The 52,956-nt window shown below is 34.2% G+C and overlaps 3 protein-coding genes across 4 annotated transcripts; 1 reads left to right on the top strand and 2 right to left on the bottom strand.

Moving 5' to 3' along the window:
• Nucleotides 1-5,967: 5,967 nt before the first annotated feature.
• Nucleotides 5,968-7,176, bottom strand: LOC136809793 (uncharacterized). The gene is made up of 2 exons (XM_067066350.1): nt 6,469-7,176; nt 5,968-6,106 (listed from the first exon to the last, which is right to left on the bottom strand). The coding sequence occupies exons 1-2, from the start codon at nt 7,128-7,130 to the stop codon at nt 5,968-5,970; spliced, it is 801 nt and encodes a 266-aa protein (XP_066922451.1). The 5' UTR covers nt 7,131-7,176.
• A 1,008-nt stretch (nt 7,177-8,184) lies between these two features.
• Nucleotides 8,185-51,032, bottom strand: LOC136809756 (cytosolic purine 5'-nucleotidase-like). 2 transcript variants are annotated; one of them, XM_067066308.1, is made up of 21 exons: nt 44,790-45,037; nt 44,232-44,305; nt 43,830-43,906; nt 43,233-43,273; nt 39,611-39,650; nt 38,916-39,124; nt 37,988-38,084; nt 37,507-37,560; nt 37,335-37,360; nt 13,227-13,287; nt 12,939-12,980; nt 12,470-12,577; nt 12,210-12,276; nt 12,002-12,045; nt 11,686-11,753; nt 11,454-11,512; nt 11,007-11,058; nt 10,761-10,821; nt 10,346-10,403; nt 9,917-10,035; nt 8,185-8,970 (listed from the first exon to the last, which is right to left on the bottom strand). In XM_067066308.1, exons 1-21 carry the CDS (start codon nt 44,975-44,977, stop codon nt 8,797-8,799), a joined length of 1,719 nt encoding a protein of 572 aa, XP_066922409.1. In that variant the 5' UTR covers nt 44,978-45,037; the 3' UTR covers nt 8,185-8,796. The 2 variants fall into 2 exon arrangements, with proteins under 2 accessions (XP_066922409.1, XP_066922410.1); XM_067066309.1 differs by lacking the exon at nt 44,790-45,037 and adding an exon at nt 50,902-51,032 and having other exon boundaries at nt 8,785-8,970.
• Nucleotides 18,916-24,155, top strand: LOC136809777 (uncharacterized). Its single transcript, XM_067066332.1, has 8 exons — nt 18,916-19,640; nt 20,593-20,671; nt 21,796-21,938; nt 22,799-22,954; nt 23,133-23,226; nt 23,410-23,532; nt 23,715-23,779; nt 23,959-24,155. The coding sequence occupies exons 1-8, from the start codon at nt 18,918-18,920 to the stop codon at nt 24,115-24,117; spliced, it is 1,542 nt and encodes a 513-aa protein (XP_066922433.1). The 5' UTR covers nt 18,916-18,917; the 3' UTR covers nt 24,118-24,155.
• Nucleotides 51,033-52,956: the final 1,924 nt, after the last annotated feature.

Genomic DNA, 52,956 nt, shown 5'->3' with positions numbered 1-52,956 from the left:
GCCACTTACTTGACTTACAAATTGTAAAGTTCTACTTGATGTAGCCAACAAAACTGTGGCATGTTATACATTTTCTGTTAGGCCAATTATCCTTAAGTCTGAAAATTTAAAAATCGCAATGAAAAAAATTGACAAAGAAGAAAATTAAGACTTTTGCGAAGAAGAGTATTTCAACTTTGAAGAGCTTAGTTTCGGCGGAGAAAAAACATTTTGAAAATTTTTTTGCGGTAGATGGTGTATCTTTTAGCGAAAAAATAGTGGCTTTTTGACCAATTTTCCATCCCAATTTTTCATAGAAAAACGGCCATAACTTTTGATGCATTAATTTAGAAAATTTTTCCGAAAAATTTAAAACAGTTCAATTCTTTGCGGACAGTTTGAAAAAACTTCGAAACAAAAAGGTTCATTACCCATTAAAACGGGACAAGCTGGAGTTTTTACAAGCTTTTATTTGATTTGGTTGGTCGTTAACCTGTAATAAAACAATTTTGTTACTTTTTCTAAAGAACGCGTCATCTCGTTACTTTTAATGACCAATTAATGAAGTATCTTATAAAAACTCCAGAACATCCCATTAAAACTTAGCAATTTTTATAAAAGAAGGTGGTACAACATATTATTAACGTCTTTTTAAAGTTCATAACGTCATTTTGTAATTAAATTCTTAATTACTCTTAAGGGGTTTGATTAAAAAGCAATTCTTTGTTAAAATAAAAGTGTTAAAGAACCTTAAAACATAACTTTTATGAATACTAAAATCAATTTTCCGACCATGGTCAGAGCCCTTAAATCGAAAGCAGCCGACAAGGTGATCTTTTTTTCCGATGTGTTCTGAGTATGTTTTTTTGAGGGGGGGTGTACTTTTTGGCAAACGGAGGGTACGGTATGTGCTGCTAAGGGTCGGAAAATCAAAAAAATCAAATTTTTGTCTCCCTAAGGTTCGGAAAAATTGAGAAATTTCAACTTTTTACCCCCTGGTAATTGGTCAAATTTGTCCCGCTAAGGGTCGTAAAATTCTCAAAATTTTCCTTTGTTTTCTCCTTTTTAGTTCCGGTAAGGGTACAAAGTTATCAATAATAAATTTTCGATTCTCTAAGCCTAATTTTATTGCGATTCCTAATTATAAAAACCCTGTACGTTATGTTTTGAGATAAGTATCTCAAAAACTCTACATAATGTCGGGGAAATAGTAAGTCTAAAGTAAAATTTTACGTGCATGTGAAAAAAGCTTAATCGGGATTTGATTGGTACACGCCCTTTACCTAAAGATCCTGGATGATTGCCATGGCTAGTCTTCTTCTCGTTGATTGCGCGTTGAAAAGAATCGGGATTTATCGTCACAGTGTATACTCACGGTAACTTACTGTCGCGCGTTGACTGTCAGCAATAAAAAACAAATAAGGACGTAACTATAAGAAAATTATCATAATTCCCTAAAGTAAAAGCTGTTTTTTGAACTAAAATCTAATTTAGCTTAGGTCAAAAGAACGAAAGAACTTATTTTCAAAGTAACTTATTTAAAAAAAAGATGAAATATAATTATCACAGTTAAAATCAGCTAGTCATCAGCTTAAGGCATTTAGTAATCCCTGATTTACTTAAAACACCATAGTAATACCATTTTAATTTTAATTTTTTTGGAAAAAATACTCCCACATTTAAAACCCGCAAAAAAACAGGACCGTCGTTAGCTTTAATAACCGTAATAAGTTAGGACCTTAGTTAGATTTCTAGGAAAAAGACGCGCTATATCTGTTAGTTTTTTGAGACTTGCTCAGGATGTAACAAAGAAAATGTGATAAAGCTAGTAGCATTTTGAATCGGAAAAAGAATGAATAGGGAAATGGAAAGAGAGAAATATATTCAATATAAGTTAGCAGCACACATTTTAATTGCTGTGTAAACAATTATAATAAAAATATTTTCTCAATTTAATAAATTATCTTTTTTTTAAACGAAGATATAGAATAGCATTGATTAAAGTAATCTCGCCACACGACACCATCATAATTTGACAAGCAGGATTCCCCAAACAACAAAACAAGCCACTTCAGATAAGTTTATCCTCTGTTTAGTCTACGTAACATAATCTCAATAAGTAGGACATACGGCTAAACGGCTAAGTAAAATTTTACGTACATGTGAAAAAAGCTTTAAAGTAAAATTTTATGTCAATCAATCCAATATTAAAATATTTATTTTTCTTCAAAAATTAAAACATAGATACTTCAGTCTGTTTCACGCTTACGCGATCGTTAACGTATTGAGCACTTTCCATGATAATGTTCATTCAATTGATTGAATTTCCTTAAATATGAATAATTTGTTCCTCTTTTTTGGGAAATGTTTTATGGTCTTCTACACTGGCCCATTTTAAATTTGCACTCCTTTTTCTAAAAATTCTGGTTTACAATTTGCCACTCTTCTTTAAATCATTGGCAACCTTTATTGCTGCACGCAACAAAATATCTCCATCCAAGTCAAAATACTTGCGCATCAAAGGCATAACTAAGTCATCAAATAAGTCTTGATAAATCTTTGCATCTGGACCGTACTTTCCTTCTGCAAGAGAGCATGTATGTTTCTCAATCATTGTTGAAATGCAGCCAATGAAATCTGTTACATCTGGCGTTTTGTAAATGTCAACGAAAAATTCAGATAAGATTCCATTGTGGCTCAACATTGGAGAATTAGAATAAAGTTCTTGTTGCAAATGCTTCATTTTTTCTTTTTTGTTGGTAAACCTTTCCTGGTCTTTTCAGTCGAGCACACTGTCATATTTTAAACGACAAAAAAATGAGTAATCACATCATTTAGCGCCACGCTAAACAAAAGAAAAAAAAGAAAGATCAAAGGCTTAAAACAAAAAGTACTTAAAACGTTCAATAACACGTCGTGGTGAAAACAAAAATACGATATTCGTTTAGCGGCTCTTATAAGGAACACATTGATATATATTTCTGTTACCCCACAACTTGCAGTCGAAAAATTGAGCAAAATATTGAAAATATTTCTGTGGTGGAGTTTTTCAAATTTCCTTATAGAAATCTCATGTTTGGCACTCCTACACGGTAGAAAAAGTGAAGAGATGAGAAATATGGCGTAAACACGATGCAAGTAGTAATTATATTCCCAAGTGATTACGAAAAGTTATTCTTTCAACAATGGTAAGTTTTTTATTACGTCTATTAGGATGACGTCTTCGCAGATTCCTGTGAGAGTTACTTTAAGAAGGTCATTGACATGCGAATGAGTTCAAGGATATTATCTAAGGCCCTCTTTATATCACGATCAATAGGGGATAAAAGCTTGCTTTTTTATGCTTTCTTGCAAGCATTAATGTATATTAAGGCAACGTAAAAAGCTCGGTAAAATAGTGGGAAGAAATATTATTTTATCAGATACGTATTATCCCTGTATCACGCGAGTGGTATTTTAGCTCTCCCGCCTCTCGCACCTCCCTGTGTCACAACAAAGGAAATATACCATATTACATCCCTGTCTCATGCAAGTGTGTGAGTGATGTTTTGCTTTCCTATCTCCCTGTCTCACAACGAAGGAAATACACATCATATCCTTGTTGGAATACACATTACATCTCTGTCTTGTGCGAGTGGGAGTTTTTAATTTCTCGTCACTTTTGTCTTAATGGCGCGACTTAGAATACCGCTATTATTACCCTAAGTCGATTAATTTTCGCATGTACTTTTTTTTAGAGAATTGAGAATTTTAAAAAATTCGCTGCGATGCAGCCTCTTTTTCACTAGATTTCACCAAATTTCTTTAGTTTTAACGGATTTTCAATTTATAGGAAAAACTAAGTTTTGCGAAAAGGGCCAAAACTCATGAAAATTACGAATTTACCATTTTCATCGACCTCTAACGTTAGAGGTCGATGCCATTTTCAATTACTCCACGCGAAGTTAGAGGTCGATGCCATTTTCAATTACTCCACGCGAAGTTTAATCCACCTAAAGCGGCAGATACGTAAGGTATTTGAGTACAGAATTTCACCGATTTGGGGACTGTAAAGATCTTCTAACGCCACATGATGGACATTTAAAAATGTTAGAAAGGTTTTGAAACGCTGTTGTGTGTCAACTGTTTCATATTTGATCGGTATTAAGATGTGGTTTTGCCAGTTGAAGATTAAAATAATTTGAATATATTGCTTTTCTTTCTAGATATTCCAAATGGACTTGCCGAATAATGGTAGAGCTATCAAGTATCCCGGATCGAGAAGTCAACGCATCGTCATAGCACATACAACATTAATTAGGAAAAGGTATTTCGTTCTCGAATGTTTCACCTGGTTTTATCGTCATCCTTTATACCATTTTAATATATATCTTTTCTTCTAGTAAAATAATTTTTTCATACACGCCCCTATTTAAGGTCGTTGACTTCTATCTAAAGATAAGCTCAATAATCTAATGAAGCCCTGAATATACCGCAAAATTAGTTTCATGACAACTCTTTTTAATTCATTCGTTGCCTTTTATAGGGACCACTGGGTGAACCGATAATCGAGATCGTTCTCAGGTAGACATGACTCTTGATTGTCAACTTGACTAAGACACGACAGAAAAATCGTTTGTTCACCATCGAAGCGCGAAGAACTATGCACCCGATTGTATCAAGGAGATTATGTATACAAATTCTTTTATTACACCCCTATATCAGTGACCCGGTCAGCTCCACTCAATGATGAATTACCCGGTGAAAGAAATTGCATAGACCCAAATCAAAGATCTTATTTATGGTCTTACCGTCTTACCCCGGTCAATCTCAGTTTTTTTAAGAATTCTTGAATATTAGTTGAAAGTCAATTTTTCCCTACCAGAGGAAGTTAAAGGTTATCACTTAGTGAGCTTTGGAGATCCTATATTAAGACACGGCGGGTTTCAAAACTTCACTGGGTCACTGAGAAAGGGGTGTTCTATTATATATGAAATATAGAAAATGTACGTCTATGGTGTTAGTAAATGTCCCGGGACAATGTATATCATCCGTTTATGTCCACATATATCGGGGGCTATTAAAAAAGCCAAACAGAATATAATTAATCCTTACTCTTGATCGTTTGATTCACAGTTTAGTGACATCGGAGAGGTATATATGTCGCAGTTATTGATGAATTTTTTACTCAATGGGGAGAGGATAAAAGTTCCAATTGGGGAGACAAAAACTTCATATTGAGTAATTAAGTCATTCTGAGGGGTTCAGATAGCCGATAGAACTTTCCAAAGGGGATAAACTTGAAAAATTTTGGGGGAAATGATGAAAATTTCGAAGAGTTAACAAAAGTACACCCGTCGCAATTTTTCCCCGACCATTTAAAACCTCAAATTTTCTTCCCCGTTAAGATATTTTGCAATAGAAATTTTCTGCTGTAGGTCCCCCACCGCGTTCTGTGATACGAGTGTGTTGTGCAGACTATTATGTTCTTCTATTGCTCGCTTATCTAGTCTACACAATAGACAGCTCCAGGCTTTTAGGCCTTACTTAGTAAGAGTTTTACGCTCGAAACGAAGGAAGATATGACGTAGCCTATCGCTTATCCTTCTGACATGTGATCTTCGCAGCTTTGGTAAAAAAAACAAACGCAAAGCAAATGCTTGATGAGTCTTTTTATTCTTATAAAAAGTCTTCGCTTCTTGCTCCATCTTGATTCCAAAGAAGACAGGCCCTAAAAATGAAATCGGAAAAACGATCAAATTATATCTAATCTCACCAATTAACTAAGTGTTAATAATATTTTCAAGTTTCAATTTATACCGTTGCAAAATCAATTTGCTTGCGTGTTCTCGAGTTTTTGGATGTCGTGGGATTTGAAGATTTCTAGTGTTTTAATTGCTTTGATTAGATTCAAAACACAAGTTACTCTGCGGTGGAACATTATGATGTTCTCATTCGATAGGTCTTTTTGCTTTTCTTTTTTGTATAGAGATGACTTGAAAAGATCGCTCAGTACTCGACTGCTTTTCGAGAATTCTCTTGGTTTCTTTGTGTGATTAACATGGCTTCATCTTGTTCAACGGGCATATTGTTGATTAATTTGGCAGAAGGTTCCTCTGTGATAACCTCTAAATCTTCGTAATCATTTCTGAAAATCAAATTAAACTGAATTTTTACCTAATTGTACTACAACCTTTTGATTGTATTTCAAACAAAAGTTAAAACAACTTTCTCTCCCTTCTGTACCACATGACCGCAAATAGTTTTATTTATTAATTTTGCTTTGTCAGCATAAGAAACGCACTTTCCTACTATATTACAAAAGGGAATATATTTGAAGTACCACTTTGAATAATGTATAAAATTTTTAAAGAAAGTAGAAAAACTGTTCGACATCCGGGTACTACGTTTCTGAATTTTGCCTGTATATAAGGAGGCTTCCTAAGGAAGTGCTTTGTGAAGTGTACTGACAGTAGGAATAAATATATTTTCGTGCGGATAAAATATTACCTCAACAACTCATTAGCTATGTCAGCAAGATTGCGTTTCTCAAGTTCTTTGTCGATTTCATCTAATAAGGGAAGATTGTTGTCTGCCCAGATATATAATTCGTGCTCACTATCACTATCTGCAAATTCCACGCATCCCTCTGATGCGTGTTGTGTGAAAACACTTTCGTGATCTGCATTTCCGTAATAGTGCTGTGGGAGAGTATCGATTAAAGACTGATCTTGGTTATTTTCATCTATGTTGATATCAAGATTTGGCGGTGCAAATAAAGGTTTTTTCTCTTTGTCATGGTGCTCCTCACTCTCATGAAAAACACAGTTTTCATAACTCTCGGCAATGTCTGGCGAGTCCTTTGCTTTCTCACCATGCGATTTATCAATGTAAAATGTATTGAACTGGTTGACAAGCAGTTGTACATTGACTTCATTGGTACTGGCGTCCAATAGATTTTCAAAAGAACAGCTAATGGTGGTATCTTGACAAATCTTTGCACTGCTACCAGCAACATCATTCAGGTGATCTTCACAAGATCTGCAGACGAATCTTAATCGAACATTATCTTCATCTCTCGAAGCTCTTCTGGAGCCGCAAAGAAGAGTCGAAAAGTTATTACGTATGCTATTCAAGCGATTTCCTACGTTATGAAGGACTCTAGAGACCATCTTATATGGAAGCTTCTCTAGAGTTGATGAATCATGGTTTCATCCATCTTTCATACCCGAGTTTAATGAATCATCGTCTCATTCATCCTTTACCCGTGTTTATACCTTATATTAAAGAGCATTCTAGAACATTGTTTGCCATCATGGTTACCATAGCTCGTAGCCTTATAGGTTGTCAAGTCATACTTTCTTGACAACCTATTAACCTATTAAAGCTATCTTTATTTAATCCATTCCAAAATTTAATCCATTTCAACTGAAATATTTAAAGCAGCACGACACCATCATAGTATAGCTATAGAATCATTCTCTGCACGAAGCCATCATAACACTTTGTGGACTGTCCCTATCGACAAATGAAGAGATATGCTTTATATGGTGAGATTTAATACGAACTTAAGTAGAATTGTGCTCTGATCACTCTTTGTAGATAAAAAGATCTTTGATCAACACTGAAAAAGTTGTACAAAACACAGCTTCAAATTTTTGTCTGATTATTCAGTATATAGCCCTCAATATGTTGGTTAAATTTGAAAATCCTCCAAAATCCACAAATAAGATAAATAATTTTCAGTCCCTTGATTGAAAACAGGTAATAACTTAATTTAAATGTTTAAGGAGCTACAGAGAGTTCCGTACAACACTCTCTTCCCACACATCCGATAGGATTCTTTCGACCAGTGGGGGTAAAAATAAATAGGGATTGATATTACCATGTTTTTTTGTGGCTTGGGATTTGAATTTCATTGTTTTCAAGTCAGAAAAATCAGTGGGAATGGGGAAAATAGCCCAATATTTTGCAATGTTGAAAAATATAATTAAAAATGAGAAACAAGCACCAGTAACAGATTTGGAATCCCTTATCTTCGAATAAAAACATAGCTTCATTCAATTTTTACCTTCCAAAAACAAATAAGTTCTTAAGCAAAAGCATATTACTACATACTACCGGGCCACTTAATCGCGCCATCCAGTCTATCAAAAAGCTTTAAGTTTTTTGACCCCAGGCTAACGAGAGTTGGATAGATATTCTTCAAGGTAAAATACATAAAACTCGATTTGATAAAATCTATATTTCTAAATTTGAAAATTGAAATTCTATACAACATTGTGAACTATTTCAATGTTAATTATTGATGAATAATGAATGATTTTCTTCGGTATAAATCTAAATAACGAGCTTATATACTTATTTCATAAAATTAAAATCAATTCTTAATTATCAATAATGCGAAATAAAATTTTTGTAAATGAACATATGCAACAATAAACTTAATTTGGACAAATAAATAATAGCAAAACCTTTGAAATGTGGTTCGCACTGGTTATCACATGGAGCAAGATCTCCAATATTTATCAATCCATAGAAATAGAGAACCTAATCCTTTTAGTAAGCAGGCCCTTCTTCTCGGTATTTTCTATAAAAGTGCAGGTAAAACAAACCTTTCAAAAATATTAAAAACAAGTAAAATAACAATATAATAAAAAAATTCAAATACATTTTAAAATTTCTTACAAGGGAATAATAATTTAAAAACTATGGATCCTTTTCATGTTTACATTAAAAAATATTTCTAAAATCTCTTGAACTCTCTGATACGTAAAATCAGCATTTTGTAACCTCAACACGCTGTACAGTCTATCTTTTCATGTGGGGCGTTACGCCCTAGTTTGTGAGAGCTTCATCTTCTTCCTCACTTTCATCACATTCATGGTTTTCCACACAGGGCGTTTGCGAGGGCGGTTCATTCCCATCATATGTGACACCTCTACGGGCGTTTTCGATAGGACCATATCTTTTGGTAGTTTTCTCGTGCTCAACTGTTGATTCGTGTGGCATCTAAGCAAGAGAAATAAGAGCGATTAATTTGAATTGAACACATATTTTCACTACTCGCTTACTCTAGTCCATGAAAATTTTGGACATGGTTAACTAATTTTAATACTTTTGGAGAGTGCAGACGAAATTTAACAAAGTTATTTCTCTCAAAAATAAACTTCCTAATATGGTTTCTTAAATTGCTGCACTATTGGAGGTCCTTTTTACTTTCTAAAAACCCCCCAAATTCTAAAAAGGTATGCTTGATGTGCAATTTGTCAAATTACAGTTATTCACCATTGTTTGACCGCAGCTGAGAACATAGCATTGGCTATAATTGTAGCTCAATAAAAAGCATTTCGCTGCACTCAACGAGACTCACAAAGATTGAGTTCGGGACTCAAGTAAAATATATATAAAGTCATGAGAAATGCTTCGTAATTGTAAAATAGCATGCTTAATGTGCAATTTGCTTGATTACATACGATAAAACATAGGAGCATTGTATTGATAATATTTGTGGCTCAATAAAAATGAATACATGTTTTTTTTATAAGCATAACGCTTATAAGCATAGGAAGGCTCAGATTTGCAGAATTCCTAAGCATAACATGAGCATATATGTCAGCCTAAAATATTTTTCAAGTAGTCATTTTTATCTGTTTAAAAAGATTTGGTAGCGGTCAAGTAAAAAATAAGACATTCCACGGCTAGCTAACATTCCACTGCTCCCAAAATCTGAACAAATTTTGACAAAATTTCTGAAATTTCATTAAAAACTTGGCTCGGGGTGAATCATAAACATGATTCTTAAGCATATAATAAGCATAAACTATGGCATGATGCTTTGAGAACTTAAGCATACACCAGCCTGACCAAGGGGCATACACTTGCTTATAAAAAAAAAACATGTATAGCAAGACTCACAAATATTGACTTCAGGCTTATAAAAAGACGTAAGACTTACAAGTTGTGACGGAGCACGAAATAAATAACTGAACGGGTAATAAAGCAAGTTGACGCATGACGTGGCGTAAAGATCTGCAAAACGTAAACTTTGACTTGCGAAAAACGTTTGACGTGAACCTGGGAAGAAAAACAAGAATATATGAATTTGCATTATCATGGGTCTTGAAAATATTCTGTGTATTTTGAGCAGATTTTCAATTAATTTCTTTTCTTCTTCTTATTCATCGCATGTGCTCAACCCTTTAAAACCTGCAGTGGAAAATCTATTTTTTTTTGCTAAAATTAAATATCAATAGGAAACTGATTCGACAATACATTTGTCCATTCGTTAGACAATACAACGCGAAAGGGACAAAGTTAGAATATCCAAATGACACAAGTGTCAAAATGTGGATGACATTACATCAAGTGAAGAGCCTTTCCTTACCACTTCGAAATAAACTTCCAAGTTGTCCATAACACATTTCCATCTCGTGCACGACTTTCTATAAAATTGTACAAAGAATATTAGAGGTGGTAAAAATTCACAAATTCTATAGCTCTTTCCCAACATTCCAAATATCGTCAACATTTTGTAAGCATGGGTAAAATAAATAGAAATTTTTAAATTGGTCAAGCAAAAAGTATCATTAAGCAGAAGGAAAATCATGAGTTTTTAACTTTGCATATCACGCTCAAGTGAATTAAAGTCGCTCTGATGTTTTCTTTCGACAAGAAGAAATCAAAACAGTTGGAAAACAGAATCATTTACCAAGGTACATTGCAAGAATCGAGATAATGGCCATTATACCGATCCCCTGGTCTATTGACCAATTGTTCAGAGGGTTGAAAACAAAACTTACTTTTATATTCTTTCGAACGTGCGTAATATCAATTTTATCTGTGGTATTTGAATCTAAATCTCTAAAATGAAATTGAAAGCAATAAACCATCAGGAAAAGAAAATAACTATTTTTCGGCTTTACATTTTATTTACGTCTATAGCAATCTTAGGTCAATATTCACAAAATAGACTTAGTAATCTTATTGTGAAAGGCAGACGGAAAAGCTGGATGAAAACCAAGATGATCATTAAAACGAAAACGTACTTGTATTTTTCTGATAATTCAGTCTGTAGGTCTTTGATTCTATCAAACATATCTAAAAGGAAAAATTGAAGAACAATCAAGATTAAACTCAAATCAAACCAAAAGAGCTGATGGATGATAAGGACGTAACTATAAAATGTAAACGAAAACCTATTGTTAGGTTACCGTTCTTATGACTAACAATTCGAAAGTTCGCACGACAATCAAACACGCCAAAATCGCAAAAATTCGGATAGTGCTATGGTAAAGCCACTTTGAAATAAGATAAAATAAAGCTGACGCAATAATCCACAAAATAATTTTTGGAGAGTTTTTTTTTAGGTGGCCAGCTTGGTTTGTCTCTCAAATTATTCAGAATTTTCAGCGGAAAAGTTTTCATTTGAATTTTGAGCGAACTTTTGGATTGTAAGCGGTAAGTGCGGTAGTAATTATGTAAAAAAAACCAACCTCGTTTTTCAGTCCAAACGTCAAGCTCTTGGACTAATTCAGGTACAACTAAGTACGTCCTGAAAAATGAAGTATGGAAGAAAATGAAAAATAGTATTTTCAAAACAAGAAAATCAGAGTGAATGGAGCGTCGGCATTTTTAGACAAATAGAATCCGTCCTCATAGAAGAATTTCGATTATGAAAACAGTCTTAGCCAGTCAAAATGTTTTGACGTCATATTGAAGTCTCACCTCCAGCCTTGCTGTTTTTTCGATTTCAATATATCACCAAAAATATGATCACCGACGTATAAAATATCCTACGAAAGAAGATTACAAAAAAATGCCTGGTGTTATATGATTATATACTTGAGTTAGACAACGCCATATTTGTTTTTAAGGTAAAAACTAATTATCAGCAATTAATCATTACTTATTGATGGTGAAAGTAGCAGTCTACTCTCGCTTACCCGAGCCGCAGTGGTGGGTCCTGGGAAGAAAAAAAGGATGAATTTCACTAAAAACTCATACTGTCTCGGAACTTGAAAATTAGAAAATGTCATTTTACCTTTCCTTCTGCACCGAGAATTTCTGAAAATACTTCAGAGTTTCCTGAAGTAGAAAGTAAAAAATATTATACAATATTGCAAATTGTCAAGTATAATACAACGAATATACAGAAAGAATCTTTTGTGGCAATTTGATCTGAGGGATGGAAAGAAAAAAAAATCTTTATAGTAAGAATGTATGGAGAGTAATAAGGTGAAAGATGGTACCTCCAGAATAAACGTGTCCTTTTTCATGTTTACCAGTGTAATGTCCGATTCGTAGTGAACCTGTTTTCTAAAAGTAAATTGGAAATTTTGATTTATTAGCAAATGGTAAGTGAAGGATAATATCCTAGTTCTTTTTAAGTGCCGTTGGATATTCAGAATTTCAGAATTGAAGGGTTTTGGATTTCTTTTACGTACGTATCCATCCACGTACGATAGCAACTTTTCATTACTAGGAAGAAAAAATCTTTAAGCACACAAACCTCGTCGACTTGTCGTAGGGCGGTGCCTTCTTCAAAGAATAGTGGTTTCTTCGCATCTACTACAATGAGGTCGAACAGATCTTTCCATTGAACTTTTGGTACGCCAGGCTGAAAAGCAGAAACGGCGTAATTGAGATAATTCACAAAAGTCATTAACACGTAAAATAATTTTTTTTCTCGAGATATCTAAACTTATGAAAATACGAGAATAGAAAACTGTGCTATGTCTCTCCTGCTGAAGCCATCGTGAAAATCGGATTCAGCAAACGGGTTTTTTCGTCGCCAGGTTTCCGGGCTACAACAACAAAACAAAAATGATGGTTTCACGGAACAACATTTCAGTTTTAAAATACCAAAAAGATATAAATAACAAGAGGGAGAACCTTGCATATGTGCCCCAAATTTAACGGTAAAAGCCACATCTAATCGATGAAAAAAAGATTTAAAACTGTTAGAGAAAGTAACCCACCTCTGGTCCTTCTGGTATGTCACATAGGTATGTCATGACTTGCTAGAAAGTTGAAATTTTAGAAAAATTAATGAATATAGTGTATTTGATACTACAAACATGACGTAATCATTACTGTGGATCGGTCGAAAAAGGGTTTGAAGATCATTTAAACCTGGGACTGTAGGGAGAGATGACGATAGATTTGAAAATATGCATTTTCATAAATATTGTCAGCTTATCATGCATGGTAAACAATTGGAGATTTTTGAAATGCTGGTTTGTAATGATGTTATTTTTTATACATACCTTTGTATATTTGTAGCCACTGTTTGTTACCAAGAATGTCTTTCGACCAGCTTTTTTGATTCTGTAGAAAAACGAGGGGTGCATAATGAGTGTTTTTAAAAAATCAAAGGTCTTAACTTGCTCTGAAAAGAGTTTTATGAAAATGGAGAAGATGCCCTTCAGAAGCATTATAAAAGAAGATATCCGGGGTGTGGGGTGATGTTTGATTAACTATACTGTCTTCGAATCGCTTTGTAGCTGCAGAGAATTAACCCCTCCCACTGTCGAGGAGTTTTGTTTAGAAACTTTATCTCTTATCGATTTTTAGGAAACTCCCACTGACCTTTATATACCCTGGACCAAGTTTCTCAATCCTGGCCAAGCAAAATCTTTAATCGGAGTTTTTTTTTACTCAATAACGGTGTAAATGCATCGAGAGCGCTAGATCTACTTTCCCTTGAAAACTTTTGATGATGTAGCGCCGTTAGACGTTAATTTTTAACACTGCAATGGCTTCTTTACGGGTACCAATAAAAAAAAACTTCGATCAAAGATGGGGGATATAGCTTGGTCTAGCTATATATAAAGGTCAGTGGAAACTTCCAGGATTTTTAGGCCCATCTGCATCTGTGGATTAGATTTTTGCCAAATTTACAGAGAAGGCTGGATTTTTATGACGTGCCGTATGTTGCAAAATTCATAATGTCGCGAAGTCGGATTTTTCATCGAAATGCGATGTAAAGAGATACAAAAGTGCGATCTAAAAAGTGGGAAAAGTGCGGTGTTAAAAAAGTGAAAAAAGTGCGAAGTTAAAAGTGAAAAAGCGCGATGTTAAAAGTACAAAAGGCGCGATGTTAAAAATTCAAAAAGTGCAATGTTAAAAGAGTGAAAAAAGTGCGAAGTTAAAAGTGAAAAAGCGCGATGTTAAAAGTTCAAAAAGCGCGATGTTAAAAAAAGTGAAGAAAGTGCGATGTTAAAAGTGAAAAAGCGCGATGTTAAAAGTTCAAAAAAGCGCGATGTTGAAAAAGTAAAAAAGTGCGATGTTAGAAGTGAAAAAGCGCGATGTTAAAAGCTCAAAAAAGCGCGATGTTGAAAAAGTAGAAAAGTGCAAAAAGTTGAAAAAGTGCAATGTTGGAAGAGGTATTGAAAAATAGTGCAATGTTGGAGAGTTTGCGATGATGCTGGGAAGCATGTGGTGAGAATCCCGCATGGTGGTGGTTAAGGTAAACAACAAAAAATTAACTTGGAATGAACTCTTTTTCCTGAAGTAAAAGGTATACTCAGCTATTCACTGCTTTATTTAGATGTTAGATGTACTGTAGCAGCTAGACCTTTATCTTCCTGGCAGTTGTTCCAACTTTTTGTTCCAATTCAATAAATAATGTCACCTAATAAAATGGGGCGTTTGATATTAGGGGGGGGGTTAACGGGTTAAGTAAAAATAGGGGGATAACAGCTTATGGTTCGAAATTTATCTATCATTTTTTTATTATACCAGACGTCTGCGCTCGATAGGATCGATCATCGGAACGGCTCGATGACGGATCGATATGTGATCGATGGATTACTGTAACGATCTGGATGGGAGATCGATGGAAGATTCAGCCATTAAAAAGTCTTGAGTATCGATACTTCGTTGATCCATTATCGAGCTAGTATTTCAATCGTGTAAACCGATTCGTCATCGATCGTCAATCGATTCGTCATCGATCGTTAATCGATTTGTTATCGATCGTAAATCGAGTATGAGTCGATGGATAGGGTCATAAGATCGATAAAAGATCGATGATAGATTGATAAATAATCGATAACTAATCATAAGCTTAAAAAAATCTTGAGTATCGATCCTCTATCGATCTCCCATCTGGATCGTTAAGTAATCCATCGATCACATATCGTTCCGATGATCGATCCTATCGAGCGCGGACGTCTGGATTCTGGGATTATATTGATTTGGATACAATCGATACGATCGATAACTTTTTCCAATCGATGACCACAATCAATAAACAATGGATATCGATCGGTTCCAATAATCGATAGGTTATCGAGCCTTCTTTGGAATGAAATCCTTCGCAGTCTCCACTTGCTGCGCGTAAAAAGTTAACGGTAGGTAATAGATAGTAGGTAATCAATCATCAAAGGGTTAATCTATAATCAATCAATTCAATTGATGACTAATTGATCAATCGATAAGTAATCAAGCACCCCCTCGAAATCCTGATTATCGATTACCTATTGATTATCAGATTAATCACACGATGAGTTATTTTTTCTTCTTTGGCAGTTTGGCGCGCCTTCAAAGAGAGCAATTAATCGTTAATTGCATCCTGTATAGAGCAATTAATCGTTAATCACACTCTTCAATGAGGCGCCAATATTTACAAAATTGATTTTAATGTTTTTTCTTACATTTTTTTTGCATCGAACGTTTTAATTGCATTCGAAATTTATTTTGTGAGAAAGAAAATCAATAAACAACAATAAAAGAAAGACATAAAGAGAAGAGAAAAATATAAAACTCTCAGTGTAATTTCTGTAATTTACTTTCCTAACTGGGAAAAAGTAGTGAAAGCCATTGTGCGATTAGCTCGTAATCACATAATAATTAATAACTCGTACAATTCAAAAATTGCACTCGTGATTTGTTTGTTTCGAATTTTTCCTCGTCCTTTCGGACTCGAAAATTAATAACAAAAAAATCACTCGTGCAATTATATTCAAATTGCACTCGTTATCATGTGATTACATATACATATCCAATCCGATAAAATCGATTAATTAGATGATATCGATCAATAATCAGTAGCTACGGTAATTGATATTCACAATTTTTTCGTCCTCAATTAACTATCAATTGCTATCGATGTAATGGATATGATCGTTCATCAATAGATAATTGATATTAATCGATGGCTGATCGATACTAATCGATATTCACAATTTTTTCACCTCGATTAGCTACCGATGATTATGGATTTTAGAATTTCGCTGTTCAATTGAGGTTTGATTGCGTTTGACAATCCAATTTCAATTGGTTGATTTTTGTCGATCTGGTTTGATTGGTTCAATCATAAATCCTGTTTTGATTGAGATTGTCTGGATATGAGGTGCTCACTTATCATTGTTCATAGTTCGAACCCCCCCCTTTCTTAAGGGGGGATGACACCTTCCAAAAAAGTGAAGAAGGGGGGGATCAGAAATTTTCATTAAAAAGGGGGGGATAGCTAGGAGGGGGGGATCGTTTAAGAAGGGGGGCTTACATATATTGTAGATTATTTTCCAGCAGTGTTATGAAATTTGGTCTGCATGAAAGGAGGTTCTTTATTTTCACTAAAAAGTGGTATTCTATTTGCCAGACTTAATTTTTCTTTACTGTTTCCCCTCCCTTTTTACCATAAAAAATTTAGCCCAAAACCCTTGGGGGATAGGCATTTTTAAAGGTTGGGGGGGATGTCAAGAAGGGGGGATCATTTAAGAAGGGGGGGGTCAGACCCCTTTCCGCACTATGTTGTTTTTGGGGAGAATTTTTCAATTTTGGGTGGTTGATTAAATTTGGTAGCTAAAAAAACCTGTTCTGCATTTTGTCTTTTTTTGGACAATTTTAATGGGTTATTGTAACTTTCTTGCCACTCCTGGCGGGTGAGAGCAAATTATTTAATTTTGGCAAGAACTAATTTTGGCAAAATAAGCTTTCTTTATTATAATTCAAAACTGAAATTTTGGCAGTTTTTGGGGATATTAAAATAACTATTGGATATGTGTCTAACCAAGACCATCTTTACCATTTTAACTGAATTTCATTTCTTTTTACACTTTGTGATATACTAGATAAAGATATGATCCAAATTTAAGAATGAATTTTTCAATGAATAACCAAGGTATAGATCAACTTTTTAATCAGCTAAAAAAGCTTGTTAATGAAAGTGGAAGAAGATTTGATGATGCTAACCACAAAGTGTCTAAGTATATGTTAAAAAGAGTGAAGTCTTTTAAAGGTTCGATATGTCTACTTAATGCTATTGATCAAAATTTGAAAAAGGATATTGATCAGGAAAAATTGAGTCAATTGGCTGAAATAGAAGTACTATTACAAGACTTATTATCAGCATGGGAAGATAAATTAAAGTCGTGTACAAATGGAAGGCACAACTTTACCAGGTACCATGCAATTGTTTCTGCTCCTAATAATTCAAGAGGTAGACCAGCATTACAAATAGACTTTGAACAAGTAAAACTGTTACGTGAATATCATTTCAAATGGGAAAAAATTGCATCGATCCTTGGTATTCATAGATCAACATTGTACCGCAGGCTGCAAAAAGAAAACTTGGATTTTGAATGTACATATTCTGATATTGCTGATGAGGAATTGGATAAAGAAATTGCTGATATTAAAAAAATTCACCCTCTTGCTGGAGAAAGGATGATAATTGGTTTTTTAAGAGGTAAAAGCTATCACCTACAAAGACAAAGGATTCGAGATTCAATTCATAGAGTTGACCCAGTAAATGCAATCAACAGATGGTTACAGAAAAATCCTCGATGTATCTACAGTGTGCCAGGGCCAAATAGTCTCTGGCACAATGATGGATTACACAAAATGATTCACTGGGGAATAGTCATTCATGCGTGCATTGATGGATTTTCACGAATGATAACTTCCTTACTCTGTGCTACAAATAATCATTCAAGCACCACATTACTAGGATTCTTACAAGGAGTGAAGGAGTTTGGATTGCCTGCACGAGTTCGAGGAGACAAAGGTGGTGAGAACACTGGCATACTAAATTTCATGAGGGAGAAGCAGGGATACGATGGTGCCTACATTCAAGGCCCATCTGTACATAACCAGCGAATCGAGCGCTTACATTATGACACAACACATTGTGTACTTAGCCACTTTATAGATTTGTTTAAATATATGGAAGAGCATTCCCTTTTAGTGAGAGATAATTTAATGGATATCTTTGCTTTGCAATTTATTTATGTGCCAAGGATTCAACAATCTTTAGACAATTTCAAGGAGGGCTGGAACCATCACCAGCTCTCAACAGAAAAAAATCAATCACCGTATCAGCTTTGGTTAATGGGAATGATGGACGAAAACAGATCCTCTCAAAGAGGTGTTCGTATGGTTCTGGAGAGTACTACAGATGAAAGTCTTTTTGGCATCGATCCATCACCATCTTTAAATGCTATGCCAAGCGACTCTAGCATTGTTGAGGTTCACGATATCTCCTTCGACCGCATTGAATATGTCACAAATCACATTAAAGAAACATTTGATCCGTTTTTTGATGATGGTAATTTTGGTATTGATTTGTTCATAAGCATTAAGGAGTGTATAGAAAACATTCTTTAAAGTCATGTCAAAAACAAGCTTTTACTCACTTTTTGAATGGTCCTTTTTTGCTCAGCCCCTTTTTACTCTACCGGGTGCTTCAAAAAAAAGTGAACAAGTTTAGATTGAGATTGTGAGAAAACTAAAATTGTTATAAAGCTAGACTTTTCACTTTGCTTCTGATTTACAAATAAAGCATAAAGTGTATCATAAATGCATCATCCTATTTTTTACTCTACGTTGAGTCTAAAATTTTTTCATTGATTCCATGTCTATCTATATTCCTTTGATTAGACTTGAATTATATTTTCAAGAAAAGCTTGTACACACGCAAAAATTTATTACTTACTCTTCTTTTTTAGGAAAAAATGTCTAAACACGATAAAACAACAAATAAAATCTTGAATGTATTGAACAAAAATTCTCAAAATTATGATCCAGCAAGAGTTTATAAGAAGGGTGGTAAACCAGTTAAACAGCCAAAAGACTTGAGCTTTGAAACAACGTTTTTTGATTACCCTGGTAACGTAAGCTCTGATACAATTCTAAAAGAAAAATTGCAACAAATTGGGATACCTGTCACTTTGCATATAAAAGAACAATCAAAAGAAGAAAAAGTTACAACTGAACTACAAAATTTAATAAAAAAGTTGAAACCAGACACTCCCAATGTAGAGAAAATTAATTTCACCTTTCTGAAAAAGGATGGGCGAAAAAACCAATTTAATAGACATGTTGCATCTAACGAGTTTAAGTACGACTCAGCTGGTTTGAAGCATTTAACAGGCAGAGACTCTAAAAAACTCTTCATCGTATTGTCAAGGAAGATTCTTCCATCGCCATCCTCTCATATGCGAACCAAAGGAAACAGTTCTTCTTTTACTTTGGATTACGGTTCTAACAGTGACAGTGATAGTGACAACTCCATCCAAAATCTCATGCCTCCAAAGAAACAAAGAAGGAATCCACCAACCTTTAAGGAGAAACTTAATGCCATGCCTTCTCCTCCACCATCACCAAATTTTCAACCTTCAACCCCATTTTCTTGGAGCAAACCTTCTAAAAGAAAAAGTGTTTCAACAAAACCTCAGGTAAAATATTGATTTTTTGAGTCTGTCTCAAAATACAGTCTTTTTTATAACATTCTTAAAACCAAGAGAAAATTCAGAGAAATAGTGAAATTTCAAATACTTTATGGGGAGCTTTTGCTCCAGTGGATATAAAACATAAATTGAATTTAAGGCGAAGTTCTAGTTAACACACAATACAAAAGGTACATTTTCCTGATCTTTCGTGATCGTGATCAAAGTCAGATATCAAAATAATTTTACCTTGAAGATCTTTGACTCAGCTTTGGTACTTCAAATATTATCAAGCTCGACCAAATAATGTTCAATTATCTGACTTTACCTCATCCAGTATCTGTTATTACTTTAAGTGTACAAACTTTCGCGAGCATAAAATTTTGCAAATTGGCTTCTAAAGCATAAAAATGCTATAAATACTAGTTGTTATTTTGATTTTGAAGCTTTAAAGATTTTCAACTTTTTTAATAATTTTTTGCGAGCATAAACTTTAGCAAGTTACCCTTTCAAGAATTTTCAAAGATACTTACTTTTTCAAAAAGGGCCAAAATTCGTGAAAGTTCTGCTCGCGAAAGTTTGTACACTTAAAGTAGATATTTTTATTATATAATATTCTCCAAAAGCAAAGAATTTTTTTAGCTTTGAAAATGGTAATTATAGGAATTAAAAATTAATTGTAATAACCTTTAATAATAACCTGTAAAGTGCTTTAATCAATTCCTTGTGGAAAACTCTTTAATCACAGGGAAAAAAACAAAACAATTCACCGAATGTGACTTCTTAGTGAATTCACGGTGAAAAGCTGCAATCTTTTAATAACTCATGGTGACATTTCAGCTTTTCATCATGAATTATTGAAACATTGTAGCTTCTCGCTGTGAATTCACTTAAAATTCACAGTGAATGTTTTGTATTTTCTCCTGTGAATGCTATTTTCTATTGTTTTGTTTTCAATCAGGATGATGACATGTCAACTTCTGAAACTGATTTTAATGATTTGGATGACTTTGGTGATTTGGATGAAATCTCTAAAAATGGTAATGATGTTTTTCTAAACTACTTTATATACTCCTTTTCCCCTGTTTTTAATCATTTGAGCAGATTATGACTGAACAAAATTTTTCCTTTTGAACCCTATTAGTCCTGGGCGGGGGCTTTTTCTATTCCCTCCGGAAACTTTTGTTTATAGCTCCTGAAAAATCCATGAAATTTTCTGTAAATTCCTAACTTTTATTAATCCTCAAAATGAAATTGATTTTGACACCTAAAAATTTTCACGCCTTGAGCATAATGACATTCCTGACAATGAGGTGTCATAGAAATTGACACATTTTCAGTATAATTTAATTTTCTGTGTCAAATATATTGTTCAAATTGTAATTTATTGAATATTTAGGATAAAAAAATTATTTTTGACTCAGCAAATTTGTTTCTGAAATTTTCTATTGTTATTCTAGAAAACAATAAAATTTCAGGTTTTTGCTCGTTTAAGTAGGATGACCGTCCTTAAAAAGCCTAGTATTAAAAGGATTAATACCTTTCACCACAGGAGAGGTGTGCAAAAATAAAAGGGGGACAAAAAAGGCCTATTATTTTCACGTCTCTTATTTTTGCGCATCTCGTAATTTAAGGGATACTTTTACAAATAAAGCATAAGGTACAAAATAGATAAAGAAAGTAAAAAAGAAATAAAATTAGCGCAGCCGAGTGCATGAAAATTAAAGGGTTGAAATAGTAATTAAGTCTGTTTTATTTCTAAGCCATCATTGTCAAAGTAAAAATTGGCCAAACAGTTATTCACTACTTATTAAATAATCATTCTCAGGGTATAATTCCATTGCAAACTATTTTGTGAATAAGATTATTCAAATCAGAATTTTCAGTTTTTAAATAACTGCACCCCCTAAAATGAATATTTTTAGTGAACGTTTATCCTGTACATATATAATTTCTTTCTAGACAAAATCTTGTTGATCTTTTATGGTACACATTTTTTATAACTAACTCTGATTTGAGTATTTTCAAACTTCGTCAGGAGAGTTGAAATATTACCAGAAAAAGTGTAATGAACAGTGATCGCCCATTGATGGGCAATCTTCAACTTTCTGAATGACCCTTCAAACAATTTCTACTGTGTTCTTTCATGTTGATTTTATTTTAGCATACTGTATGGCTGCTGAAAATAGTTCTCTGCTTGCTGTCTTGACTCTCATGCGGCATGTATCTTCATTTATGCGTTGCCTAAACCTTTCAATTGAGAAAAAAGGAGATAATGCATCCAAGCTCGAGCTTTCTTTAGCCCAGGTGAGTTAATTCATTGGTGCAAGGTTTCTCATCCAAACAGCTGAAGAGACAGAATTTTTTTTTTTTTCAATTTTCCTAATCATTGCAGGGGAGATATTAATTTTTTCACATTAAATGAAAATTGTGATGAGAGTCTGCTCTAACCAGCCGTACCTATCCCAGGGCATTAGCTGATACGTCTTCAAAATGCAATACTTAATGCTGACGACAACATTTTTGAGAAAATCCTTAGTGAAAAATACCAACTTAATCAGAAACGTTTCTGAGAAGTTCATCGATTAAAGGTATGTTTTGTAGGGTTTCCATGGCTAGATCAGCCATTTTTGACGATTTTTGCCCATTTCTGCTTAGTCAGCAAAATTCAAAATTGAAATATCTCAAAATCTAGGTGTGGAAAACGTATAAATAACCCCTTCTCATCGATAGTGGTCTTTGAGACATGTCTAAGAAGTTAGTTTTTTCATTAATTTTTCTAAGAATTTTGAAGATGTATCAGTTAATTCTTGTGGAAGACCAAATGAGACAAATGAATTCATTTAGGAGATCTACTCTCATGGTGTCCTCTCCCCTGGATTCAGTGGGGAATTGATTTTGGAGTAAAGATCAAGAATGGGGGAGCGGGGAAGAAATTTTTTTTGGAGCCAGGGTGGGGACCCTGAAGGAAACTATGACTCTTCAATCCCTATCTGATGGTACAATAAGTTCTAAAAGGCTTTCTAAAGACCCTCAGGCTTAAATAACTTAAAGGTGGTGACTTCAATGCCCCATCAAAAATTTTCTCCACCTTGGCAGACAGGTTTTAAGGTCCTAAGTCTAAGGGACCATACCAGACTATATCTACAAGTTTTTCTTTTTTATAGGTGATGGTTCTTTTTGAAAATAAGAACCTCAGGAGCTGCTGGGGAATAGCTTTAAGCGAATTAGAAACTGTCCTTCATATTCACCGAAAGCCAAATCATTCTTTTGGTGATACATTTAAAGCTTTAATAAAAGCCCTACAAAATCTTAATTGTGAGGTTAGTAACTTACTAAATGTAGATGTATGGGGTGTTGAAATTACTGTCAGTTATACTCTACACTTCAGTTATTTGTTGTGATTTTTGTGAGCCACAAGGTACACTTTTTAAAACAAATCAATTTGCAATAATTCAACTGCAATGATTAAGAATGATTTATCTAATTTTCTATTCATAGATATGGCTGGATTTTTTCTTCTATCCCAAACTGTCTTCTCAACTTATAACTGAATACCGCGGGGAAAATGGTTTTGAAGAAATCCTCGAAAAAGGTATTAGATCAAATTCTTTTGTCACAAAGGCTCAAATTTTTTTTTTCTTAAATCTTATAGGTTCAAGTTTTCGGGGCGTTAATAGATTTTCGAGGATAAGCTTCAAGCAAGACGCTTTGCTTATTTTGATTTATTCTGTACCCAAAATGATATATTATCCTGTGTTATATTACTTTTCTTTAGATATTAAAACGATTAAGTTTGATAGTGCCAAGGAAGTCAACATTAAAGATCTACTCAACACTTTTATGGAAAGAACTGAATGCAACTTTCCATATGAAGATGAAAAGTATTGTATTCACAAAGGTACAACAAATTTTTTTCAGGCAAACACTTTACAAATCACCACACAACATTTGATCCCAAACCTTGAAAATCATATCAAAAAAGGCCATCCACAGGAAAAGGGAATAATATACTTAACATAGTTATTGCATTGAATCACAGTATTAATTAAAGCTTTCATTACTTTTACGTTACCGTTCCAGATGAAAGTGTCTATGCAAGAAAATTCTTTCAAAGCCTGCCGGAGCTGCTCTTTCTAGAATTTCAGGTAAGAATGTTTATGTTTGATGTTTTTTCTTTTCACTTTAGATCAATTACTCTTTAATCCATTCACAAGTGCAATTGTTTTGAGATGATATATGAAAATCATGGTCAAATTGTTAAATCTTAAGAATTTCCACATACAGCGGTTGATATTTATCATATCATGTCCTTCACTTTTTAAAGGAATCTACAAATCTAGCTCTGGTTGAAGAAATTAAGAAGATCAGCTTGCACGATACAAAAGCTTATAACAAAGGATTTTTCACTCTTGCTGCTATTGTTGCATTCAATGAAGAGAAATATATTATTGCTCTGCGTCACCAGAAAACCAAATTTGTGTAAGTGAACAGGAGTGAAATAAAAAAAATAGTTTTTAAATAGTCGAACGTGCGCGACGCACTGGGCTCAACTTCAGTGGCTTCAAATTATTCATAGGCCCAATTGTAGACCCCCAGATATTTACCCAATGAACAAGTGTGCCAAATTTCAACCAAATCCGACCATTTTTGAGGGCTGTAGGCTGCTTCAAAGCTTTAGCCTCGTTTTGGCAAAAAAATCGTCCCCAGGCCCCAAAAATCTAAATTTTTGAAAAATGCAAAAAGTACCCCCAGATATTCACCCAAGGAACAAGTGTGCAAAATTTCAGCCAGATCGAACAATTTTTGAAGTCTCCAGGCTGCCCCAAAATTTTAGCCTCGTTTTGGCGAAAAACTCGTCCCCAGGCCCCAAAAATCAAAATTTTTGAAAGGAAAAAAAACACCCCCAGATATTCACCCAAGGAACAAGTGTGCGAAATTTCAGTCAAATCGAACAATTTTTGAAGTCTCCAGGCTGCCCCAAAGTTTTAGCCTTGTTTTGGCGAAAACTCGTCCCCAGGCCCTAAAAATCAAAAATTTTGAAAAATGAAAAAGACACCCCCAGATATTCACCCAAGGAACAAGTGTGCCAAATTTCAGCCAAATCGAACAATTTTTGAAGTCTCCAGGCTGCCCCAAAGTTTTAGCCTCGTTTTGGCGAAAACTCGCCCCCAGGCCCCAAAAATCAAAAATTTTGAAAAATGAAAAAAACACCCCCAGATATTCACCCAAGGAACAAGTGTGCCAAATTTCAGCCCAATCGGACCATTTTTGAAGTCTCCAGCCTGCCCCGAAGTTTTAGCCTCGTTTTGGCGAAAAACTCGTCCCCAGGCCCCTAAAATCAAAATTTTCAAAAAATGAAAAAAACACCCCCAGATATTCACCCAAGGAACAAGTGTGCCAAATTTCAGCCAAATCCAAGCATTTTTGAAGTCTCCAGGCTGCCCTAAAGTTTTTGTGACAGACAGACACACACACAGACACACAGACACACAGACATTGTCAGATTGTAGCTCAACTGAAGTTGAGAATAAAAATTATTTCGTTTTAGATGGATAACTATTGTAGAACTTCATAATTCTGCAATACCGATGTTCAAATTATTTAAGAGTACAGTTTTCAAAGAGTTTTATTCATTATTTTGAGATATAGTAAGGGGCATTCCTTAGGACCAACAATTTCTGGAGTGGAATGTTATGACATTGTAAGCCTTCCGATCACTTTATATACTCGCTCCGCCTCGTTTTCATGTCAACATGATTTTTCAGACCTTTATTCTGAAGCAATGAGAAATGCTTTCAATTTGAAATTTTGAGAAGATGCTCACTTCAATACAAACTTCCTGTTTAAGAAAAAATATTTTAGAAATTCAAAGTTTGAGTTTATGTTATGTTTCAGGAAATGTCTATTAAACATTTTTTAGAAAAAAATGTAAAGTTTTGGAATTTTTTTTATTTTCAAATTTGAAAATAATTTTTTTAAGATTGAAAAACTTTTTTTGAAAGGGAATCGATTTTTTTGCAAAAAAAGCTTGATTTTTGACAATTAGTACACAAAATTTGCACAGTTTTTGCACTTATTACATTTGGGTGTCGGTGTACTAACTGCATTTTGAATTTTGAAAATGGACCACCACCTTACTAAGTGTCATTGGTGTCATGTACTAACTGCTTGACTTTAGGCGTACAAACTTTCACAAGCAGAAACTTTTGTCACGGGTTCTGAGGAATAGCGCCCTTCTAGGGTACTGATGTCCTGATTATATTCATCACTTTTACTAATGTTTTTAAACTCATTTTTATGTGAACGTTAATGGTCGTTTATCAAATTAGTTTTATTGAGTGATATTTCGACCTCATTTAGCGAAGGTCACCCGACTAATGGAAAAAATAAAAAGTTACAAATTGTAACGTCGAAAATTGACGTCAGTTTCAAAGCAATGAATTCTCCCTAAGATAAGAGAGCATTTGGGTTTGTAATTAAGTCGACGATCGTCGTTATTAAGACCATGTTCATTACGTGGCGTCGTTTCCCGGAACTGAATGCTTTTCTTTACTCTCACTTTTCGGTCAAATCTCTTATCCTCGATTTTTAAAGTTGAAACATTATCCCAGTCAAATCCTTCCTTACCAAGTTTTTACGTGGAAAGAAACACCAGAACAATTTGTAACTTTTTATTTTTTCCATTAGTCTGGTGATGACCTTCGCTATATGAGGTCAAAATATCACTCAATAAAAATAATATGATGAACGACCATTAAAATGTTTTCAATAATTGTCACTCTTACTAAAATTTATATTTAGCAAAGTTTATGCAAATGGAAATGTCTTCACCACAGAAATGTCGTTGAAGGATTTTGTTACAAAGAAGCTTCAATCATGTCAGAAAGGTATGCACTTGCTCTGAAACGTGACACTGGATTTTTAGCAGGAGGATCAAGCAATTACCATGCTCTACTGTGACTATAAGGCGTGGCTGAAGTTTCAAGTAAATTGAAGAAGAGACCAATTATTGAACGTAGTTAAACCTAGTCTAATTCGATCGTCAAGGGACCGAAATTAGATGAGTTGATGATTCATGCAACGAATTCTACATACTCTCGGGTACCTAATAGCCGGGGGGTTTGGAATAAGCAGGGGGGTTGGAAAAAATCTCAAAATTTAATAAGCGGGGGGGGGGGGGTTGGAATAAAAATGTCCTGGGTGGAAAATGTGAAAAGGAGGCTGATACAGCAGAATTAGGGCAAAAGAGGGAACTTTCAAAAAAAAATTTCCCAAAATCAATAAGCGGGGGGGGGGGTTGGAATAAGAATGTCCTGGGTGGAAAATTTTCGAAAAATTAATTAGCGGGCCCCCCGGCTATTAGGTACCCGAGAGTAGAGTAACATCAACAAGAACAACAACATCAATTCTTTAATTGACATCCATTTCATCTTTCCATTATTTCTGAATCAAAAGTTTACCTGAAAATAGATGGCAAAGTGATGCAAAACAGACACGCTACCCAGGGGAGGGGGCACTTTGGCAAAATTGGGTACGGTTGGTCTTGCTGGTCAGGATCCTTTTTTTAGGGTCTGAAGATATCTGGCAGGGTCTTTAATTTACTAATTTGGTGAACGTCTAAATTTTGATGATTAGTTGTACATGCTGAAATTCCTGAATAATTGTTCCCAAATGCTACTTATACAAGACTAACTTCCCCAATTTCATTTCCACTTGATATAACAAAATTGTGGTATAAGTTCATTAAAAACATGCAACTGGTTTTATTTTAGTATTTGCAATGTATGCAGATGCCAAAGTTGATGATGCCGGTGTTGAAATCGTGCAGGATTTGGAAGATGAACCTGACATCGATTCGATCGAACTGTTTGGTGAATTTTTGTTCCAAAGGTAAATAACCCGGTTAATCTGAAGCCAATCATGAGTTTTCGATGACTTTCATACATATTTTAACATGTCAACTTTTATTAATGATACTTTATTGTCATTCTTTTTCTTTTTAAGGTTATCGACAAAACAAGCAATTGAAAACAGTGAGACTTCTGTAAGTACATTTCAAGATTTATAAGTCAAAAAAAACAACACCACAGTAGGCTACAGCTAGGAAATAGGGAAAAACCTAAAGTCCCCAAAATCCCCAACTTACTTTTTTCATATGATTCTTGCATCACTGATATTCATGTGACCTTATTAATTAGGCTCTCTCAATATTTTGTCCTCAATATGTTATTCTTGTTCCAAGCCTCTCTTATTCTAGATCAATAATTTATAAGCGAATTTATAATAACGAATTAAAAACTGATCTTGATCTTGCTTTTAGCTCGTACGCTCCAACAATGACAATAACAACAACAACAACAACAGCAACATTAACAGTATGCAAGGAGGTATTTAGATTATATTTTTTCAAAATGCTATGAACTCAGGGGGGTACCGAGGCAGGGTACTAACCCAGAGGGTACTAACTTGATTTTTTACTCAAAAAAGTACTTTTTTAGTACTTAGTACTTTTTAGTACTACCTACCCATATTTAGTACCAGGGGGGGGGGTCGGTACTAAAATTTCAGACATCATGACTTTTGGTAGCGTGGTCGTATTACAAAAAAGGCCTTAAAGCATTTTAGTACTATGTGTACTAAAATCCCAAATTAGGTGGGGTCTTCAAGAAATTTAAGAAAAATATTAGTACATGAGTAAAAATCACCAAATTTTTAGGAAATTCAACTATTCACCAAGCATTTTAGGCAAAATGAAAAAAATAAAAACTTTTTATATAAGATTTAAACACCCCTGTGTCACAAATTAAGCTACAATTTTGTCACCGGTGGAAAAATACCCTTAAATTTCAGCCCCACTGGGAAATAAATTGACTTTGATTTCATCCCCACTCGAAATCCATGTTAAAAAATTGCACTCCAAAACCACCCCCATTGGGTTTTTTAACCTTCGAACAATAGAATTTCTATCCCATAGCATTTCAATAGGAATTTTTATCCCCACTGAGAAAAAAGGTTCCACCGGGGCTGTGAAACAGGGGGTATTTAATGTTCTGCTTTTATATACTAAGGAGAAAAAAATGTTTTCGTATTTGATACTTTGTTTTTGTAAAGAACTATAGATATAACTGGATAGAAAAGAAATAGCAAGCTGTAAATTAGAGGTGAAAAATAACCAATCAATTTTTGCAATAACTAAAGTAGAGCAGAGCAAAAGTGTCTTGACTGTTTCTGAGTCTTTATCTAGAATAGAGAGAGTTAGTACCCATATTTTGCTGTAACAAACAGGACACCACCCCTAAAATCTTAAATTTTACAGTTTAGACCAGACTGAAAATTGACAGATAATCCAAGTAAACTTCTTGACCATTTTGGAAGTTTTGTCTTCAAAAAAATCAAAAAACCTCTGCACTATTTTCGCAGTAAAATCAATTTGGAAAGAGCTTTTTCTGTTATACCGGAAAAGACTTGTGATGACGTCATCAAAAAACTTAACTTAACCCTCATAACTTGATTGGAAAATGTTCAAGGCATGTTTTGCACCTCAATTTTTTCAGACTTTTATGCTCTCTCCGATGGAACCATCAGAGTTTCTAAAAAAATAATTTTTTGCCTAGCCATCTGATGACGTCAGAACAGAAGGCCAGATGACGTAATCAAGTGAGTCTGCTTAAAATTAAGTTTCCCACTCCCGAATGGTCATCTGTGCCAAATGTCAGCCTTTTATTATCATTTGTTGAGTTTATAAAGTGTTTTTATTGATGTCATTAGCATTATTTTGTGCTAACAGCCCTCACTATACGTTCTGATTTATCTACGAATTCCTCATTTCCAAATTTCAATTCATATAATAGAATTTGATGACATTATTGGACGACTGGAAGCACGATTGTCCTTGATCGAAGGCCAAGCGGAATTAAAAGCAGATATTTTTAAATGGGCGCATCATACCATGATGCAGGATATCAAAAGAAGAAATGGAATCGGTGGATTGACACGGGGTGAAATGGTGTCGAATCTGCATATGATTCTGAGCGGGAATCCTGGCACCGGAAAAACAATGATTGCCAGATGTTTAGCAGGTATTCTTCTTTCAACTTCTGTATTTGCCTATATATAGTGCTTGTATATAGTGCTTCTTGTTCTAATTTTCAGCAATTTTCAGTTGAAATTTCATCCAAATTCAGGATATTCCAAATTCTTTGCTAAATACTGCTTGAAATGGCAATTTGCCCAACAATGATATAGGCAACGTTGATTTTCTGACGGCCGATTGAATTTAAAAGTTTTTTCAATGGTATTTCATGCTACAATAATACCAACAGTTAAGAAATTTTACTTGAAATTCTTGAATTTCACAGGGTCTGTACCAACAATTTTGACCTATTCTATTCGCGTCCTTTGTGAGCCAAGGGCTAAAATTTTCCAACAAATTCGACTTGCACTTTTTCTATAAGCGTTAAGTTTATCGGCCTTTATTCGTAAACGTCAACCAGAATTAGAGATGAAATGAAAAGTAATTCTCAAGTTGATTGTTGGCCCAGCGCTAAGCGAGTGGGCCTTTCATTTGCAACGTTCTGTTCGTACGTGTGTGTGTGTGTCTGTCCGGGTCCGTTTTGGTAGAAACGGCGCTTAAAACCAGTACCACACTTCTTAATTTTGGCGTCTTAAAAGCAAAGAGCTCGCCAAAGTCGGATACTGGCTATGAAAGATATATTCTCTGATTTCGCGCTCCGTAAACAAACAACGTTTGCACAAAAACAAAAAAAGATGGCGGTCGAAGCGAGAGTAGGCTTTAGACTTTCTAGACCATTTTCTTTAAATATATTTGGTCAAGAGACTTTCAAATCGAACAAAATTTGTAGTGAATTTGCTTTGTAAACCTTTTTTCAAACATTTTGCCAAATCTTCTAGTCTTTGCTCAAGTTTTCATGAAGTTTTATGAGTGATAATTTAATTTCATAAACATAAAATTCTACCTCAAGAGTATTGCTGTCTTTTTTCTTTCTTGTTTTTTAAAAGACTTTATTTTTAGTAAATGGCTTCGATATCAAAAACAAATAAAGATGGAGTTACAGTAGATTACAAATACAAATCATGAAATAGTTTATCAAATTTGGTTGTAAAGTGTGTGGTGTGATTGGATAGAGTTAGAGATTGGTGGTGATGGGTTTTTAGTGTTGCAGGACGCAGGATTTATTTAAAATTAACACATTTTGTTGTCGCTTCAATTTGAATGATGGAAGCCATTACTGGATTTTGACAATTTGACAACCTTGGACAACTGAACTGTGCTGGACAATTTTTTATGTTGGGGCGATTCCATTTTTCAAGATACCAACTATGGTTTTTATTGAGATAACTTTTTTTGGATGAATATTCAAATTGATTTATGGCAAACCAGTGGATTTCTACAAAACATTACTGAAAGATGATACAATTTCCAATAGTCGTTTTTAGGCAATCACAATGGTCTAGGCCGTTCGTAAAAAATAGCTTGGTTCCCATCACCGAACCGACCCTATTTTTTTTTTAAAGTAAAAGGAGTCGAAGGGACAGGAAGCGGTTTTGGCGCTGCTCAAATGTCATCATCAACCTCCCCCATTACAAACTCTGAGCGATGTAGCAAGCGGCGTTTGAGCGGATTTCCATCCAAATTTACTCCGAAATCCAGCTTTGTATGGATTTTTTCCCGATTTTCATTTTTTGGACCAAATGGAACCACTCTGGCTATAAGAACCTGGGGCTTAATTTTTAGAGAATGGTTTTTAAAACAACCTGGTGGATGAAGATACTGTCGCATGATATTTTTGAGCATAAATTTTTAACCCCGACCGACCCACTTTTTCAAAGTTGGGGTGACGGGAACAAACTATTTTTTACTAACGGCCCTATTGAATATAACTAATTACTACAGACTGTCACGTTCGCCTAAAGCTCCCCATAATTAGTGACAAAAATATTACGTAATAGATTAACGACATGATAACCTGGTGCCTTACAACAACAGAACTTTCCTGGCACTTATTCGGGATCCTTCCGCTGCTTTTATCTGATAAACTGGCAAAGATAGTTGTTCAGCTGTGTATTAATGCCTAGACAATGGTGTGTTGCCTTGGAAATGACCGCCTAACTAATTATTTTGATTGAGTACGTACTTCAACTTTTTACCTAAACTTGGAAAAAACTGTTTTTTTTACCTCATCAAGTCGCACAAATCAAGTTGCATATAAATGAAAGGCTTTTATAATATGATAATCACAGTTAGGAGCTATCTTCCCAAGTTTGGGCAAATGAAATTTGGATTTAAACCTGCAAGCCATCAGAAGGAAAGTTTTGAAGAGGTTTTTCTTTCGAATTAACTGACGTCAGCATTGTGCAGGGTGATTGTTTTTGCTGAATTGTGCTGACGTCAGCAAAGTTTGAAAAAAGATTTTTGTCGAGTTTTTTTCTTTTGATATTTTGCAACTTTGCTTCAAAGCTATGGCTAGTGGTAATTAAGTAAAAGTAACAAAAGATTGGAACATGCTGTTTGACCGAATTTGCCTAAATTTCATAAAAATGACTCAAAACGATGTAATTTGAACGATGTAATTTGTGCCTGACAGAGAAATATCACATTATGACGTCAGAACTTGACCTGATTAATAAACGTTCGGAATTAGTATCAAAATGCCGTCATTTAAATAAATTTCTACTGAAAAACTTCAAAGCAGTCCCACCGGACTAATGATAGAATTTTTATGCATTCCTTTTATCTACCTTTTATTACCCTTTTATACGAACATCAATTTTTTATCGCACCAATTATTTCAACTTTTTAACATTTTTTAGCTTTTTAAATGAGAATTTCAAAACAGATTCATTTTATTTGTACATTTGACAAGTGCAGTAAGCATGAAACTCGGAGTAGTGTACTATTTACTTTGTTTATGATGAAAGATAACTTTTAAAATTTAAAATTTAAAAATGACTTTCTTAAATTCGGAATTTAATCGTATTTAGTAAACCAGTGAACAAAAGACCACCAACATTTTTATATGTTTTACTAGGTTATATTCTTTTCATTACGTTTTAATAGTCATTCTTCATAATATAAATTTAAGAAACAATATTTCGACCTCCTTCGTGGAGGTCTTCATCAGGTTTAACAAACGTTCGGTTGAGATCATTGATTTGACGTCAGATGACATCAATGCAATCATGCAATGAACTCAACCTGATGTGCGAAAGCATTGGTTTCCAGAACCTTGACGTCACATACTGACCATCGTCTAGATTTAGACCATGTTCACTATGTGGCGCCGTCTTACGGAACTGGATCTCCAATATATTATAATAGGTTATATTGTGCTCTAGAATTGATTTGAAGTTTTACCACTGGCACCCTATCTTTATCTTTCGACCTCTCATCTCTCTCTACTTTTGATACCTTTAATCAGTTTCAAGTTTTTAATTTTTTTCATCGGGCTGGGCCTTCACGCCGCTAGGCTTCTTGTTTCTAATTAAAATACATGCTGCAATACAAAAATAATTTTTGTAAACAATGAAAGCTTCTAAAGTTCTCTTTTGTTCAAGAAATCCTGTTTCTGGGTTTCTAGTGGACAAGAAAATCGCCTCGACGTTACAAATCGCCCCGCTGTGGGGGTTTGGTATGGGCTAAGTTAAAGCATCGCAGGCTGAAATGCCAAAATTCTTAAATCCCTAACATAGTACAAAGACTGAGTTGGAATAAGCAGGGGGTTGGAAAAATCTTTGATAAGGACGATGTTAGCTTTTTCAGCCATCACCACTTATTTAAATTCAAGTAATGCATGAAGCTTTTTCCATTTTTACTTCAGACATTTTGTATGAGGTTGGAATCCTCGAATCAGCCGACATCGTCGAAGTCCAGAAAGACAATATCGTCTCAAGCTATGTCTCTGATACACCAAAGAGATGCAAAGAAGTGATTGAGTCCGCCTTTGGGCGAATCATGTTTATAGATGAAGCATATCAGCTATGTTCGAAAAAGGAAGGTGAGAAAAACCATTCCTATGAAGCATTGGATACTATCATGAGATATATGAATCCACCTGTACAGCCAGATGTCAGATACCCCATATTCATTTTTGCTGGATATCCGAAGGATATGGACAGATTCCTCGATAGTGTAAATCGCGGAATTCGACGGCGCATCAAAGAGAGGTTTGAATTTAAAGATTATTCCCCCGAGGAGTTATCAAAAATAACTTTAAACAAAATGCTTCGTCAAAAGCTCAACATTCCTTATGGAGTTGAGAAAGATTTGATTCACGGTTTTAGACTGATACCACAAACTGTAAGGTCCGAACATAACGCTTCGCTTTGCGAAGATCTGTACAAATTGGTCGTAGTTCAGCAAGAAAAGCGCTTGCCTTTCAATTCAACAGTTGATGAACTTAAAAGTTATTCAAAAGAAGATTTCACAGAGGGAGTGAACTCCCTTGTTAAGAAATTTGTGAAGCAAATCCAGCATCAAGACGTTTGGTTGCACATTCCAGGAGTGGGGATTGTTCCTGGTTCGCCCATTACACCGGCAAAATTTTGATTTACATTGACTTTTCTTATGTTTGTTTTTAAAAAAGATGTTTTTGAGAAAAAAATTTAATTTTGTTTTTAAAAAGATGTTTTTATTTGTTTTTTAAATTTGTTTTTCAAAGAAGTTTTTAATTTGTTTTTAAAATGGTTTTTAAAGGATGTTGTATTTACTAGTTATGCTTTAATCGGATTAGATTTCACGAATGAACTTGAAAATTGCAAAAACCTAATTATAGGATTACTATAGAGTAGTTTTTGCCCTAAATATACGATTATTGAAAAAATGTGGGTCTGCTATTTCGCGTGTTTTCACGGGTATTGGCGAGATTTTTGGGTATAACTGTTTTTTAATTTTCATCAATCCTTTAGTTTTAGCTCGGCATTCGGAGTAACTGCCGTCGTTAATTACTTTTTATCATTGCTGGGGGCATCGCTCAAGGAAATTCGGAGTGTCAAGTGGACATTTTTAGTCGCCCATTAATCTAAAGAATGAAAGTCCGAAGTCTCAGTTTTGTTGATAATTTTTTTTGATATATGATATAGATGTCACCTTGCTGACTACTGATTAATTTTATTGAATCAGTTTATTATTAACTTTTGTTACCTATTTTTTTATGTACATATGTACAAATTTACATTTTTATGCTTATCAAAAAAGACAAGAGATTTAGATACTAGATACTAAATTGATTTTACGATGTAATATTTATCAAAAAGGATACGATATTTAGTTATGATATTATACTTAAGGCGTACAAACTTTCGTGAATTCGAGGGACTTTCAGAATGGCCTTCAACAGGCTAAAAATATGCTGAAAATTAGATTTTTATTACAATTTCGAAGCATAGATTTTTCCAATTTTTAAACAGTTTTGCGTGAGCATAAACTATCGCGAATTGCCCTGATATTTTTTGAAAAATTTCAAAAACAAAAAATTAACTTTTGGCGTACAAACTTTCGTGAATTCGAGGGACTTTCAGAATGGCCTTCAACAGGCTAAAAATATGCTGAAAATTAGATTTTTATTACAATTTCGAAGCATAGATTTTTCCAATTTTTAAACAGTTTTGCGTGAGCATAAACTATCGCGAATTGCCCTGATAATTTTTGAAAAATTTCAAAAACAAAAAATTAACTTATGCGGAAACTGCCATAATTCGCGAAAATTTCTGCTCGCGAAAGTTTGTACGCCTGAAGTATGAGATTTTATTTGTTTACCAAAAAGGACATGTTATTATTTAGTTAAAATATTTTGAGGATTGATTTTATTAGATCAGCTTTGTTTTATATCTTATGTTTCTTACTGCATTGATGATTAATTTACTTTATCATATTGAGAAAAGATGTAAACCAATGTATATGAATGGTACCATATTCTTTTTTTTAATTTACTGGTCCCTTAAATTGGGGCACTTCTTGTCATTTCTCCTTTTAACTCTTTGCTTCTACATTTAGAGAATCTTATTTGATCTTTTTGGGCCTAAATTGAGCCTTTTGGTTGCTTATTTTTTGGGTCATTTTGAAGCCTGAGCCCTTAGCAGCTCGGTTGCTTATATAAAATGTGTGCCTTAAGAGAACTACTTTTCGCGGATTTAGGTGTCTACCGCGAAAATTAGTTCCCCGAAATGCAAAAACGACTTGAAATCCATAAAAGAACTTAGGCAAAAAGTGGGCGTATACCGCTAGCGCACCCTTGCACCGCGAAAAATAGTATAAAGCCCCAAGTAAATCCTTAATCCCATAAGTGAAACCTCAAGAACTGCCGATTTTACCGACAAATTTAATGATAGAGGTTTCTTTGTTTTCGAATGGAACACTTTTAGAGATCTGGCGGTTAATTTTACTTACAATCCGGTCTTTTGTGAAAAAAGTGTGACGGGAACGCGTTCCAACTTTCTCGAGTCGAATGCTACGTGAATTTATGACTGAATGGTCTGCTATCCCACTTTTCCCAATCACGTACCCACCAAGACCAAGCGCTTTTTATTATATTATTCCAAATAGCGCTCACGTCCATCAGGAAAATTAACTCTTGTAATTTTGCGCATTTTTTCAGTATCTTAGTTCCGTTTTAATTGGGTTCCGGGGCAGGGTGGCATTCTCATGTAACGATTCCTCGTTATTATCATTAAAAAGACTAGGGAAGGAAGAGAAGTTCCCTCTTTTGCGATAAATTTCAACATCGCAACTCTTTCATTATTTCATAATTTTAACTTCGCAGTTTTTTCAAAATTCTAACTTCGCAACTTTTTTGTCAATTTCTACTTCGCAACTTTTTCAAAATTTTAACTTCGCAACTTTTTTGTCAATTTCTACTTCGCAATTTTTTCAAAATTTTAACTTCGCAACTTTTTTGTCAATTTCTACTTCGCAACTTTTTCAAAATTTTGAATTTGCAACTTTTTCAAAATTTTAACTTCGCATTTTTTTTGTCAATTTCTACTTCGCAACTTTTTCAAAATTTTAACTTCGCATCTTTTTTGTCAATTTCTACTTCGCAACTTTTTCAAAATTTAAGTTCGCAACTTTTTCAAAATTTTAACTTCGCAACTTTTTTGTCAATTTCTACTTCGCAACTTTTTCAAAATTTAAGTTCGCAACTTTTTTGTCAATTTTAACTTCGCAACTTTTTTGTCAATTTCTACTTCGCAACTTTCTCAAAATTTTAACTTTGCATTTTTTTGTCAATTTCTACTTCGCAACTTTTTCAAAATTTTAACTTCGCATCTTTTTTGTCAATTTTAAGTTCGCAACTTTTTCAAAATTTTAACTTCGCATCTTTTTTGTCAATCCTAGTTCGCAACTTTTTTGTCAATTTCTACTTCGCAACTTTCTCGAAATTTTAACTTCGCATCTTTTTTGTCAATTTTAAGTTCGCAACTTTTTTGTAAATTTTAAGTTCGCAACTTTTTTGTCAATTTTAAGTTCGCTCATTTTTACCACAGATTCTAGCACATTTTGATGAAAAATCCGACTTCGCAACAATATGAATTTTGCAACACACGGCACCTCATAGATTTTGACCTATTCTTACGAGACCAAACTAAACTATTCAATAATTCTTTCTGAATAAGCTCAATCATACATTTATTTACGACAAACATACAATGAGGAAACCAATCAAATCTACTGGTATTTCATACCTGTACAATAGTTTTGGAATACGTGGCTAAAAAAAAAGAAGAAGAAAGAACGACGATGAAAAATGACGAATTATTTCAACCGAATAGACGATGATAAAAAAATAGATCGAGCTTCAAAACGCCTATTTCTAAACGATATCAGTTTTTTTATAAAAAGATCTGATGAACTCACATCTTTAGCAATATATTTGTCAGGGTCTTCCATCGTTTTTGGTTTCAACGAACCCTAAAAGAAAGCAAGATTTCAGTAATTAATAAAAATGGTGGAGAGCCTAATCGAATGTATAAAACAAACTACGAATGTTAAGCCATCAGCTGAATTTAGAATAGTAAATACATTTAAAAAGATGGAAGAAATGAGAATCATGTGAATCGTATGGAAATAAAAAAACATCGAAAAACTAATCGAATCCGATGTCACAAAAGTAAGAGTTACCAAGAATCAATAACAGAAAGATATTTCCATAAATTTCAAATATAGACGTAGAGCGCTTTAATCGTGATATCGACTTACACAAAGCATTCCTTAAAATTTCAGAAATGTAAAAGAAAAACTAATTTTGTAGTAAACAGTATTATGGGAGGCCAGCAAATGATAAGTAGGGTAGGGTAGGGAAGAAAGTGGTGATAGAATGCTAAATAATAAATCTTACATCAGATTTATGCAAACTGTCCATAGCCATTCGCACGTCTTGTCCGATCGATTTGTATGAGATGAAAACATCACCTTTCCGGATACCGTCCTTTTGTCTAACAAAACAAACAAACAAATTATAAGCATTCTTACAGTTATCATCATCATTAACTTCCAAATAAACGCCCCCCCCCCCGCTTGTTAATTTTTCGAAAATTTACCAACCCCTCCGGACCTTATTAGGACCCCCCCCGTTTATTAATTTTTAAGAATTTGTTCAGCTTTCTAAGAGAAGGTCCCTTATTCTGCTCTAAATATCCTGATTTTAGCCTATATTTACCTTATTTTGGGGTTTTAATAATTACAATTTCCAACTCCCCCGGCAATTAGGTCCCTCACTTTATTAAAATTTTGAAAATTTTCCATCCCCTCTTTGGAACCCAAGAGTATTACGTTGTTTGAATCTTGGAATGACGTTACTCGATCGTGATGGTTTTACTGGAGCGAGATTTACATATCATTGGAAAGCTTCTACGGCCTTAGGGAATGTTACAGCCCCTTCTCACAGACCCACTGGGACCCCTTTCACTGAAAAAAGTTCGAAATATCGTCCCCCGGTGTTATACACGATTAGCATCCCTTTTACTTATCAAAACACATCAGAGGGGATGCGTACATCCTACTACGACCTTTCCCTTAATTGAACGACCAAGCGTGGCATCCTCGCCTCACGGGTTAATAGTCAACGAAGAAGCTTTTGTGCAACCTCCAATTGGAGCCACAAAAATTAAACAAAGTCACTAATAAATTTAACGATGTACAGCTTTTTTGCATCGAGAGGCACTTTAAAAACGAAAATTTGATGTGGCGAAACATGCATCTCGTCGTTATCATTCTAAAAGCATCAGCTTACTTTTTGGAAAGATTATTGGAAAAAGACAACTCACTTTACGAAATCTGTCAATTTGTTATCGAAGAGGTCAACCACTGTCGCCAAAATGTAAATCTCCGGTAGTGAAAACAACGTGTTCAAAATACCAAAACGAGGCTGTTTTTCGAACTGCACGAATTTGTTAGGGTAGTATTGCCTTAGCTCTTCACCGTAAACAAACTCGTAACCATGGATACAGGATAAAATGTTACCGTAAGCATCGACCTGTGTAAGATTGTATAGGTAAATATTTATTAAAAATCATGATTCGATTTTGAGCACACGAAAAAGTCAACGTAAATGACGTGTTACGATGATCGACAAAGCTGTCTTTTAATGGGTAGGGTCGAAGGAATAGACGTTGGCGGGTCACTCCATTAAAATTTCCATAAGTGTTTACAAACTTTCCATGATGGCCAGGGGTAAGAATAAAATGGATCAATCACCCTGTGTCATATCCCCAGTGGAATAAAATAAACCGCAAATAGACTTATCAACACCCGTTTATGACGTACTTAATGACTGGAGTTCGTGTAACTTATTTCTTTAGGATATAGATTTAAAGACGGAACTACAAAGCAGCGAAACCTTAAGGATCCCTGATATATTTTCAAATTTTCAATTACAAAGGATTTATTTCATAGACTAACGTCAAAATAGCCATATATTTATTTGCGTTTTATTTCTAAAGCTTGAAAATAATATAATTACCTTAAGCAGGTTGCCATAAAGTTTATCGAAGAGTAAACCCCTAAAAACAAAAAAAATGACAGGCCTCAGTATATTCATTGTTTTATCAACGGTAACCAATACTTGGTGGTTTTATCGTAGAAAAGTAGCTCGAACAAGTTGAACTAAATTCATAGACGATGTTATTGCCTGCTACAGGGATAGTAAACGCAGAAAAATATAAACTGGCGTAAACTGGCCTCTACTGCACATGATCATACCACACGTGTCCATTGTACGAAATTACAAGTTTTTTAAAAGACAAAATGTGTAGAACAAGCTAAGAGCATTTTTAAAAATACTCACAAAATGGTTAAAAAATGAGATAAGACAAAATGTGTAGAACAAGCTAAGAGCATTTTAAAGAATACTCACAAAATGGTTAAAAAATAAGAATATTTTAACAACATTTAGGCTTACAATTCAGAAAGGCAGAAAGTCAAGAGCATCTCAATGTGTCAAAAGGTTTTCCATGTTCTTATAAAAGAAATATGTTCTCTGAAAATTAATAGACCGTCATAACAAGATAAGCTAAGCATAAGCAAGATAGGAATTTCCCTAAATCATACTATAAAAAGTATGATGTTATTATTATTAAGCTATTATCTCTTGTCAAAAAAAAAACCTCATCAACTTTTACAATCTAAAATAGATTGTTCTGCTTAGAATCAGAGCATTAGAAAGATTCCGTATAAAAGAAAGTAAGCAGCAAGATTCCGTATAAAAGAAAGTAAGCAGAAAGATAAATGGCATAATTGTCAACTGAAATCTACAATCATAACGAAACTATATGAGTACTTGAAGATTCTGTGGCGTGTTGTTTTCTGAGATAACTGATGATGAATCGTGCCAAAGATTCTTCCATCACAATTTCGAAAGATCAGATCGATGTCGTAGCCGCTTGTAACTTAGCACAACCAATGGAACCTTTCTACTTTGACATTTCTAACAGCTATCGAATAGATTCTGCATCCACCACCACAGATGTCCCAAATGAATCTGAGCCAATCTACACGGTTATAAAGGAAACCAGCAGAACGAATGAATGTGAAATTAAGTATGAGTATGGATGCACCAAAACCTCCTACTATACAGACGCTAATTAAGCTGGTCGAAAAGCGCAAGGCTTTATACTCCACGCACCACCGGCCAACATTGGATCCACCTAGAGAACGTGATTTTGACAATCCTGGGGAACCATCGTTAAAAGAGAATCGGAAAGAGCAAACGAAGGAGCTGAATCCTACCGTTCTCAAAACAGATAAGCAGGATGATGCAATCCCTTGCACAAAGACACCAACAGACGAACCTTGTCATATTGACGTTATATATGATATTGTATATGATGAACCAAAAGGTACTCCGAGGAAATCTTTCACGAGACGATTGGGAAATTTATTTTTAAGTTTAGTCACATGCCAACATTTTAAAAACAATAAAGCGAACAAACTTTCTTTCTCGAAAAAGCAAAAAGGAGCGATTGACGCTATTGTACCGACGCCCAAATTCAAGGACGCGCAGGTCCAGACAAATGATATTGAATTAGGGTTGGACTTGTTATCCGGGCCAAATCAAATAAATACATGTCTCGTATACGAGCAACAAGATACTCTGGAGAAAACCTATTCTCATCACGAAGCTTATGAAAAGACCATCATACACAAAGTACAATGTCTTGCACCTCCAACTAGAGATTTGGCGGAAAATCGTGAGTATGATAACTTGCAAACGCAAAACGATGATGGACATGACGGAAGTAGTCAATGTTCTGATGATGCTCCAGTTGATTTTCAAATTAGTAGTGATAGCAGTAATATTGACGAACTTTATGTAAGCAATGAAACAAGCGTTGTCCATGACCCAGAGTCAGAAAGCATTGAAGAAGTTGGAGAGCTTTCTGATGCGACCAACATTGTAAACGAACCATCAGTAGAGGAAGGACATATATACAAATACCCCTCTGAGGAAACTGAAAGCAACGATAATACAACAACAAGTGAAGATACCTTTCTGATGGATTTACATCTGCTCTATGATACGATAAATCCAGACGATACAGTGAAATGCGATGAAGAATCTTTGAGGGCCGACTTATCACCGGACATACCTACTGCCGAGGACATCTTGCAATTGTGCCCGAAAGAATTTACTGATATTGGTGATCAAATTTGGAGAGAATTCAGGTAAGACATTGCAAAGAAATTTTATCAAGCAATATAAATGATGTATAAATTCTCCAGGGTATCATCAGCAAAGTAGTCATTAGCCCTTTCTGTGCCGATGTCGTATATATCCGACATGCAAATTTTCACTCTACTTGCCAATGTCGGATATATCCGACATCAAATTTTTTTACCTAATTGCCGAGGCCTTTAAAAAAAGAGTGAGCTCTATTGCCGAGAAATCAGCTTTCAGGAAAATGGTTTTCTTATTTGCTAATGTCGTATATATCCGACATAAAAAAATCCATAGTAGTAGTGAAAGTATATATTAAGTGCTCAAAAGATTTATTTCAGGTTTATTTTAGTCTATCATAAAATATATATAAAACAAATGTCAAACATTGGCAAATAGGAATAAAATATCCTTGTCGTATATATACGACATGCGGCAACACGAGTTAAAATTTGCATGTCGTATATATACGACATCGGCAAATCAGGTTACTAAAAAAAATTACCCCTCGGCAAATGGATTGGGGTACAAAACAAGGTAACGGCACGCAAAGGGTTAGTATGCGAATTTAAAGGAAGGTATTTCGCGCCGATGTTACTGCACTGAGTCGATGATTTCGTGGATTTCTAACGTACAGCAACCACCATTTGAACAATTGCTACATATCTGAAGTGGTCCTTCAAACAGCAAATCCTATCCATGAGTCACGCTCTTCAGTTAATCGACGTCAAAGACAAGAGAACAATACGCTACCTTTACAAGTGCGAAACAAATTAGCAGCTAGGAAATATCGAGAAGAGCTGAGAAAAGACAAACAAAAGATAAGATTTTTACAAAACGAACTCCAAAATTCATACGTTAGAGTGAAAAACGACATCATTGAAAACTTTTTCAAACTAACGCATATACAAGGTTAGAAATAAAAAAGATTTCCTTCTCTGTTTTAAAACGATGGTCATTTCACACGTACGAAGATTATCGAGTGGGGGGTACGGCCAGCAAGAGAAACTACAAGATTATTATTTTGAAAATGTTATGATGCGTTGTCTGCGAAAACATTTCCCAAGGAAAACTGAAAAAGTGAAAGCCTTAGTTTACAGAGAACTTCGAGTGGCAACCGATACCAGATCTGAAACTTATAATATCTACGTTTAAAAGATTGTATTTATGATTTTTATATTTTAATGTTAATAGGAAACTTGATGGAAATATAAACGAACGTATTAGGCACAGAGAATATTTCAGTCCTGCTAAATTCAAGGTTTTACAAAAAACTAATGCGTTTGGGATACCCCTGAAATTTCACGAGATCGACTCATTTTCATCAAATGATAGTCTTTGAATCCTGATTATTTTACATCCCTGTTTCAAAGACAATTAATTAAATTTGTCGCGTGGTACCAACGGAAGATGAAACAAAAAAACATACCTCACAGGGAAGGTTGGATCGTATTTGATACCCTTCAGTTCCTAGACAATAAATAATACAACACCGTTGAGAAGATCGATATCGTTCTAAAAGTTGGAGTACTTTAACCCTATATGCCCCAGGGGATAGAATACCACGCTGCAGTTCTTTCGTGTATCTCGGAAAAATAATTTTGAAACGATTTGAAACTTTCTGAGTTTTAACAAAATCTTATAAGGAGTACTATAAGTTGGCTAGATCTGGTTTTATGACTTTATAGTGAAACATCACATAAAACCCAACTAAAATCGCTTAAATTATCCAATTATATTCGAATTTTGAGGTTGGTTGATTCAACAAAAATCCATAAAAGGTTGGGGTTTTCATAGCGTTAAGACCTTTCAAATCCTTGGTTTTTTATTTGGATCAAAGCTCGTGAAGCTCAGAGACTCCGCAAATATTATTACAAGTAGTCAGTGGTGTAAAATAGTTGAAAGATTTGCTCTCTAAATGCACAAGAAAAGGAAAGTTCAATTTTGGAATATCTTTATGTTAGCTTTGTAGTTACACCAAGAGCGAAGCAGAAAACAGAAACAGGATCCGAATTTCAAAACCCACCTCAGGATAACCTTGCTCGATCAACTTGTCAATGGTCAAAGAAAATTGTAATTCTTCGTATGCTGGTGATTTGTAAACTGAAAGAGAAAATAGAAGAAATATCAAAGAAATGGTCTTATCCAAAAAATCTTGTACTTGTATCAAGAGTAAATTTTTGAATTAAAGCAATTTTGCTTCTTTCAATAATGAGCCTATTCTTGAATAATAATTTCTTTTTGAAATAGACTAGATAGATTTCATAAACCAACTTCCATAGCAAGAGTCTCAAACTGATTTTTTTTCAATACATTCTGTTCGCTTTCGTTCAAATAAGCCCTAAAAACAAATCTTGATAACGCATTAACGGTCTAAAATAGTAGAATGCTCACCAGTTGAGAAAAAAAAAATTATAAATCAGGTTACCTGCTAAAGTGTAATCCATGTCAAAGCCAAAGAATTTGATGTTTTCCAAACTCAAACTTCGGTTGACGAATATCCTGTGAAAAAAAAGACAGTATTTTATCAAACTAACGGTGGTTGTTTTAAACACAATAATGTCAGTAAATTGTGGTGACAGAGTGCTCCATACATAAACGTAAAACCAAGTATCAATTCAAGAATTATATTTCTCTAAAAAATCAATAACATTACAGCCTGTTTCACGCCTTACAGACGGTCATTTGAAGTGATTATAAAAATTGTTTTAAACGTATCATTCCGAGTATTGCGTACTTCCAACGAAAGATAGTTTTAAGCCTTCGACAAAATTATTGAAGATCAGGTGTTTCCAAATTCAAATTTCCAGGTTCAAATTTCTCATTTCTCCAAACAGTAAAACAGTGTCTTAAGATCGACTGCTCGACAAAGAAAAAGTCCCAACTCCGTAACCAATTTGACAACAAGTGAAGTATGTCGCTGCTGTGCCGTCGTCCGCCAGGACCAAGTCGGACACACATAAACAACTGAGCCATTGTCTATTACCTTTCTTCGACGTTTCGTTTATTATACGTATCCATATGAAGATAATCCCCGTAAGCATAATCATTTAGCTTGTTAACACCGTTCCCGTTGGGGGTGGAAACACCGTTACTATGGCTACCATTTTGACTATGGCCGTTAGTAGCAACAGTGGTGCCATTCTGTTTATTGGTAATTTGTGCTGAGCTCATTATTTTTTTAATTCTTTTCTTCTGGAAGTTTCTTTTATTTTATTTTGATAACGATTGCAAAACGCAACTCGAAAATGAAAAGGATCAGATATATAGCTGTTTACAAATATCGTAAGACCGTCATCAAATCAAAAGTAATCTTTCCACTTTTAAAACATAATGAATTGTACTAGTAAACCCTTCAAAAGAAGAATATTTAACAACAATATTATAAAATAAGATATTTTCCAGCTCCTCCCCTAATTTTAAACTTCGAAGTTTTATGCAATTCTTACACAAAATACATACAAGTTTTTTTTTTATTAGAACCTAGTTTATAAGAACATTTAGGCTGAAATTCGTCGAAAAGTTAAGAACATCGTAAGAACATTTCCAGCCTCAGTTTGGGAAAAAATGACAAGAAACTACAATTTTTTCTTCTTTTCAAGCAGTTTTAACCGAACTTAGCGATGGATCTTCTAAATTCGAGAGTCAAATATAGTTCAAATTTTACCAATTTTAAGTGCTCTTTATTTTGCATGATATTGTCGATTTAGAGTAGTCTGAAAAATTAAGAACGCATTTAAGAACATTTTAGGCTGAAAATCGCTAAAAAAATAAGCACATCCAGGCTCAGCCAAATTTTAGGTGTTCTAATAAAAAAAAACGTGTACTTTAATGGGATAAATTTTCGCGGGGATTAAATTTCGCGGTTGAGCTCATCCGCGAAATTTTAAGATTTCGCGGGGATTAATTTTCGCGGATGGCACTATTGGGGGGCATTATTTTCTCGATTTTGTGACTTTTACTGTCAAATCATGCATATTGGTTGTTCAAATACACATTATTTTCGCCTCTTTGATGCAAGTAACCATTCAAATAGTATTTATTTGTCATATTTTGAGTTTTGTTTAGAAATATTTCGCGGATGGGCCTTTTTCAAATTTCCAATGGGACTTATTTTCGCGGATGACACCCAAATCCGCGAAATCCGCGAAAATTAATCCCCGCGAAAATTTATCCCATTAAAGTAGTACGTTTCGTACTAGTTTGGCAGCAACAAAAATAGAGATATACAAACTTCATTACAATGACCTTCTAATCGAATGATACAGATTTTAACTTTATGATAGGTTTTATTTCGAGGTTAATAGAGAGATGACTTCCAGCTGTGAATTTACTGTCTTGCTTAGTCATTGTGGGAAACTATGGTAAAATGACACGCACTGTCTGACTGTGAAGGTATCAAGCTTTTCAGAATTTGGAAATTAAATATTATTAAAAATCGTTGTCTCGTTTAAGAAGCACTGAACTGCTGCGACTATTGTTACATAGTCTAGTTCTCAATTTTTACACTAAGTAAGAAGAACAAATTAAAGATTACCAAAAACGAATTAAAATTACACATCAAAAATAACCATTGAAAACCGATACAAAATACACCCTTCAAAATTCATCGTTTAACAAGTAATACTTTAATGGACCTATTTATAAAACGAATAATTAGAATTTAATGGAAGTAATGTATAATTTTACGGAAAATGTGACGGAAATGTGAAAAAAACGACGATTTCCGGCACATTTCCGGTTCTACAGACCGGAAAAAAATTTTTTTTGACAAACAGTTTTCGACACCTTTTCGGCAGTACTAATGTGCATCTATGTGCAAAATCGCAAAAAACTAATGAGAAAATCTCGAGAAAATCTCAAAAAACCGCTTTTTTCGGGACATTTCCGGTTCTACCGGCCGGAAAAATTTCTTTTTCGAAAATTGGGCTCTGTCACATTTTGGACATTGCCATTTTACATCATTGTGCAAAAAATCATGAAAATCTGTCGAGTATAAGTTGAAAAATGAAGGAAAAAACGTTTTACGCCGTGTTTCGGCGCTGTTCCGGCGATTTTTAAGGATTCCGGATTCAAAGGATGATTTTTTGGAAATCAAACGATGCTAAGTTTTGGGCATCATCATAAAGAACATTTTTCTGTAAAGAAACAATTAATAAGTTGAAAATGTGACGGAAATGTGAAAAAACGACGATTTCCGGCACATTTCCGGTTCTACAGACCGTAAAAAAATTTTTTTCGGCAAACGGTTTTCGACACCTTTTCGGCAGTACTAATGTGCATCTATGTGCAAAAAATCGCAAAAAACTAATGATAAAATCTCGATAAAATCTCGAGAAAATCTCAAAAAACCGCTTTTTTCGGGACATTTCCGGTTCTACCGGCCGGAAAAATTTTTTTTTCGAAAATTGGGCTCTGTCACATTTTGGGCATTGCCATTTTACATCATTGTGCAAAAAATCATTAAAAATCTGTCGAGTATAAGTTGAAAAAATGAAGGAAAACCGTTTTACGCCGGTTTTCGGCTGTTCCGGCGATTTTTAAGGAGTTCCGGATTCAAAGGATGATTTTTTTGGAAATCAAACGATGCTAAGTTTCGGGAATTATCATAAAGAACATTTTTCTGTAAAGAAACAATTAAATAAGTTGAAAAAATGTGACGGAAATGTGAAAAAACGACGATTTCCGGCACATTTCCGGTTCTACAGACCGGAAAAAAAAATTTTTTCAGCAAACGGTTTTCGACACCTTTTCGGCAGTACTAATGTGCATCTATGTGCAAAAAATCGCAAAAAACTAATGATAAAATCTCGAGAAAATCTCAAAAAACCGCTTTTTTCGGGACATTTCCGGTTCTACCGGCCGGAAAAATTTTTTTTTCGAAAATCGGGCTCCGTTACATTCACATTCGAGGGTTTATAGTAATGCACCTTTGTGCAAAAAATCAGAAAAATTGAATGAGCCAATCTCGAGAAAAGTTGGTAACTAACGTACTAACTAACTAACGAACACGGGTTAATTTATAGGACCTCCACCCCACCGGGGTAGGTCCAAAAATCTATTTTTTTCATAAGTATAATTTTAAACACTTGTTTTCTTCCAGAAGCAACAGAAAAGTTAAAAAAAGAAAAACGTTTTCCTTGACTTCTAACTCAAAGCACACAGTGAAGCACTATTTCATTGTTTCAGATGGATAAAATGACACTAAATCCAATAAAAAGATCTGAACGAGTGTGTATCATCCATCACTCTCATCACAAGTCCTCAACAATGAATGTTGTTACCAATCTCTTCTGCGCTAAAACTTTTATATAATTCGATGAGTGTTTATTGTTTACTTGTTAAAATCTTTTTCGCGAATAATACCTTGCTAGAATATAATGGTCCTGTCAAGAAAGCAACATTTGTAGATATTTGCTAAACATACAACCAGCAAATGGTGCCTTGGCAGACCCCTTCTCATATAATTTAACATACAGGTGATATAAACTCTTTTATAAGAATCAGAAACTTTTTACCGAGGCTTAAGAATTTTAGTAGTACTTTCAACCTGGCACTGTTCTTATTTTCAGGTTTGTTTGGGACGTACTGTACTTGAGGTTTTCTAACCTATTTTCAACACCTTGACCCTAAATTAGTTTCAAACCAGCAATTACAGCCTCCGATTTGTTTCTAGATTATTTTCATTTTCATAGAGGCTTCTTTTTCAGCCTTATTGTTCTAATAAAAAAGTGTAAATTTCTGCCAGTGGGAGCCTGGATAAAGCTCTTCACGTAAAACTTAGCATGCAAATGATACTTTGATTTTAGGCCCATTCCAATGACCTTATTGGTTTGATAAGATTTGAAATATAAAAAATATATAAAAAATCCCCGTAGAAATAACTCTTCTGGCAAGAACTTCGTTCCTTTTCCTCTCTAAGGGAACCAATTATTCAAATTTATAATTCGTAAGTACAAACATTATAAGAACAAACAAATTCTGGAATTTGCCAAACTTGGTAAGAACATAAATCAGGAGTTCATTAATCCATATAAAATAATTCTTGGCTTGAACTCAGTTACTATTTTGGAATTTTAATTCTCTAAAATTATACTAAATCCTGCTAATCCGATGAAAAATAAATAATAATGTATCTTTCAACAAAACCTAAAATAATTCAGAATGATCACGGAAAAAACTCTTCTTTGTCAGTATGCAGGTTACGACATAGTATAAAGTAAACAAACAACGCTATACAATCACACAGAGTTTACTACAGAAATCGGTATATACAATCCACTTAGAAAGAAATAATAACGTTTCAAAAGAACCCCATCATACTGAAATTGCTATCTTTATAGCAATGTTATTATCTGTTGTATAATGAACACGTTGAAGATATAAAGCTTTCAGAGTCTTTTAAAGTCCCTTTTTGTTCGCGACTGCAATCAACGTGACCTTTACAAAATATCAAATTAAAATTAACCCAACCGCCAAATTGAGGCTTAGAAATCAAAACAGGAAAATAGTGGAAATCAACTACCAAAGATAAACATTCCTGCTGAGCACTGAAGCCTCAATCAACTTCATTGTTGACAAAAATTGATCGAATTACAAAATTGTTGATTTAAGTAAGCACACATACTTAATAATGTTTGAACGCAAAGTGTAAATATAGTCTGCAAAAGAACTGTCACGAACTAAAATCTAGTGGTATCGAGGAAAGTCCCAAGATACACGAAACAGGAACTACCGTTGATATGACTCTCAACGTTTTTCTTTTCTAAATTTTGATATCAAGACACCACGAAATACCATACTAAAATACACTATGTATAACACTGTAAGCAGTACTGCTCTACCTCAACTAGTAGTACATGGTTGGAGGTTAAGGGTTAAGTTAAGATTGAAAAGGCCAAGTCAAAGTGGAATGAAACAGATTTAAAGGAAAGAAACAGGTTAAAGTAAAAGATATATGATTATGCAATAAAACCACTTCTCTTCCTATAAAAAGCTCCAGAATTGATAACCGAAATTGAAAAAAAACTCATTTGGTCAAAAAGCTGAAAGATGTCGAGTGTTCATAAAAAAACATTATATAACTTCTGAAAACCAGTGAAGACTTTAGAGAGAAAATATTTTGATTTAATTTTTCTTCAAAGCTAACTAAGCATGATTGTGCAGATTTGGTCAAAGATAATATTCAAAACCTTTTTCTTCTTTAACAATTTTACTTTTCTCAGTTGTTAATAAAAAAAGCATGCTGCCGAATCAAAAAATAGTTTGAATAGAGAGAATCGAAATTGAGATTTTAAGCATCTTTTTCATACTCTGCATGAAAGCATGGCTTAATAATTCAAAACACTCTAAAAAGTTGATTCAAGATTCTGAGAAAAAGTGATAGATTATAGAAATGAATAAATAAACAGCCCAGAAGTTGCATTAGTATAGCAGCATGAAGATTTTTCATCACAAAGCAGTTGAGTTCTTCGTCAAAAAAAGAAAGATTTCTCATTGCAAACAATTCAATAAATCTAGAATAAGGTGGGGGTAGCCTTTTCTAAAAATATTTTACGTAATTTTGACGTTAACGTAAATCAACCAATTCTAGAATATTATTTAAATCCAAAAGATCCATGCCGGGACAGGCTCCGGTATATAGTATATTTTCATATTTTATATTGTTTAATACCAACTTGTATTTAATTTCTCTAGTAATGTCAAGAAAGAAACAAGAGTATCATTGGCAAGAAATTATACTTTACTTAGCCAGCAAAATTAAACTAGAGCAAAAGGATTCTTCCCAAAAATGAGAATATTTTTAAGTCATTAAGTGTCGATGTTGTCTTTAGGTAGGAGACAATGACTAAACTTTTGACATTATAACCGTAATTGTTTAAGCAAAAAAATAAAACCAGTCATTTGATTTATAAAAGCCTTGCAAGAATGAAAAAAACTTCCCTATTATTGGTTGTTTACACCCACTTTTTTATCATACCAATTGATCCTTAGTCATCATATCATGGTCATTAGATTTCCATAATGGAGTAGAAAATTAACATTATCCAACAACTAAGTAATATCAAAAGAAAGAAATTAATCACAAAGTCTCTTACCTTTCAGCAACTTGTCTTGTATCGACACTCATGCTCTCTTGTGTTACAATACTTCTCTTCATTTTGAATTTCTTTGTAATTTTGCTTGGAGTATAAAATTCAATAAGTTGTTAATTCACAATAACACCACCCTGAAGATAGATAGATATTATACCTCCAGGTTACTAGAATGGGTCCTACTCCTTTCGAAGCAGGAGTTCCCTCTTACGAGTAGGAATTCATAGCGCTAATCCAGGCATTGCTGATTCTGTGTATAGGACAACAGATCGTGACGCTTGATAGTCACGTTCGCCCTCCTGTGTAAGCCTCGCAAGCTTGCACAGGAATGTAATCATGCAACGTATATCTACTCAAGCTCTTGTCTCAGAGCTGTGGCACCCTAATTCTCATCACATGGTATGGGTTGACCTAGGCGAGAGTGCACTCGCTCAAATGGAAATCAAACGTTATCAAATTTTTATATTTCAAATAACTACTTACGCACTGAATCTTATTGAACATTATCCAAATCAAACATAATCTAATATCAATCAAACAAATTTGAACGCAATCAAACACAATCAAATATTACCCAGGGATCGGCCGTTCAAATGAGATTCATTCGTGTTCGTGTTACATTCGATTGGTTTGATCGCGACTTTTGTTCGAACTTGTTTGATTGACACCGTCTGGTTTTTTCAAACTCATAGCATTTAAATGAAAGCCCAGTTTTACACGCCCCCTTCTCACAGACCCACTGGGAACCCTTCTCACTGGAAAAATAGGCAAAAATATTGTCCCCGGTGGAAAATTATAAATATTCCAATTTTGTCTCCACTGAAAATAATCAAATAAACCAATCCTCACTGCAAAAACTTATGCTATTTTCCCATCCCCACTGATTTTTTTGATTTGAAAAAAAAAGAATTAAATCCCCGGTCATAAAAATATGAGAATATAAATTATTCCCATAACTTCCCATAAATTTGAGTTTCATTCTGTTATTTTTAACCCCCTGGCTGAAAAAATACTACCAGATCTGTGAGGAGGTGGTGTTTTTATTTCACATCGAACAGAAAAATATTTCACATTGAATGTGTTTCAAAGTATAAACATAAATCACGGAAGATTCAATTTATAATAATGTGATTGGAGCCTTAGATGTAGTTTAGGATGGTGATACACTAAGAAAACTATTCATTTGAATCAAAATAGAAAATTCCATTGCCGAAATGTAATTGGAACCTTTGATGCTCTGTGAGAGGGACACACCAGGAAGAAAATTATTTAAAAATGAGGAAAAAATGGAACAAGGTCTTAAAGAATATCAGACAAAGGACATGAATTTCAGTTGTTAGATCAGAAAAGAAAGGGACAAGATTACCTTTAATTAAGTAGCAAAAGCTCCGATTTGACCCTTGAGAACAAGTCTCCCCTTATTTCAGAGATTTTAAATTTTTTGCCCCTTAACGCTTTTCTCAAAATCCTAAGTCCCCCCTTAATATAAGGGGGCTGAAACCATGTCAATGGTTGTGATATATACAGTGAAAAAGTATACTCAAATAAAAAAAGTCAACTTTTGAAATAAATGATAATTTGGTTTGAATAATTTTTAAAACTACTGAAAGCACAGCTATTCAGCTTTCTACTGTCCAAATTTCATTTCGAACAAATTCTTCTTTAGTGAGATATGACGCTTTTACTACACCCTGTTGGAGTTTAAAAAAAGTCGAGATGCATCATTTTTATCACCAAAGAGTTAATTAATTTTTGATTGACAGGTCTGTTTTTTTGTCCATTTGATGAAACTTTGCATTTTGAAAGATTGACCTATGCAGCTTGGAAATCAATTATCTCATTAAAAAAAGGCTTTTCAAAAGGAATTCTTTCAGCAGTGGAAAGAAGAATGATTTTTCTTTCTTTTGCATTAAGAATTTAGATTTTTTTATCTTTCTTCCAATTTGAAATCAACGTTATTTTATAGTGAAGTAATTATGAGAAAATTTACTTGATCTCCGATGTTTAAAATCTACACCTTTGCTTACTTATGACTTGATATTTCTTGAATCGAAAATT

This window comes from Clytia hemisphaerica, unplaced genomic scaffold (genome assembly GCF_902728285.1).
Source record: "Clytia hemisphaerica strain Z4C2 unplaced genomic scaffold, Clytia hemisphaerica genome assembly, whole genome shotgun sequence".
NCBI lineage: Eukaryota > Metazoa > Cnidaria > Hydrozoa > Leptothecata > Clytiidae > Clytia > Clytia hemisphaerica.
The sequence above is the reverse complement of the archived record's forward strand: the minus strand, read 5'-3'. Positions and strand labels throughout refer to the sequence as shown.

Bases quoted from the DNA above. Each gene is read 5' to 3' on its own strand.
- LOC136809793 (XM_067066350.1), bottom strand. From the start codon at position 7,130: ATGGTCTCTAGAGTCCTTCATAACGTAGGAAATCGCTTGAATAGCATA. The intron at 6,107-6,468 runs GTAATATTTTAT...TTTGATTTTCAG, and splicing joins ATAGCTAATGAGTTGTTGAG to AAATGATTACGAAGATTTAG.
- LOC136809777 (XM_067066332.1), top strand. From the start codon at position 18,918: ATGTCTAAACACGATAAAACAACAAATAAAATCTTGAATGTATTGAAC. The intron at 23,533-23,714 runs GTACAACAAATT...TTACCGTTCCAG, and splicing joins AAAGTATTGTATTCACAAAG to ATGAAAGTGTCTATGCAAGA. The intron at 23,780-23,958 runs GTAAGAATGTTT...CACTTTTTAAAG, and splicing joins TGCTCTTTCTAGAATTTCAG to GAATCTACAAATCTAGCTCT.
- LOC136809756 (XM_067066308.1), bottom strand. From the start codon at position 44,977: ATGAGCTCAGCACAAATTACCAATAAACAGAATGGCACCACTGTTGCT. The intron at 37,361-37,506 runs GTGAGTTCATCA...CTTTTTTTTTAG, and splicing joins ACAAATATATTGCTAAAGAT to CCACGTATTCCAAAACTATT. The intron at 11,059-11,453 runs GTTGGTTTTTTT...TTTTCCTTTTAG, and splicing joins CGTTTGGACTGAAAAACGAG to ATATGTTTGATAGAATCAAA.